General features: G+C 38.3%; 1 protein-coding gene across 1 annotated transcript; it reads right to left on the bottom strand.

Moving 5' to 3' along the window:
- Positions 1-42,214: 42,214 nt before the first annotated feature.
- On the bottom strand, positions 42,215-65,904 carry GNAT3 (G protein subunit alpha transducin 3). The gene is made up of 9 exons (XM_032688246.1): positions 65,896-65,904; positions 63,747-63,864; positions 57,287-57,329; positions 55,836-55,977; positions 52,306-52,463; positions 48,313-48,441; positions 44,127-44,256; positions 43,767-43,920; positions 42,215-42,469 (listed from the first exon to the last, which is right to left on the bottom strand). The coding sequence occupies exons 2-9, from the start codon at positions 63,862-63,864 to the stop codon at positions 42,279-42,281; spliced, it is 1,065 nt and encodes a 354-aa protein (XP_032544137.1). The 5' UTR covers positions 65,896-65,904; the 3' UTR covers positions 42,215-42,278.
- Between the last annotated feature and the right edge of the window lie 6,185 nt (positions 65,905-72,089).

Here is a 72,089-nt window from a genome sequence, read left to right as displayed (position 1 = left end):
ACTGCTCATTGTTTTTGTGATCAGCAAGGTCTCTCACCAACTGGCTTGTCTTACCAGAAAAAAAAAAATTCTGCAAAACGTTCACAGTAGATCTAGCTCAAGCCACAGACTGGGTTTGAGGGTAAAAAAACATTATGAAAAGAGAGAAACTTTTCTCTATCTCTTTTCCCTGGGCTGTGGATGATGCCACCCATCTCCACTGAACAAAAGCATGGCTTCAGAGCTTCTAGTAGCAATGAGCATTTCTATCTTAACAAAGGCTTCCATGAAATTCTTCAAGTACAGAGTCAAATGTATCTGTCCTCTCACAACCTGAGCTGGCTTTGTCAGCAGGCATCCTCTTGCGCAGGCCTGGGGAAGCAAAGTGTTTCTCTGTATCTGAACCGATAATTTTCTGTGACTATTTTTAGAGACCCGAGGGTGGACTTTTTTTTTTTTTCCCCTTTCTTTCCCAAATGAAATTTCAAAGTGCCTCACTGAGTTTCAACTGCTTGTTTTATTCCTTATGTCTCTTCAGTTATCATTACTCCGGGATGATTCACGTTGCTTTCTAAATGCATATGTTTGGATGCCTATTGTGGGGAGCTTAGCAACTGCATCACGCTGAAAGCCCATGCTGGCTGAGGCACGGCTGATGCTTAACCTTTACTCCTCTTTACAGGAAAAAGATCACTGCTGTGAGCTCATGACTGAGCAATGTTCTGCAATGTTTGATTATCCTGATTGGTACCATTACCTTCCTCCTCCCACCATCTTCTCCTTTCCTGGTCACTGTAATTTTTTACTTTTTTTTAAAATTTGTTACTTCTTGTCCTTCAAACAAGTTTTTGCAGCACTGGCAGTCATACATTGAGAGAGCAGAAGTATAGTTGTGTATCCAGAAGTCACGGGTGAAACTTTCCCGTCTCACACTTGAAATTGCTGCAGTATTTCTTACTAAATTTTCATTGGGTAAACTGAAATAGGCAGTGTTCAAATCTCAGGGCTTAAATCCCAAGCTTTGCCTACAAGGCACTTTGGCAGCATCTTGGCCAGATTCAATACATTCTAGTAGAATTTAGTCATATGATTTATTCATAGTATTAATTTCTGGTTTTCTTCCTAAACCTACAGGCTAAAATAATTTCATATAGAATATTTTATTTCTAGTGACTGAATGACAGATTTCTAGCAAATTTAAAAAAAAAACAGGAAAGGAAGAATTTCACTTTTTAAAATTAGGTCTGCTATCAGTATATGCTTGTCAATCTGCTCAAAAGTAAATAGCAATACAGAATGGAAAACTACTTGTTAGATTTTAAGCACGAGCAAAATCATAGACTGACAAATTGCAAAAAGATTCCTGTTCTTAGGAAAAAAAGGTCTTTTAGGAACGAATTTCTACCACAATTTATGCAGATATAGAATAAAACCTGTGTAATGGGCCAAATGGAAAATGTAGGCACTATTAAATGGGTATTAATGGAAAGAGAGGCCCCATATTTCGCTTGTGTGGGAATTATGAATATTAATAAGTGCTTCAAGGAAAGCTTTACACTCTGTGTCCTTATAAACTGAATATACAGCATGTATTCTTCAAGCAATTATATTCAGGCACTTTCTACAGCAAAGCCTGGAGACATTTTGGCCAGCATGTTCTTTGAGTTGTCAAGGTGGTGATCCCGGAGCTGCAGGCACTCACTGCTCCTCAGCCACCCCCAGTGGCTGATGCCAGAGCTCCCAGCCACTCTCATGCACACCACAGGGAAAACTGCTGCATTTTCTTTATCTACCTTTAGCATCTACTTTAGATTATTGTACTAGGTTGCAATATCAGTGCAGTTAAGTTTATCCTCTTTGCCCACTGGTAGCTTAGTATAAAACACACAACAGTAATAGCAAGCTCACCTTGAGTGGAGAGCAAACTGTGCTGCAGGTAAGGCTTTCCCAGTTTGCAAGGGACAGTCTTGGTGCTTCAGCCACTTGTGAGAAGCCACATCCGAAAAATAACAACATTCCTTTCAAACTCTCTCCCTCCTAACCTGTTAGTATATAAATTCAAGGCTCCCCATCTGCAAGCCCAAAGGTCATCACTGAGCCTGGAAGATTCATTTCTCTAAGTCAGTCCCTCAAAGCACCTACCTCATGAATTCCCTACATGAAAGATCTTTCGTCTTGGTGAAATGACAAATGGAAAAACTTGTGGCAAGACAAAGGAGGGTAATGACTTTTGGAAGATGTTAGCTGGGTAAGAACCAATATCATCATCAAACTTACTGATTTACATGCAAAAAAATTATTTCATTTATAAAAGGAGGGAAGTCTTCACAACTTACATTAAACACAAGAGAGTAAACATAGAATTATGTTGGGATAACAATGCATGTTAAAAAAAATTGTTGTGTTCATGAAGAAATACATACAAATTATAATGGATACCAGAAAATATGATTTTATTTATTCTCTGAACAGACCACAGTGAATGTCAGCAATTGAAATTTAAGCAAGAAAACCAGCAATAACACTTGAAGAACATTTTGTAGCTTTCCCTTCTATTTCAAAATGGAATTACTGAATTTGTTTATAACAAAACTAGAAATCACAGACCTGCTGCTCCTGCTCTTAATTGCAGCCTGGAAGTTAGGCAGTGTTCTGAGCTAAATTTGTCTGAGGAAGGTGAATCCTTGCAATTAACAGTGTTAAATTAACTTTTTAGTGAATCTACCCGAATAAATCTGCTATTTTGCATATGGTAACACATGTGATGGTTCAACATGAGTGCTGTCCTCACATACCTTAGTATAGTTAAATCAAATCTTACTGTAGTAAACCCAAATTCCAAAAAAAATACAATTGGCTGGATAAAATCATGAGACTTTTGCAAGTAAAAAACCTTTTTTCCCTCATTTTATGATTCGTGATACTGACGTCACTTTGTGGAAAATAAAGCCCAAACTGAAATGAAATCTGAAGATATCTTTTAATTAGTGCTTGGTGGGAAATGGTTTTTGGAGCTTTTTTTTGATTTTTTTTTTTTTTTTTTAGCTTCTGAATGAGGCAGACAGGCTGCAGGCTCCGCATCTCAGCCCAGGTGTCCTGATGGCTGAGTTTCCCACTGTGCCAGAATAAATTTCTGCCTCTCTGCTCTCCTGTCTCCCTCTTTCTTCCTTTCCACTCTTACTTGTTTTGTTCTATCCCTAATCACATGTTTCTGCAAACTATTTTTTCTATGTGCATTGGGTGTCACAAGATTATTTGGTTTAAGGTCATAAGACTTCAAGTTCTGCTTTTTTCCCCTACTTTTAATGGGCCTCTTAGAATTCCCCCTGTTAAGTTTAGCTCTGATGAGTAAAATAGAAGGGTTCAGAATTGGTCAGACCTCAAATCTCAAGTGAAGTTGGTGATGAAATAAAGAACTAAAAAGATATTGCTCCTGTGAGTCCCTAGGAGCAGAACTCCAATGCTTGCAACCCCACACTGCTCCATTCCAATAGGTTTAGAGACACAACTGCTTTCCTCTTCTTCTCGTGATCTAAGCCACTGATTTGAGTGGAATTTTGGCTTGAATTAGATAAGCGGGATGGAGCTGAAGGCTAATGCTTTCAGCCTCATGTTAACCAACATGATACAACTCCACTGGTGCTTTTTCCCTTGTAGACTGAAGATGCCGAACCGTGACAATTAAGTCTTATGTGTTAAATTTATTTCTATCCTGAAATGGCAAAATGAACCATCATCATGGTTCATTCATCATTCAGACCCCCATGATACTTTTGTTGTTTTGGGTAATATTTGTTGAAGTTATTAACACATGTAATAGTCATGTAAGAAAAGTGAGCTAAACAGTAGGAATTTTAGTGCTCAGGGTCTGTCTGTATCACACAGTGATTTCTGAGAACACCCCCAACATCTCCCCAGTGGAGAACACCTCCATTGGCTCTGAAGGTGCATGTCAGCTTTGTCAGTCCCCTTGGCCCTGCTGCCAACTCCAGAGCACCTTCTCACCAAGGAGACTGAGCTGCTGCTGTGGCCTCTGCAGCACTGGGCTGCAAGGACCCCCCACCTGCTGGGGCTCCCCCAGGCTTCCCAAACAGGACAAATGTGGCCTTGTTTAAAACTCCAGTGGAATTCCAAAGCTTGAACTGGTGGTTTTAGTCAGGATTTTTTAATTAGTAAAAGAACAATACCTCTCCTTTCTCCCCTAAATCCATTTGTGCAGCTCCATTTCTGTAAGTGGGTCTAAGCTACTCCATTTTACTCATAGGCAGGATCTGTTCAAGGGCTTCAAAGGAAATGGGATGTTTGCAGGACAGTGCCTCAACCTGGGTTTGAAATCACTTCTCTTTCAATTTTTTTATTAATCTTCTGATTCTTCCTTTTGATTTTTAGCAGTAATATTGCCAAAGTGCGTAAACAAGCTATCCTGCATTAGGCTATAATAAGTTTCATTATTGAAATATAGTTATGCATTCTACTCTACTGAAAAGGTGGTTCAGGATTTCCATTGGCAAATCTTATTGCATTTAATTTGTCAGTGTAAATCAAGACACATCTTTTGATGCAGCAGGGTAGATAATTGTATTTAAAATATATAAGTTACAGGGGTTATTAAAAACTGCACCAAACACAAAACGAGCCCTTGACAACCATATAGTGCTATGTGAGACCTCGTATAGTGAATGGACCAGCTCATTAACCCACATTGCTCAGAAGGCAACTATTGATTAGATTTGACTGACCTCTGTTACTGAAGAGCTCTGACATAAACTTAAGATTCCTTGCATGGCCTTTGATAAGTGCCTCTGTTTAGAGCTCAAGACCACACATGGTTTGATTGTTTGGGGCTTTTTTAACTTGACATCACTGTTAATAAGCCCCAGTATTGTGTCCTTGATATAGTTTAATACCTTGTCTTTCCTTCACTTTGTTCTCTTATCTTGTACATTTGAGTTCCTCACTTCCAATACTTAAAAGATTAGCCTTCAGTGTGAACAGTTCTGTTTATCTTCATAATAGAATTAGTAACGAGATATATCAGCAAGATAAACCTGTCTAGCAGGAAAAAAATATTTCCCACTTTCTTAACCATGCAGGGAAGTAGTTGCTGGATCCTGCATAGATTCTGGATGAGATCTTATCCCAAGATGTTTGTGTACTACCCTGACGCTCCAAGAGTTCATTCAAAGCAAACATGCCATCCAGGAAACAACGGGAGAGCAGCATATTCTTGCCAAGCCTCAAATATTTGCTCTGAGAGAGCCCTCATGAGCTGCTAGCACAGGCTGCAGAGGGACCAGACACCAAAAAGCTTCTCTTTGGGCTTGGCAACCAGATTATGGGACTCTCGTGCATTTTTCAGATGTGGCCACAAAAATGCATTTTCTTGCTAGGACAGCAAGAAATTTGCTCCAGCTTCTTAAAAGCCTCTTTTCTTCACTTTTGTAGTAAAATTATTTTCAAAGAAATGGGAAAAAAAAAAAGAAAGAAGAAAAAGAAGGGGCTTGAAATGTCCCAGGGCAGAGCAAGCACAATAAATCTGGTGGAGTAAGGATGACCATCCCGAGACATGCAGCTGCTCCACAACCCTGGTGTTGGAAAGGAGCTGCTGAGCACAAATCTCTAAAGGGAAGTGAAGGTCTCTCTTCTACCACAGCATCCATCCTGCAGAGTACCCCAAGAGAGGCCACAAAAGGCTCCTCATCCATAGCACATCTGGCAAATGTTGAGATCAGATCTCAGTAACAACGTTACTGCTCTGAGCTCAGCAATTCCTGAGAGCAGGTCAGAAACATCTTTATGCATACATCCATTTGTGTTTTTGTAAACATCAGCACACTAAGCATAAACACGGGTTTCATTGAAATTTGATGATCCTGATAAAGTTATTCAGCCCAGAAGATAAGCAGCAGCACATTCAGGCTCATTTCACCTAGCATTTTCTTTCCTTTTGACTATAAAAATTATGACTGGAAAGAAAACTTCACAGAAGGTTGTGGCTGATCTGGCAGCCATAACAATACATTTTGATCAAATAATGGAAAGTTTTGACTAGAAAATGCCACATAATACTCTGAGAAGTAGAGGTAGCTCATGACCATGGTTTCTATAAGGGATCAAACCCTTGCCACCATGGTTCCAGCTCCTGGCATCCTGCTCTTTTGCACCAGGAGAGATTTGACCCTTCTGGCACCAGAATGGTGAATGGCCCACACTGCCATCCCTACGAAGCACCACACCAGCATTTCTGAATTGCAAGCATACAGCCTATTATTCTATTCTAAAGTTTATGGAAAGCAGTCACTTTTTGAACAGAAAAAGCTGATTATATTCAAAGAAGAGATTTTTATATTTATTTTTATAGGTAGATTTTTAATGGGAAACAGTTTTACTTATCGAAGGATATTGAACCACCAGTGAAGTTTTGTAGGAGTGAAGATGCTGATGTTGTAATTTAGACCATGTTCCAATGTTGGTAATCACAAAGTACATATCAACACTCCCCTGCTATCTTATCTTTGAAGATTTCTTTGCAGCTGTTTCAATGGGTGTATGCTGGTTAAGAGCAGAGTACCATTTCTCTCAGCAAAAGGAGTTTGTTTTCTAGCAAAGGAGTTATTCACTAAAGCATGTTTTAAATGTAAAACACTTACATAATAATCAGATTTCACTTTATTGTGGAATATTAGATTTTTCTTGGACTGAGACAAAGTTATCAATCTAAAGGTAATTCCATTTAACCTGGTAGCTAAACAAAATCCTGTTTGGACCTACAGCTTTACAAAGCTGTCATGAAGCTGTATTTCAAAGCAGACTTTGGCTGAGAGATGATGGGGTTTTTTGTGGGGAAAGCAAAGTTTCTGGCTATTTTTTTTTGTTAAAAGACTCTCAAGGTGAAATTCTACAGTAATAAGCAAATTAATCAATTCAAATAGCAGTTTTCTCCTGTGCAAAGGATTTACTGATTGATTCAGCTCTCCTCTTACTCCCATGACACATGAAGTAAATTGGAGGAGGCAGTAATTCTATTAACAAATAAAAGATATAGGGGATGGTCTCTTTAAGTAAAGGATGGTTTACTACCTTAATAAGAGCCATGGTGTGATGCTTCTGCCCTTGAGCACTCTTTTCCTTCTTTGATGTCTCCTATCTATTTATAAAGTGCTCTGAGACTGCAAGGATGAAGCACTCCATATAAAGTACAAGGTCTTTGTCTGTCTGTAATTAAAAAAGCCTAGATAACTTATGTTTTAAAAAGATGGGGAAAGAATTCAACAAAGAAATCAGCTTTCTATGTTTTGTTATAAGATATGAGAAAAACTGATAAAGCTGACACATTTTTCCATTACAGCCTAAATTACACACATAGCTTGAGAAAGATTCATCTGGTTTTCTACTCAGAGCAAGAGAACCAGAAAAAATAGAAACTAAAACTTAACAATAAAAAAATCAGTGAAAGTTGAAATGGATGCAGAATTGTGGGTTCTAGGCTGTAATTACAGTCTAATTCAGGCAAACTGCAATTATATATAAATAATAAGTTGAAGTAACACTGCCCTGTGGAGATGAAGTACTGAAACCAATCTCTGTCTTAAGGGGAACTTGCTGTGCCAAGGTGGAATAAAACATGCTGAAACAACCCTAAAAAATGTTTGGTCTGTGCAGTAGGCTTTATTTTATTAAACATGATGGAAGTGATGCATCTGTGAATGTCTAAAATAATGGTTGTCCTGGTAGGTGTCATGGATTTTTAATTTTAAGGAGCAAATCAAAAACACAGAAGATGACTCCAGGATCTGTTCTATACCACATGACTTTTTGATGTTGTTTTCAAGGCTTTTGATTTTTATTTCTAGACTAGACCTACTACTTTCATGGGGCCCAGATCCTCTTTGGCCGAGGAAAGCTGTGGAGTTCGTGATTCCTACTTGAGCTGGCAGGAGGCTTGATTTGGCTGAGTTTATATGATCAGGCTCCTAACCCCTGCTATGTGTAACTGAGGTTGGGAGGCCAGATGCTCTCCACTGGGGGCAGCAAATCCTCAGGTGGGGTCTCACACTGGAGACCATCCCATGCTGGACTGGGCAACACAGGGCATCTGCCTGTCCAAGCACTTCATGCACCTCATCCTTCCCATTCAATGTATTCGCTGGCAACAGGCAGGACAAACAAGGCAGTCCAGCTGCAAAGGGCTTCAAGTACCTGAGCTAAACAGTCCCAATTCAGCAAAGATCCAAAGTGCATCCTTCCTTGCCATGCTGGATTAGAAGTGTGTTTTACTGTCACATTCATTTGTACACCTGGGTCAGTGAGACTGTCACACTGCCTCCCATGTTGGGTTAGAAAAAGAAGATTAAAAACGAGACTCTTTTTTCTTGTCTCATACAGCTGAGAGGTTTTCCAGTTCCTTTATGCTTACCAGTCAGTGAGCTGCTTGAGACTGGCTGCCTCTAACAAGTCTAGTTAGGTGATTGTCTGCTGAAAAACCACCCAAATAAATACTAAAGATTTTGAAATAAAAAACAACAAAGCCCTCGTGTTGTCTTTCTTAGTATTTGAGGTTAGCAATTAGCCATATAGCTGAGATATACATTACGTCAAATAGCAGAACAGAGTGAATTATTGGACATGGTGTTAATTTATTATTGTCTAACTCTGGGCTCTGTGTGAGCACAGCAATTGCTTTCTACATGGTAGATATTTGATATGGTGTGTGTCCTGCTATTGTGACTCTGTAAAGCTTCTGAGGATTAACAAAGGAAGGCTGTAGAAATATACTACCTGAAATGTCAAATACAAAAGTGGAGAAAAAGTAAAATATAGGAAAAATGGACACATTAGTACCTAAACTTCTCAGGGTATCGGATAATGTAGGTTCAATTTCTTATTCCACTACCAGCTTTTTTATATGACCTTGGGCGTATCATTTAACTTTTCTCCCATCATTTTCTCTTCTGTAAAACTGACACCAGGTTTTGTCAATAGGAAAGGGAAAGGGTCAGGACCTTATTTCAGCACAGAGATCATCTCATGTGGACAATGGAAATATGAATCAATTTTTTTTAAGAAAATAATTTATAATATATGTTCCTCCTTATCTAGTCTTACAATATGCAGTGCTTAAATTTCCCCCCTTTTTTTAATGGATATCATTTCTGAATAAAACAGATTACACTGAAAACTAACTACTTACACGTCTCCAAAGCCATGCACACAAATGACAGCAGATATTTGACCTCTTGAACCATAAAAAATAAACATTACTTATTTTTTTCCCCCCATTAAACTGATAGAGTTTTTCTTAGAAGAATTACCTTTGGCAAAAATTCATTTGTTGTAAATCCTCAGAAACTATGGCAGAAGCCTCCATAGTAATTTTTAATTTATTGGATCAGAACTGCATCTTACACATTTCAACAGCAGCCATAAAAACACTGAGAAGATTAAGGTATATCTCTTGATGCCAAGCAGACTTTTGTTTGACCTCCCTTGAGCTGACAGCACTTTTAAACATTTATAAGGCCTAGGATTTATATCCTAACTGCGTGCAAGTAAAAAATTACCCTAATTGGTATCAAAAAGCCTTATTGTATGCATTATTTTGGAAATCAACTATTTAGTTTCATGCTGAACTGAAACCACGTGTTCTGCTGTGAAGAACTGCTTCTGCTCCACAGTTTATATACTGTGGATAAATGTTTAAGTCACTCTTTCCTGTGAGCAAAACTCAAAGGAAAAAGTTTGACCACTCTTTACTAAGATGTGGTCCTGCACAGTGGCTCCTGAGGGTTTCAAATGAGCTGAGCTCCATACTGGCCCCATCACACTGTGGCCAGGGGAAGGCTTTGTGCCTTCCTTTTGGACCACTGCGCAGATGTCGTGGCTACTTCTCGGAAAACCCATGGGATTACATGGCTAGCTGCATGACAGTGGGCATTTCCACTTATAAAACAAGGACAGGAATTCACCAAATTGCTCTGGATTGCTCCGTATGGTGAGAGCAGTAACCTCTTTCCTGTGAATGTATTTCAGAAATACCAAGGATCTGACCTGCAAAATAAAAAGCTGCCTCTAAGCAGAAACTAATTTATGGTAAAGCAAACAAGGGTATTTTTGATCTCTTGTAACATAGATATCTAGAACATCTGTGGAAAAAAAATTCACATAGGGTTATATTATTAAAATTACCTACTATTGTACACACATAAAGACACTGGATAAAGGTCATTTACCTCATTCCTATCACCTCCTAACTTTTCTGTGTTTAACTTGGCATCTTCAGTTGTGTCCTTAGTAGTCTTCATGAGTCATATGTAAAGTATCTGGACAGCATATGCCCTCTGAATGAACAGATTTTTAAACATGATTATTCATATTTTTATGAGAAAAACCCCCTTCTCAAACATCAGTATGTACAAAAAATCACAGTCATCTGAGTACTGTGAATGGAAAGAAGCTGGAATGGTATGAAATGGAGAAGTTACACTTTATCTCACGTTCCATGAACTCATTCATTCTATCTACAGCTTCACAGTTGTGAATCTCAGGTCTGTCTAAATACCTACTCATTCAGAGAAAGCACAGCTCCGCTGTTTTCCCAGCACTGATAAAAGACAAGCAGATATTTTTATGGGTTCATTGCAATAAAAATATACTCCAGTTTTTATTTTTTTAAAATAGGGATTTGATAGCCCCTTTCTTTCTAAGAGTTCTTTCTCTTGGCAGTGGCCTTTCAATGTGACCCCACAGTTTTTAGCATTATGCACTGATGTGGTATGGGGATAAGGCTGAACTGAAGGCCTTTATTTTAGGAAAACACAGCAGGTACAGGCTCTTTTCTGTCCCGATACAGTTTTTTAATTCCTTTCACATTTACAGTAAAACCCTAGGGAATACTTATGCTAATATGCATTATGAATTGCAAATGGTATGCTGACTTATTTATAAATACACTTTTTTTTAGTAGACAAATCCCTTTTTTTTTTTTTTTTCTAGTAAAGTTTGCATCCAGGCAAAGGATACAGCAGCACTCAGTGATTCAGGCTTATAAGTTATTCTACCAGGTTCTGCCTCATTAAATTCACACACACCACATCATCTTCTTGACCTCATTTACCTCTCAAGAAGCCAGTGCCTGAAGCAAAGGATGTTTCCTTTTAAAGCAGTTGTTTTCGCCTCTTATGTTTAAGCTATTGAATAAATAGATCTATCTGCAAAAGGGCTTATGTCCCTGCAGCTATTGTTTGGTACATAGACAATACCAGAAAGTATTATACTGTACTGGAACAACAAGGTGGTAACCTTTGACAAAAACATGAAAAGAAATAAGATATGTTAGCTACAAACATGCCTGTTCTTAACCTTTGGTTTTACTGCTTATAAAAAAAAAAAAAAAAAAAGGAAAAAGAAGCAAATGTGCAAGAATGGCATAGATACAATGCTTTCCTGAAGGCTACAAATCTAAATATAGAGGTGGGTGCAGGCAGAAGTCTCTTGCCCCCTGAAGTGCAGATGATTCACTATGGGACTTGAAGTTCCTGGAAGAAATGCACTGAACCCATTTGATCAGAGTGTTTGGTTACATGGACAGTGTGGCTCTTTGAAAGCGGACCTGTAAAAATAGACAGGCAGGTGTGGAACACTGAAATGCAAGTGCAACTGCAAAAGAAGTGATGTACTTCAAGATAGCTCAGATGATGTGCAGCTTGTTTCCCTGTCTCAAAAATATTACTTGGGTCTCTGCAGCAGCTGGAGGGCTAAAGACTTCTAGCTCCATCAGAAGGATTTAATTGATCCAGGGGGTGGGTATGTGTATAAAGAACACGTGCAGAAATGATGGTGTCCACAGACAGGGCTTATTTATATGAAAACACATGTTGCTGATTCCATGTGATACCAGTACTACTACTCAGCTCAAGGGAGAGAGACTGAGATAGGTTTGATCCTTCTTCTGGAACTGCTTATTAGATGTTTTTATAATCATGAAGACCTTTTGTCTCTTTCTTTCCTTCTTTTTTTCTTTCTTTCTTTCTTTCTTTCTTTTTTTCTCTCTTTCCTTTCTTTCTTTCTCTCTCTTCCTTTTTTTCTCCCTTTTCCCGCTCTCCCTCTGTCCACCGCTTTCTCCCCCCAAACTACGGATTTTGATTTCTAAGTTTCTAGGTCTTTCTCTACATTCATGAAGCCAGGACATTTATAAAAAAAGAAAAATGAAGTCACATAGCCTGCAATGTGAGTCACAGGAACTGGGGCTAAAATACTGGTATAACAGTTTGCCCAATTTAAGGCACAAATCTGGAACTGAAAATGGGTGTGACTCTCCCCACTGAATTCAATTTATACATGTGGTTGACATTAGTTGTGGAATTAGAACAAAATTTTGTGACATTTTGGACAAGGTCTTTGAGGGCACAAGAAAAGTCCAGAATTTGCCAATATTATGTTTTACTTACCTTTTTTACTTGCCTGAAATATTAATATATCTGAATTCTTGCTCGACATTCATTATTTCAGTTTACTGCTGTTGCTATTTCTGGTGCTTGTCTAATGCTTAGACAGATTTTTTGTGGTTTAAATCTCATGGGTATGCACTGCTTGCCTGTAAGCAATAATTGTGAGAACCACTGACTCAAGGCTTTTGTATTTCTACTCATTTTGTGCATCATTTGATTTTACTTTGAGGGAGTTTAACGTAGCAGTGGAGCTGGTGACACACTCCCGTAACAAAATAAACCTTGGCCACCTCCAGACCGATCAGATGCCTATGGGAATAATGTGAAAGCAAGGTTTCTGTGACTAAGCAGAAATTATGGGAAACAGCAGGTTCTGTCACTGAGAGGTGAGTGTATATGTTCAGTGTCCTGCCAAAACCTCAGGGATGGATTTCACCGAAGCACACTTCGTGGGAATTTTGGGATATCTGATCATTCTTAGATGCATGGCATTTATGCAAGCAGCCTGGCTTTAGGCTTGGAGGGGAGAAGGAGTGGCTTTGGCCTCAGCCAGCATTCACAAAGAGTTTGCCATCAGGAACTTGCAGGCCTTCACATTTTTGCCATTACAGCTGTGCCCCTTTGGCAGTGCCTGGCAGCACCTGCCTTGCTGACTGCCACTGCCTACACACAGGACCACAGAGACAGCTCCTCTCTGACTTGAGCTGCTGAATCAGGACTTGTTTCCCTCTCCTGCCCCCAAACCCATCCAAGCTGCTGTGAACTAATACTGGGGCTTGCTTTTTATAACTATTGGTGAACAAGAAACTCTTCTGGGAAAGGTGATGGTAGAAGTCACTCCACCTTAGTCCCTCTGGCTGAGGTGGATGCTTGTCGTACACACCGTATCCCTCAGGAGGGCACACACAAGCCACATTGCTCTCAGCCAGTCCCTGTAAGGTCCTTCCTCACTGGGGTGGCCTTTCTTTGCTCCCTGGATCTCCTTATGCCAGGACACCCTTTTCTCAGAACTTAGTGGGTCCAGGTAAAGTGAATATGTAGGTGTTGTAGAAATCCCACTTGTCAGCTTTGGGTTTCTTTAGGTGTGCTGTGTTCTTTAACCCCATCAGCGTTCTAGCACAGAATGCTGGCTATGTACTCCAGCATTTCTCAACTGTACCCTAATCTAGTGCACACTAAATCACAGATTTGAGGAGAAGAATGAACCATATGCCCTCAAATGCAATTCAGTCTTTCACTATTTTCATAGTGTGTGATTCATGGAATACTGACTACATATTTTAGTTTGCAGCCACTCATTCTGCAGCCACTTATGGAAGTCATTTCCACCTGAGACTTGCTTTGATGGCAGTGAATTTTCTGTTTTCCCTGTCTGACCCTTTATTTGTGGTCTCCCAACACTCACCCATTATGTAAGCCAGTTTTACAAGGTAAAACACATGCTCTCCATGAGCCAGCATCCACTTTTCCAAAATGGAACAATAAAGAAATGGATATATGTTTATTACTGCATTGATGATCTATCTTCAAGATTCTTCTACATTAAACTCTGTAAAAATTATAGTCTTCTATTGAGGCTCTGCTTTATTGCATTTCTTGTATTTCTTATAACTATTATTTCTGTTAAAGGAAAGAAGAAAGTGATGAGATTATCTGTAGAAAAGCATGAAACTCTGGGGATGTCATCATTGCTTTGAGATTAAAAAATAACCACAAGTAGAATAAAAATATTTCATATTCCTACAAATATTTCATCATAGTTCATTCTGTGGGTCTCACAGTTCCCAAAATCTTCCCTTTCAGTGACCACCAATTGTGAACTTGTTGGTGATATAATTAATTTACTGCATTTCTAGACTATTTCCAGAGTTTAAAAGCTTCTTGCCCCTTATGTAATATTTACTTGTTCTATAATAGCTATTTTTCATGGTTTTTTTCCAGATTTTTGACATGAAGTTGACTATTTTAAGAGATGAATGCCTTTATGAAGATCTGAGATTTTTAATTATGTAGTAAATTATATTGAGGCAAAATTATTAATAATAGATAATGGTAATGATAATGAGGAGCTGTTATTTATTTATTCTAAAGGCACAAAAGTCTGAATTAAATCTTATTTGGAAGTATTAATTAATGGTTCTGCTGTTGCTAATATCTAGCCTACAAAGAGATATTATGTCAATGCAGTGCAAAGGAAGTGATTAAATTAAAACTATAAAATATTTATGTCTCCAGGCTGTGAGCTGGTACTGTAGGTTAGAAATTAAACATGAAATTTTGAGGCTGATAATTGCAACCCAGATAATTTTGCAAAGAAATCTTTGTCCTTTTCCACGGCATCCATTTTTCAGCGTGTTTTCTGATGGTTGCCTCAAGAGTGTAAACACAAATGTGAAGGTGGACATGAGTCAGTATGAGAGTGGGCTTCTGTCTTTTACAGAAAGACACTTACCAAACAGCCTTGATTTTGTTACTTTTCTAAGTAAAAGGCAGCTAGTGACCAATTCAGTACCAAGATGATACAGCAGCGGCACTCTGGAGGAGATGATGAAACAACTCTCATGATGCAGAAGATGTGTGGAGTAGGTTATGGCAATTACATTGACCTCTTTTGTACAGCACACCAAGATGAAAACAACTTATCACAATTCAAGGAAACTTGATTTTTTTCACAGTATTGGATGCAGCCACAGCAGAAGAATCAACTCTGTCCCCAGCACTATCCCAAACTGTGGTTGCTTTGGACAGCATCAGCTGAAACGAGGCTGGAAAGAGAAAGAGGAGAGGATTATTTTACTCACAGACATGTTACAGTAGACATTTAAATTACTAGGGCTCTTCAACTCCCTGACAAAACCTGTGGAATGACTCTTTTTTTTGTGAAGGGCTTTTGTGGGTTTTGGGGTGGTCTTTGTGGATGCAAAAGGAGTCAAGATATGATGCAAGGAACCAGGTTGATCAAGACTTACAGCACTTCAGTATTTCAAAGGCACCTGCTGCCATTTTCAAATTGAATAGAGTCCAGATTCTCAAAGATTAAGTTATTCTCAGTATTTTCTGGATTACAGTTTAAAGATTAAGTCTTATCTTGATTTGTAAAAAAAAGTATGGATAACATACACCTAGCCTCTTTCAGAAGAAAATTTATGAGCTTATCTGAAATGTAGTTCTGGTGTGTTTATAAAAAATTGGTGTAGTATGTGTGTGTGCTGAAATCCTCAGTTATGCATATAAAAGTAGCAACGAAGGATGAAAACTTTGTCACCGACATCAAGAGTAGACTCCTGCAATTTAATTGGGATTTAGGCTTTCATCCTTGTGGGTTCTTTCCAACTGAGAATGTTCTATGATTCTATGATTCCATGGTTTACTAATGTCTGTGAGTGATGCTGAGCCTGTTGTACTGTACCTGTACAAACGTGGATGCTTGTACCCATGAGATAGGTAATCCTTCACATGCTTCTTCAATCTCATTTGCAAATTATATCATATTGCAGAGTGGCTTGAAAAGTTAGCCAAAATTCCGTTGTTACTATTTGCACCTCATAGTTTTGTTACTGAGGCAACGGGGGTCCTTTGCTATGGAAATGTTGCTTTCAGACTTTGAGTTATTGGCAGTGCTACACAGATTTATTTTCATTATTAAATAATTTTTAAAGATGAAACCAGAATTAATGGGCATGTTTTGAGAGAGGGTTGAAATACTTTGATGTAAAAATCTAGACTAACTACAGCAGCAGATTTCCTGCAGATCCACAAAATGGCAGTAAAAGTAACTTCCAAACCTTTTGACATAAACAAGATTAACTGCCAGAAGGGAGAAAATATGCTTTAGTAATGTGCTGGACCAAGATTTCAAATGGAATTTGATGTCTTGAAACTGATTGCTCCTGAAAGACAAAGTGGACATTAAAAGAATATGCAGAGTGCCAGCTAGATAAAGACCTGCACAAATCTTTCATAATCCTCTGTTTTACACTTCCTTCCCCATATTTTTTTTGGTCTGATACTGGTTTCTAATACACCAGGATGGGTTAAGAAGCAAATCTCAAACTGCAGCTTCTCTCTGATGTGCTACGACTGTGCTGTGCCAGAACAGGAGCAGCAGCTTTAGGGCATCAGAACTGGAGCCCTAACTTGCTGATACCACTGAAGTCCAGGCAGACCTCCTGCTGCCCTCCTTCAGCTGTTTTTAGAGGTCTGCAAAGGGCCATCTGCCAGTGGTCAGACATAGCAGAACCATATGTGGTCCTGCCAGGTTCTTACTTGCCTCCCAAAATCTTTTCCAGGGAGCTGACTTGGGACCCACAGTGCAGTTCTCTGTTGATATCTGCTGTTATCTCAGTTGCTACCCACACTGGCTTTTTGTTCTCTTCTTGAGGAGTGAAATATTCACAACAGAGGAATGAACAGAGGTGAGGGCTTTCACATTTTTTCCCCATATCCTTTTCTCAAAATGTTCCCACAACAAAGTTGACTTGAGTTTAAATACAGATCCTTTCCTAATCCATTGTTCAAATTGAGCTCAGGTAAGTCATAGGTATTTAATGGCAGAGAAGAAAACAACGAGTCATCTCATCTCAAATTATTATGAAGAGCACTGTGACTAGTATCCCCTTACTCTAGTAATCTTCAGTTGTCTCCATCACAGCTAGTCACCCTTGGAGTTCCTGTAAAACTAATCAGGAAAATAGGCACCTTTATAGCCAGTCACCTGGTCTATTTTATCTTTATCAGGCTGCTCCAAAAATGACTCTTTCTCTCCATGAGCTAAACAGCCTAAATGACTGGCCTATACTAGGGATGCCTGCTTTTAATGAGATTAATTCCACTGCTTCTGTCATTTTCTGGCGTGTAATGAAGTCTCCTGATAGAGCAGAGACACCAGTACCTGTTTGTCACCCACAGTGCCGTGAAGCATCCTGAGTGGGCAGTGGAAGTGATCGCTCTCGATGCTATTTCTGGAATAAAAATGCATGCCTTACTTGGAAAAGAGTAGTGGAATTTTTATTTTATTAAGGATGGGTAGAGAGAGGGGAGAGTCAGCCAGTTACAGATAAACAGAAGATTTGTATCCCTGTCAGCATCAATCTGACATCTCTCACCTTCTCCTGTTTTCACCAGAAAACTGCTCAATGCAGAGAAGTCAAAATTGTGGAAAATTTTACTCACAACATGAAAATAAAATGAATGTTTATGAGAATTTCTCAGAAACATGTTTTCCAGAATTAAGATGCCAGTTGATACATATTCTTCCCTATATCCGATGGTTCTCTCTGAAGTACCAAATTACACTGGCTCTCACCAGGTTTTCTCTTGTGTTTGCTGTTTACTCATCAACAAAATCCAGTTTCTGACTGTAAGAAACAGAGGAAAAAATTGTTTCCTCGAGGTTTTTGTTATGCAGCTCACAATCTGGTTCCAGCTGCCTATGAATCATTACCTCCTGCCTGGGCACAACCCATCCATGGCTTTTTGAGGGAGGCTTAGTAATTTGTTCTGGGAGCCAGGTATGAGAGACCCTGTCACCTAGTTGTAGGCAGGGATTTACCTGGGATTTAGGCAACCTGCTAAAAGGTAAATTCAGATTTTTTTTGCCCAGTATAAAAAGTGCCCTAGAGACTGCAGGGTACTGCTCTGTTTCCTAATTAATGTTAAGTGGAATATTTCTCATGAAAGGTTAGGGAAGAATCACTCCCACTGTTTGCAGGGGCAAGCCCCTAATACTAGTTCTCTTGATTTTTTTTTCAACCAGACCCACAATCTAGTTCCACTGTTGGGCCATTGTGGTTTAAGTGAAATTTTCATTCAGTGGAGAATGCCTCATAGGTTTCAAGTGAGGGTTTCAAAAGCAAGGTGAAATAGCAGCTTGAGAAACATGATGTTTTGAAATGACCTTTCTATTTAGAGTCCTGAAGATTGCAGCCAAAACCTAACTTGACTAAGAAATACATGACCAATTGATTATCAATAGCCTGAAGATACTTTTTCCTAAGTTAATTCATCCAGACATATTCTTCAGAGAATTCTCAAACACTATGAAAATTTCCAGGAGGTAATTTGGATTGATGAATCTTCAAATGTTAGTCACATTAAAATGATCTAATTTAAATTTGTCATCTGTCTTGTATTTGTTATAATTGCCTATAGGCAGTAAATTGGATGCCATATCTGAACAGTGGTACAGTGCATCGCTGTTATGTGGATAATGCAGAAGAGATAACATGGAAAACTCAGTCTGTGGATTGAACACCCACGAGCCAAGACTAGAAGCACAGAGTTTAATTTAATATGGATTGTGACAGTAAATTAGTGACAGCAGGGTTATTGTTCTGTTTTGCATGTAGGAATTCCTGGCCCACCACCATGAGAAGAATAAATATTCAGGGAGAAGCAACTGAAAAAGGAAGTGGTTGTATTTTTTTATTCCTGATTCCCTCAGAGTGTAAATGCAAAAGATGAGAATCCTGCAGAGATGCTGAGTTCTGCTCTGATGGCACCTCTTGCTCTGTGCTGGGGTCACTAATGTGAGAAGGCAGGAGGAGCAATGAGGGAGCTCAGACACTCAGTCCCAGGACATGTTGAGTTGTGGAGACAGGCAGGAGGAACTACCTGAGTCAAAAAGTTTCTCAGATCAGATGGACCAGATCACTAAAAGCAAAATCTAACTGGAACTGTGTGTACTTCTCTTGATCACAGGAAAACATGAGCTAAAGCAGGATAGGTATTTTCAATCCTGTGTATCGACCAGCCATTGGTAGCCAGTCATGACGAAAGGAACTGGAGTTTCTGGACCTCAGATTAGTCCCCCACTTAGAGAAGTTGTTTGGCTCTGGCCCTTCAGCTTCCTTGATGCACCAGAGAGGAATAAACCCCTGCCACATTCAGCTGAAGTGCAATCCTCAAGGAACTGTCAAGATGAGTTTCCCCAAATGAGAAAAACATCATGAGATGATGTGGGACTTGGCAGGGCACTGGTGCTGCAAACAAAACCCCTAAAAGTGATGTTAATGTTGTGATCAACTCCTGTGGTATTTTGATTAGGCTTTTAATGGAAGAGTGTACCATGGCTGTGTGGTGTTTTAGGACATAGGAGTACTAATCCTAGTTCTTTGTTCAGGGAATTCAAGTCACTAACAGAGGATTTTAAATATTGGGTTAGAAGATCTGTAGAGATTATTTTCATAGTGGTACATGTAAGTTTAAAAAAGATGTTATTTCAGGTAAATTCCCACTTGCATTTCTCTTAAGTTCCCTAACCTGTGGAGGAGAACACAGCTGGAAAGCTTTCCCATTATAGATCCCAAGCAAACTGGCATCCTCTTCCTCCCCAGGGGTTCACTCTCAGGAGTGAATAGCCAACTGACTAATTTTTTTTTCAGTGTTCCTTTGCAAACTTTTCCTCAGTGTGTATAGACTTGGCAGGCTGGAAAGGAGAAAAGTTGAGGTATGGGAAGGACACAGTGAGTGTAGCACAGGAGCCAAATTTAAAGCACTAAGTCTTAGATTTGCTTCCTCGCAGCTATGGCCACATCAGAGGGCAGGCAGCAGCGGCCTCAGTCTTGGTATAAGCATTTAATTTCCATGTGGTCTCACAGGATGAATTCTTTTCATCAACAGATGTCCAGAGGGAGACCTGCTATACACCCATACCTGCCACAAGAAGGTCCCTACAATCAAAAGAATAGATACTCATTTGAGGGAACATGGAGGTGCAGTTCAGGTAGCTAACTTGCATCTAGCATTTGTGTGCCCATCTTGGAATCACAATGGAGTTCTCCAGGTAGCACATAGTTCTTAAACCTACCAATTCCGGTGGAATTTTGGATAAGGGAAGCATCTAGCAATCTTAGCTCTCTACAGACTCAGCAGTTTGTCAGTAATTTTTCCAATATCCCCTTTGTAACACATTCAACAAGCTTTTGTTATATTTTTGTCTACTTTTTCCCACCAAAAGAAGCCAAATTTAGTGATGACAATGATAATATTTTTTGAGATTATAATATTTTTGGATCCTGAATCTCAAAATGGATTGGAAAGTAGATATTGTTGGCCTATATGAAATGATGTTAAAGATAAATGAAAACAAGCTGGGATTTATCACAACTTGTATTCCTTTGCAGTTCATGAATACCACAATTCTGACACAACAGACCTATTTCCTCTCTGGTTTTACATAGCAGTAACATTCAAGCTGTGCTCAAGTAACCTTCATTCTTCTTGTTCAGCTATCCATTAATATGTAACATGCTACTCAAGGGATTTGAACTGATTCCCAGAACTACCTGTAGATGTGATATAATACAGTACCCAAATCCAAATGAACAGTTCCTATGGCAGCTACTGTTTACATGTGGAAAACATCTGTCACAAACAATCCATTCAGTGATGCCTGAATCAGATACTGGTAAGAATGATGGCTTTTTATATGACAGTAATTAAAAATCCTAATGCTTTCTCACTGAGGCTAATATGAAATTAGGTGGGCTATTACCATACTGTTGTTGAGGTGCATTTAAAACACTGTATCTCTTTATAGCAAGGATGCTGACGATTCCTTCTGATAGCATTTGGCAATTTATAGTTGCTATGTTCTGTCTGAAGATCTTCTGTCATATTCATGTTATCTCTATCAGAGATTTCCAAACAAAATGATTCATAAAGAGCCGTAATTAATGGGAAGAAAGCCAGCTATCTAAAACAAACACTACCATTACCATCTCTGGCAGGCCCAAAAATAGCCTCTAGAGATGCCACTGTCACAATGACAAAGCTTTCAAAACAGTTTGAAGGTGCATTCTACATGTTAATGGAAAGATTCTGCTCAGTCAAAAACCTTGAGAGCTATATTTATACAACACAGGAAGGACATGAACTGCTGGAATGAGTCCAGAGGAGGCCATAAAGATGATCAGGAGGCTGGAGCACCTCTTCTAAGAGGAAAGACTAAGACAGTTGTGGTTGTTCAGCCTGGAGACGAGAAGACTCTGGGGAGAATTTAAAGCACCTTCCAAAGTGGGCTACAAGAGAGCTGGAGAGGCAGTTTTTACAAGAGCATGTAGTGATAGGACCAGGGGTAATGGCTTTAAACTGATAGAGGGCAGGTTTAGATTAGATATTAGGAAGAAATTCTTACTGTGAGAGTGGTGAAGCACTGGAATCAGTTGTCCAGAGAAGCAGTGGATGCTCCATCCCTGGAAGTGTTCAAGGCCGGGTTGGAAGGGTGTTTGAGCAACCTGGTCCAGGGGGAAGATGCTCCTGCCTGTGGCAGAGGGTGTGGAATGAGATGATCTTTAAGGTCCCTTCCAACCCAAACCATTCTATGATTCTATGATCCCGTGATAATCAGAATACTATTTTTTGAAACTAAGATGACTGCAACACTGCTGTTAGCTGTGTAACAGCTGCCTCTAATCTAAGGACCAGGTCATGGCAGACTTTGCCCAAAATGACACCCTAACCCAGCTGAAAGTTCCAGCTTAGAAGGAAAACAATAAGCCACCATTTGCCATCATCTCTATGTATGTGGAAAGGTGTGAAGAGTGTGCAAATTCAGTACTCAATATAGCAGCTAAGTTGGGTGTGCAAATATTAGGGTGCACTCTAAAGCCTATAATCAACCTTATCATATTTTCCTTGGGCCTATCTGAGTTATGGGAAAGGGTATGTACCTTAGATAAGCACATAAGCAGGTTACTGGTATTGTTTCAGGAAAAAAAAAAAAATCTCTATTAGCAATCAAGAGAATATTTCATAGAAGAAACCCACAGGAAAACAGTATAGATAAATGAGATGGAGGGTGCTATTCAAGACTCCTTCAATTGAATTAAACCTACTTCATCAGTAACTTTTCCAATCAATAATGATACTGAAAATATACATAGTTCATCTTTTATTATAATGGGCCAAATTTCTACTTCATCAGCAAGAGTCATAAGCAGAAAGTTATGGCTTCTTGGTCCTTTGCCCAGCATTGACTTGTGAGCTGGTGTGGGCAGCCTAGACACTGCTCGTAAGTGCATCTGCTGGTCACAGTCTCCAGTGGAATATTTAGAGCTGTGGGTTAGCTAAGTGTACAGTTTTCTAACCACATTTCCTCTCTGCCCCTCCTTGTGCCAACAGTGACCCTGCCATTACAGGAGATAGGGGGGAGGCACAAAACCTAGCTTAACCTATTATATGCATAAGTGGAAGCGTATATTAGTGGCTCACTTGTAAGCTCCTTATGGTAAAAGACTCAGTCTTTTTTATGGGGTATTTTTTTGGTGAAGATACATTAACAAATTTTGTAATATAAACAATTAGGAGCTGTATTATGTGGGTAACAGGGAGAAAAAGCTTAATGTGCCTTCCCCTGTCTTGCAAGGTATGTACAAACCAGACTGTTCAATACCAGAAATACAAGAATTCAGGTTTATTTCCTTAGTTTTGGAGGCCTCAAATGCACCTGAATGAAGGCCTGCATCATCACCTACTGCTGTACTTTCTGTCAAATCAGGTAATCCTTCCACTCTGAACGGCTGAGAGGCTTCCATGAGCATGTGCTCTATTCAACGTCATATTGAAAATTTAATTTTTCATCCAGAATATGCTTCCTATAAATAGGTCTTCAAAGGAGGTGCTTTCATGACATGTTTTTCCTTTCTGAAAACTTTAACAATACTGGCTATGTTGAATATAAGGGGGTGAAAGCAGAAGGAGCTTTATTTGCACATACAACTTGATAGAAATTTGAATTAAATGAACACTTTCTACTCTGTAAGATTGAATCTAAAATTTCTCCCTCACTCTGTATGTGCGTAGAGGAATTGAAGATATATTTAAGATACTGATGGAAAATAGATTACTTCTCTCTCATCTTCTGATATACTAAAACAAAACCCGTTTTGTGGTAGATCTACCTGCAGATATGTGACTTCATATTGCATGGTGCAGAAAAAATTTGAGTATAACTGATTGGCTAGAGAGGAAATATAGATGATTCTGGGAACACTGTGAAGTGAAACATCCTTTCCTGTGAATTAAGAATCTACAAGTCTGTGCTGACCTATAGGTGTGCACATTTCTCCTTGAATGCCAAGAGGAAACCTTAGCAGCAATCCAGTGTGATCCTAGAGGAGATTGATTAGAAAGCCTATTTTTACCATTGTTACTGTTACATTACCAGGAAATGTAATGAAGCACTACCCTTCCCCATTTAAATGAGATGCTAGTCTGAAATGTAAGCATGTCAACCATCAAAGGGTAAGATTTGCTGGGAGGATGAATTTGTGGATGAGTTGTGCTAATTAGCGTGCCTATAAACAAAGGTTCTTTTAAAGGTCTGTTTTGTCTCTGTGCCACTGTCAAGCTCTCATATAGGACTAAGAAATGGAGTAAAAATCAAAGGGGATTTTAAAATGTCTAGGATCCACATTTCATCTATTTCTGCACAGCTTTGAAGATACATTGGTTTGATAACACAGGTAATAAAAGCAACACAGCTTTACTTCAGTGAGCTGCTCCAAGGGAAGAGCTACTTACTGTATGTTCACTTTCTCTGCATGCAGTAATTCATCAGGCTCAGACTCCTTGTTTTCCCAGTCAGCTTTCCCTAACCATTTCCTTGCCTGTTCCCTGTATACAATAACACTAATCCCCTACAGGAAAGCCATTGCTTCCCCTACAGGCACAACTAGAACGTGTAAGAATAAGCTGTACACTGTGACTCAATCCTTTCCAATTCAAAATAAAAACATTTCAGGGTAAGTAGGTGGACAAGATTCCTTCAGCAGCTTCAAGAGTCCTTGACTAGCTAACCTGGATGAATGTGAAGATTTTCGTCAGAGTCCACTAGGGTACACCAGTTCCACCTACCCTGATCTCTGAAATCTTCAGTGCAATCCTATACCACTGCCCTTCTCAAATGACAGCAGGAAAACCCACATGAAGATGACAGATTTGCTCAGATTCATTCCCAGCCATTGATCTGCTTTCCCGTTGCTAGTAAATTAAAAGTGATTAAAGTCACTGGTTGGTTTCTATGTTGTAAAAATTAGAGGGAAGTATATCCCATTCACCTCCTGGATGATAACAGTGTCCTTTTTACCCTGTTCTGATTTGGAAACCACAGAGTTAATGATATTGCCATGTCTAGTTCATTGATATATTGACATTGGATCCATCTTCCAATAAACATAGCTGGGCAATGATTGTGTGGAAGGTCTTTGTGAAATATTAAGTCTCAAGATAAGCCTCTGAACACGCGGGTATCCCAGTATGATTATGAACCTCAATGCCTATAGTTGGTTCAATGCATTTGATGGGCCAGATGGATGTGGTGCTGGCTGTGAATATAGCCATTGTTTTATGGCTTAAGGGCACAACTAGAGCAACATCCTCTATCATTAAGATGATTGCTAAACAGGTTTTGTTTTGAATGATACTCGATAAAAGGTAACAGAAGTAAGGCGAGAAATAGAGGGGTTTTTTAGTTAAATGGATGTCCAGGAAGTTAATCATGAGAACATGCAGAAAGGTGGAAGTTTTTACATCTCTTACTGCTCATTTTGGTCTGATGGACAAGTAGTTCCTCCAGGACAAGGCTTTTCCATGATGATTGTCTGCTGGAGGTGTAGGTAGAATCTGGATGGATGGCTGCTAATATTAGACCACAGCAAAGATCCTGTTAGAAAGTAAGGACCTTCCTCCCAAAAACCATAATCTTTGAATGACAGAAAAAACTACTCACTTACGTTTGCACTGAGTAGGGATCCACTTAAAAAGTTACTGCTAGAAAGTTGTCAGATAAGAACTAAGTGGTCTATACATTTCTTTGTATTAGCAGGGGGAAATGGGCGCAGGAAGACTGAGAACTGATTAGCTTGCTTGTCTCAAATGTAATATGCATCTCTCTCTCTCTCTCTCTCTCTCTCTCTCTCTCTCTTTACTGAGACCAAAGAAGGCATAAAGTGCAACTCATCCAAAGAGATAACTTCTTTAATTTTTAAAAATTTCGAAAGTATCTTTGTATCTTCACACAAAAAGGGATCTCTGAGAGGGAACTGCAGATTAGCATCTGTATCCAAGGAGTACATGATATTGCTGAGAAATGCAGTGGAATGTGGAGGCACCTGTGGACTGAACAATATTTCCCACTAGCACAAAAATGAGACTTCTCTGCTGCATTCCATCTTCATTTACTCGTTTTGCTGAGGGATTCTTCAGGATGACTGCCTTGCAGCTGTGGCTATGCTGGTATCTCCTGCCAAAGTGAAAAACCCTACTGTGTCTGAAAAGATTTTCCTTCTCCCATGAGAAATTGTACTGAAATGGGTTATCTTTCCAACCCAAGAAATGTTACAGAATATCTGCTGATTTAATTTTGCTTTGTTCCAGGTGATTTTGCTTAGTCAATGAAAACATTTAGACTCTGACCTTCCCCTCTCTAGTATGACTTGGTGTTATTTTGATTTTAGTCTTCTGATAAAGATAAAAGGTCCTCATACTTTCATAGGGAGATGGGAAATAAGAGACAGTTTAAAACCTGCTCTTGCCAACAGAAATTGAAGAGAGTGAGAATCTAATTCTCCTTATCTCTAGTGGGCCACTTTGCATCTGGACTAGAGCAAATCTGTGAAATAATCAGCATTTTATGTCATCTTATCCCCTAGCTGAAACTGATAAAGAATGATAAAGCAGCTATACTCCTGTCCCTGAAAGAGGAATTCAGCTCTTCAAATGGCCTTTTACATATTGGTATATCTTGCTCTTAATGGTGCACATACCACAGCTTGAAATTCTGGAAGTGACTGAAAACTATGCATTAATGAGCCTTTGATAAAAATTCTCACACAGATCTGCTACTGATATTCAAAGAGCCAAAATAACATACCAGGAACTATTTAATGGCAGTAACTCTTCAATGATTAGGAGAAAATTTTAAATACGCTGGGTAAAAACTCATCTGGTAGGAAGACATCAGTAAGTCACCCTCATGAAAGTCTTTTTTCAATAGTAGAGTATAATAAAGATGTAGAACCTAAGTTAAATGTTACTAGAACTATGATCTCTGTCTCCTGTGGCATCATTCATATAATTGTAGTTATTCTAGTGAACTGTCAGCTTTGCTTCATTTTTCTTTCTTTTCATCTACAAAGGAAAAAAACCTAACAAACCCTAACTAAAAGCTCTGTAATGAGAAAAGAAATGTGCAAGCCCTTGTACTCTGACATCGAAATGTATCAGACTGCAAAGTGAATTCACCTTTGGAAATCCAATTTAAATTCAAATTAAGGTCATGTGTTATGAATTTAATATGGAATAGTAGTATTGTTTTCAATTGAGGTCTACTAATCACTCTGTGAAGAGTGAAAACAGGACTTTCCAAATGAAACTGGTCATAAAAGAGAGAAACCTGTTCTGCTTTTCTCGCCAACAGAAACAGGTTGAATATTTATATTAGCCCTTCTTAGTTTTTTGTTTCTTTGTTTGTGGGGTTTTTTTTGGTGATTTTGTTTGGTTTTTTGATTGTTTGGGTCCTTTTGCTTTTGTTTTTGGGCGATTTTCCCCAGAACAGAAAACAAACTCCATAAAACTGTTGTTTATCTTATAAAACTATAGAACAAGCAGACACCTGCACATGAAAACATATATTTTCCTATATTTTCAGGTAAAAAGTAATTAGTGTTTGTTGTATACACAGTTATACATATAAAAAGTTTAATGCATATATATACACATGAGTTAATGAAAAACATGACAGGCATAACCAATCAGACAAATACGGCAGGTATCACTTTGCATTAGACTTTGCTCCTAGTGCTTTCTTGACTCACCATTAGATCAATTCCTTGTTTAGAAACATTGTGTCTCTCATATCGGTGAACAGGGGAATGGCTTGATGGACCAGCATCAACATCAAGCAGCAAAGGTTTCACCAGCACAGCAGAAAAGCCTCAGGCATGGAACTTTTTAGAACCTGGAATTAGCAGCTAAAGTCTCATTCGTTGATTTTTGGCCTGTAGCAAGGACAGCAGAGTCACTGATTCCTCTGGGATATCTCTTCTGAGAAGGTCTGAACTTAACAAGATTTGTTCCATTGACTGTACCAGGCTTCACACTGGGAAACAGGGTGGCTATTCTGGGTCAGATCAGCCTCTATCTAAACCAGAAGCTTGACTCCAATACTGATTTGAACCTTGAGAGAAGCTCAAAGAAGAGCTACGAAGGACAACAGCAGGATTAACATAGCCCAGGGCATACCTTCTTCCAGTCTTTCATATCTGGAGGTGGAGTGTACCCCTAATGAAGCAGACCACACAACTGACTGGATACTCTGTCAGACTTTGGTTGTTTGAGGCTATTTTTTAATATCATACCTAAGGATATTGTTTTTCAGAAAAATATAGAAATGTTTTGACTTATCAGGTATATTCTTATATGCAGTTGCAGTTGACAATGCTCCACCATTCATACAATGTGCAAAAGCTAATTTCAAATCTGGAAGCTGTGTGAATACGGTTCATATGGTGAAGAGCATGACCTAATCAGCCATGTTAGAGGGGAATTTTTGTAGCTGAATAGTATTCATTACGACAGTCCAGAATACACATGACCCCCTTCTCCCTTGTGCCCATCCCACCAGAGGCAGGGATGTCCGTGTGACTTTTGATCCCTGAAACACCCTGTTTGTCTTTACCTTTTTTACATATTTTAAATGTTCTACCTTTTATTTTCAATTGAAGTCTTGCCAGTTCTGAGAGTGCTTCTGAGGGCTGAAGCATTATTTTCCCCTTATGAAACAGGCAGAGCAGAAGGTTTTACTTTGTTGCCTGTGACCTGTACTTTTCTGTGTGCAAGTGTTTGCTTGTGCAGTTTGGAGGTCAATGGAAAGTATGAACGAGAAAAAATTCCATTATGATGTGCTATCATAATGGAACTATTCATCGTGTTGCTTTGGTAGCCAATACCACACTCTTCACAAACAATTTATTTTGGAAATAATACTTTCACAGAATTCTGACACAGAATTATGTCACTTCTATGGGTTACGGATAACAATAATCACCTAACAGAGTATTTATTTTTTTAAGGGCACTGAACTAAAGTAAGGCTAGATCACTTCTTCTGTTCCCAATGTTGTTTCTCAGGTTTCAAATAGACTTAAACAAATAAAAAATACAAAAAATCCCTTAAATCACAGAAGAACTTTCAAATTTCTTGAGGAAAGTAAGAAATAAGTTATAGAAAGTCCTCGGTGCCTACAAAAACATACAGACCTTTGGGACTTCAGATGACTGAAATTCTGGCAACTGAAAGGGAAAGACAGAGGTCAGACCTTGAGATCTGCAGAAGATTGGAAGGAATTTGGTAGCTAGGATGTCATATATTTTTTATTTACGATATAAAAATATTTTTTAAAGATTTCAGATAATTTAATATAAAATATTTTCTTAATTTACAAAGTTATTTTTATTATGTACCCTACTTCTACTGATTTGAAATAATAATGTCAGCTACCTTCTATCTTGAAAATATGAAGTCAAGCAGTTTAACCTCTATGCTTCTAAAACATCAGAGATTATGCCCGTAAATGCACGTTCATCCACGTTTGTACATGTGGGTCATCCCATGAAAATCAATGTAAAATACATAAATACTATGCAAAGTTTGTCACCTGTTTGAACTTTCCTCAGAAATCAATTTGCTTTACTCCCTTTTTATACTGGAGAATAAGGAGAACAGCCTATCAGCAAATTCAGTGCAAATCCATAAATCTCCCAAATCCACTGCATCACCTGGGATTTATACCAGAGTGTGCAGGGAATTGCAGCACTTTTTTAATGCCCCTGGCAGGAGGAGCCCACATGCAGTGCTGCAAAGGGGACAAGGAAAAAACAGGAGTGAATGTGGGCAGTCAGCTGGGTGACAGGTTCCTTGGACCAGTCTGTGCCTCCAGCACAACCCTGGAGGCTCATGATGAGAAAAGGGAGCAGGCTGTGCACACGACATCCTCTAAGGAAAACACTGCAACTGCAAAATTCCCTGCTAAACTACATGAAAATAAAACCACAAATAAACTTGAAATACTTTGATGCAAGGTCGGTTTCACATTCTTTCTACAGTCTGGCTATAAAATGACATCAGCAATGAGCTCAGACTTTATAGCTGTTCATTTATCACCATGCCCAGAATACTCCTCTAAGGCAGTGTATTTTATATAGCACAAACCAGATCCCCAAGGTATGATGGGTGACTGTCTGTCCAGAGCACTTTCCCAGTGATTCAGATGACATTATGAGATTGAGGAGAGGAAAAAAAGGACCACATCCTAAAAACTTCTACCCCAAGAAAGAATCCAGCAGACAGTAACAGAGAGAAAAAAATTTCCAGTGATCTAATATTCCTATTATGTTATGATTATCTGCAGAGCTCTAGCTCTGCAGTCTTTCTCTCTTTCTTTTGCTCTAATTTATGTGGGCATTTCTATTATGCCTGTCAGCACAGCATCTGAATGTCTTCTGAGCAACAAGAAATACTACCCCTTTTTTTCTTCCGTCAACAAAATACAGACTTTATCTCAGCCAGCATGAAGTTTTCTAAAAATGTCAATGTGCCGAAAAAGAGAGCATGGAGATTTATCACGGATGCAACACCTCATTCTCCAGTCTGCTCTCTGCTCTGTTTATGCATTGCGTTGGGTCTCTCTGCGATGATGAGAATGAGCTGATGACTGTGGTATTTATAGGGTATTTATATAAGGAACGGTTCTTTAAGTAGAGCGACAAGGTTAAGTGCGATGTAGCAACTCAAGAAGTGCTTTCGATAACTGAGTACCTCCTCCCAGAAAAGCATTGTCTGCTTTATTTTTATTACAAAAGCCATACAAATGTAAGATACTTAGCAATACTACTAGGTCTGTCATACACAGTCTCTGTAGAAAACACAGGCATCTACCATAAGCCACAAAGTAATCACAAGTCACTGGGTAAAAGATGCTTCAGTTGTGGTTTACATGATGTAAAACTCAGTAAAAAGCTCTCACAATAAGTTATGCTGCCTTGACAGTCCTTTGATTAAAGTTTTAACTGAGTCAGCCCCTGCTCTGCTACTGACCGGGGAAGCAGGGTAGAGCCCTCTCACTTCCATTCACATTTCAAAATGAATGAAGCTGCAGACAATGCTTTGTTTCCATCCTCACTAAATAGAGGGAGACAAAGAGAGGTTATGTGTAAAGGTCCTTATAATTCTAAGAAAATTTATTTTACCCTCATACTCCGTATTAGTAATTCAAGCTGTCATGCCATATACTTTAAGAATGAGACAGGAAGGAGCTTGTTCACTTCTTTGTGAGTTTTTTTCTTTTTTTTCTCAGAACACTCCTTTGAAATCTTATTTGCATTGAAAATACTTATTGAAAGGCTGAGTCTCATGTCAGGGTTCCCATTCTACTCAGAGGATGTAATTTTGCTTTGTAAATTGGTCTCTCATCTAGAATGAGCAAATAAGCATCCTGGTGGATGCCAATTAGATGAACTTTTGTATCCCAAGTAGAACTGCTGAGAGCAATTTTGATGGACTGAATTTGCATTTGAATATGCTTTCAACTGGATCTAAAACACATTGTAAAATCAGATTGATCTCTCCAGAGTTCCTCCAATAGAAAAGATTCCAGTAATGTAACTTTATTTGGACAGAGTCAGAGCAAGACATTTTGATTTCTGTTTAGTTCCTAAAACTTTTTTTTTACTTTTAAATAACCAAATATTGTATCTTAAAAAGTCAGTATGAAAGTATTTCAATTTTTCTAAAAGTAAACGTTGAGAATGGTTCCAGTTTTTTGTCTCTGTGATTTTGAGACTCATCTTTAAGGAAAAATCTGGAACATTGATTCCTATCAGAATCAAATCAAGCACTGAAATCCTGAAATGCTTTTGAAAAACAACTTCCATTCTCAGACTTAATCCATTGAAGGAAATGCATTGGTTGCTAAAATGTTTCCAGCTGCAACAGTCTAAATCAGGAATTTAAAAATATTTTTGATGGATCCTGCCTTTGGTAATGGCAGCACTGGGTATAATCACTGACAGGAATAGCACTGATTACTGGTATCAGTCAAAAGCACTTCCAGCTCAGACTGTCTGTCAGTTTTATGTTTTATGTAGTGACCCCAGAACTGCTGAGATTTGTGCCAGGGTTTGTGGGTACTAGAGTGTGTATTAACCTGGACTTTCACTGTCTCCTCACATCTGAGGCTGATGTTAAGGGAATTCTAAGTAGATTCAAGGAAACTATTTTTCAGGAGAAAGTGTTGATCACCATCCTGAGCAGGCAGGATTGGTGTGCACTGTTCATTGCATTCTAAACACCCCAGGCTACAGTAAAAGCGTGTAATCACTTCATCTTGCCTTTTAGACAAATGATATGCCAGTTTTTTGCTGTAAAAATACTTTTCTCTCAGCTCCATGGAGCTACAGATTGGTGCTATTGATGTATTGCTGAAATTTTTGTTCATCTGAACTCAAAAAATAACACCACATTTTTTTTTGGAAGCAACTGTCAGGGAAGATGAAAGGTACTGTAATTCCTATAAAAGCCATTGTGAATTGTGGATTCTGCTTGGATTTAAAAGATCAGCTTCATAAGGACAGGCACTGACCAGTGCCCTGTGATAAGGGATCACACCAACTGGCTGAACAGAGGTTATCCAAGACATTACTCTTATGTTGAGTAGTTCCTGAAGTCTAAAATAAAATCCTGTATTAAACTTATCCCAGTGTTAGACTTGATGGGAGCCCTGATGAAGTTGTTTGGCTGCTACTTTTGTTTCATGTAATCCTGATCAGAATAAACACAACTGAATTAGTCCTTTAAAATTAGCAACCAGGAGCAGACAAGTCATTCTGCAGGAAGCCTTCTCCTGCGTCAGGCTAGAGTTCAGCTGAAGGACTGCTCTGCAACCCAGAGCCTCCTGAGAGTGGCCATCCTTAGATGGTCCCTGTGTCCCCCATAGGCTCAGTTCCCAGGCCCAACATCCCTCTTCTGATGGAGTTTGCAAGAGATGGAGAGTAGATGGGCCTGAGGAGTTGGGCTGCTTTCACTGCTTCTTACAGCACCTGTGTGTACTCGGGAGAATTGGAGAGGAAGGAGAAATGTCTTTCCTAGGTTTTTGCCTTTTCTTTTGAAGGAAGTTGTTTCTTCGGTCACCACCTTTACCATTCCTCCTATTCTCCCGTGCTGTGAGTTGTCTCTTTGTAGCCAAAGGGAGGCTGAATTTATCAGATGAGCTCTGTTCAGCCCATGCAATGATACAGAACCTTTGAAGATCCTGGAAGGAAGGGATGAGGGAGAACTGGGTCATCTTGACATCTCAACAACTGTCAGTTTCCAGGAAAAAAGATTGCCAATAGCCCTTCCACACCCTCACAGACAAAACCCTGCCTGGCCTGTGCTGCTCTCTGAAGGAGAACCCCACATCCCTCACAGTCGTGACACAAAGATCTGATACACACAAAGGCAGGTCTGTGTTTATAGTGGCAGCTAGACAAACTCATAAACAATGCCTCTCCCAGCTGCACAAGTTCATATAAAATCCTAGTCTTCAGGGAGCTGGAGGATAAACATGAACCTGTGTTGTTCTTTTAAATAGAAAGTTCTACAGCAAATTATGGCTTTATCTCTTTAAATGCCTTCCCCACAGTTTTGGGGGATAAAGTTTGAGTCCTTATTATAGGTTACTAGAAGCACAAGAAACACTTTGGTACAGCTAAAGAAAGCTTTCAGATCATTATGAGTTTAGAATTTCATGTTGTACACACTGCTGGGTTAGCAGCCTCCTAACTGTGCTGTAATTTTTTGTAGTTGCAGAAAATGGTATGTTGCAGTTCAGAATTGTTTGTGAGAAAATATCTATTGCATACAGATGGAGGGATTGGGATTTTTTACCCCCAGGAGGGCTCTGTGAAATGGAATGTATCAGAAGCAAACCATAAACTTTTCAGATTCTCATATAAAGATGCTTGCATGTATGCACACATGCACATTTTGGCACATCACTTTGTTCTGTCTTATGTCCAGTGACAGCACTTCATCTTTTGGGCCAAGTTTGATTTAGCCGTTTCTTCTCCAGGCCATCTTTTCCAGATGGCCTAACATCTTCACCTCACTTGTAGTCAGCTAGCCTGCTGAAAGCTAGAAGTTACAAGTATATAGTAGTACAAAGTTATATAGTATTATTTCCAGAGACTGTATAATCAGTGCTAAGGTATAGTTGCCTTCAGCAAAATTATCCAGGTCATCTTTCCCCCATGAAATTTTGAAAATAAAAAATAATAATAATAAAAAAAATCCTTTTCAGAAGGTTCAAAAGCCTTTGGATTGTTTGTCACAAGGTGTGGGGGGAAACGCTATCCTAATGCTTTGCTTGAGATTCTTTTTGTTGGTGGTCAGCTGGTGGTGCTGACCTGGGCCCCTCCAAAGGGTTACTGGAAAATATTAGTACAGTGCTTTGGAAAAATGAAATGGAGATGTGATACAATCTCGTTGAAGGCTGCAGGCTTCTTTGGGAGAAGCTGAAAGCAAGACTTGTCCTTGGTACATGGCATTTTCTTCCTCTCATCAAACAAAATTGCCAAAGTGTAGAATGTTTCACTGCAAATCACTTTCCACAGAGGAAAAAAGAGAAGCTAATGAACCTGGGAAAGGAAAATTCAGTGTTAACAATACAGAATCTCTCCTATTCATGAGGAACCCTCTGTTTCAGCCTGCCAGATTGAACAGTCATTATTAATCTCATTTCACAGCACTGATTACATTAACATTATTCTTTTGTATTGTACAATACTATAGAACGCTGAAACCTTGAGGAGGTAGAAGCTAAACAGGAAGACTAACAGGAAGAATACATTACTGCACCAACTAAAAAAATCTGACCTGTGGCTGCTGCAACCTGAGAAGGAAAGATCCATTTGCTAATAAACCATCCAGAGAGAGTGAGAAGGAGAGAGAGAACAGGCTGAACCTTTTGCAAGATGTGAAGTGGAATATTTTTTCTTGGCTAACACTTTTTCAGTCATGACAACTCTCAGTCAATTCCAGTCGAAAGCAGCTGCTTCCCTAGAATGGGCTGCAGTTTTCCCAGCTTCCCTCCCTTGGCCTCATGTCTGTCAGAATTTGATATACAAATATACTAAATGTATGTAAGCCTTTTTTTTAATTATGAAAATATTCTTGCAATAATCTTTAAAGATATCACATGTTCTGTTGCCTCAGAAATGTGTTCTCTGTAATAGTTTTTTTTCAATATTGTTTTTATAACCACTCGGTGTGCAGCTTTTTTGCTTCTTTTGATTGTATATGTAAATTCCATTATATGTTGTTGTTCTTTGTCGTTAGGTGGATGTTGTTTCATTCTAGCATTCAGTTAATGAAAATGGAAACGTTGAGGTTTATTCAGATGTTTGGCACTTTTGCTTATTTTCACAAATTCCATTCTTGTTGCAGAAGCAAGTAGTATTTCAGAGTCCAGTTATATCTTTCTATCTATTCCAGTTCTATCTATCTGAGTGCTCCCAGCAAGGTGCTCAAGTTCTTTCACAAAGAGACCCGGGTAGCAAGGTCTTTTCTGGTGTCAGGTTCAAAGAGGTGTCTGGATTCCCACTTATGTTTAGAAAAGTCAATCTCTCTGCAGCAAAACCTGCTCTACAGAATTTCGTATTGACCGCCCCGAGCTCCTTCTGCAGCATTCTGGCTGTGCTGACTTGCCAAACTCTTCCTTCTCGCTTTGTAGTGAACTCCACTGCTGTACACAGGGGAGTGAATTTTGCTTCAGGAGCTGCTTTTCTGTGTCTAAATCCCTTTACCCTATGTAAACTGCAGCACTCCCCAGCATCCAGGTATGGATGTCTGTCTGAGCTGTCTGGATACGCTACAGCAAGAGCCACCACGTTGTTTTGGATGTATAAGAACTGAGAAATCTAAAAGCAAAGGCAGTCTCCGAATATACCATACTTTAAAATCAGTGAGTCTGTGTGCATTTTGCTTTCTACTTCCTACTCCTTCCCAATCCATCTGTTGGATCTGTACCAGCAGACAGAACCACATGACTTGGGCTACAGGATGAAATGACTTTAAATGGCAACGTGGAACTACTACAGCAATAACATCTCAGAGGCAGACAGTGTGAGATTAATGTCACAATTAGCAAGTGGATTGTTGGTATCTTAACTTCAAGGATTCCTTGGGTTTGTAAATCTGTAGGGACTCAGCTGGGTGCTCAGTTGTTACAGATCACAGAGGTAATATAAACAACCATTTACTGGGGTCTGGTGGAACCAGAAGGTCTCTGTTTACTTGAACAGTCTTTATAAAAGATAGAAATCTTGTTTTAATATAAACACAAAAGTATACATATTTAAACATCATTTTATGGGAGAAAAATCAGTTAAATATTGAAAGGGGAAAGCAACAGGTCCTTCATATTTGTGAGCTCATAAGATGGTAAGTTTAAGCAAATATTGTCGGCAGAATGGTTTCTGTCAACCTGAAGAAAAATATAAAGAGCAGCAAAACACTGAGTACCATCACATGTGCAGCCCCTGAGCTTGGACAACTGAGGCATTGCAAGAAGACATGATTCTGAGAGAGCTTTCTGGGTGCCACCTGCCAGTTAATGCCCACAGGCCCCACTGTGTCCCTAAATCAAACAAAACCCGGGGTCTAGCCCTTAACGACGGGGGTACTACTGCTCTCTGCTGGTGCAGAGTCAGGCTTGGTAAAACATTGCTGAATGCAAACCAGCTCTGAGAAAATGAATGCTGCTGCCTAGAGCTGTGCACAGAGTGGGTATTCCCCGTCAGGGATTGTTCCGAGATTTTCAGCCTTTGCCTTTCTTTCTGTTTTTGACAGATGCTGATAGTTCTTCACACATGACAAGAGAAATAGTTGGGATCTATCAAAATATTTTGTTTCAACAAAACAAGCTGTTTTGTCTGAACTTTGAAACTTTTCTGTTATAATGTGCAAAGTCTAAAAAATAAAACCTGTTTGGAAAGGGAGAAAATGGATGTTATTTAGTCTGAAAATGTACCTGTCCTTCATTTAATTCCCTTTCCTTTGAATCTGGCTATTTTCACCTTATTTCTGTAGTTCCTGTTCTCTGAAGCCCCAAAATCATTATACAAGTATTTTCTCTACCTCATGTGGCTTTTCAGAGGGAGATTTATTTAGAAATTCAGATTACTTATAGTATGAAAAACACTGGCTGAAAATAAGCACTAAAGTACATAATAGTTTGTTTATTCCAAGGAAGAGCAGTAAAGTATTTTATAAAGGTCTAGATGACATTTTACTTTCATCTAAGTTCTCCTTACTGTCTTTCTTTAACTAATGGCTTCCTTTTTTTTCCAGTGGAAGAATCCCTGTTTTTTCTATCTGTTCGCTATTCTAAGCACTGAATTGAAGCACATTAGAGTAAACAACAAGACACATTATTCAACAGGGTCATTATTGACCCCATGTAAAATAAAAACAAGGAAAGAAACAAGAAAATAAACTTAGATATTTACCCACATATATAAATAAAAATACAGTGGAAATTCTCAAAATACCAACATAAAAACTAACTGCTAATTGCTGTTCTATTACTAATACAACATACAGTGAACATTTATTTTAATTAGAACTCTTAAACAAGAGTATATTGACTTTCCAATAGTAGCACAATACAGGATAAAAAAGTTATCAGCTCAAAGTAATCACAGGGAAAAAATATCCCCTATAGTCCATCATGTTATTGATGTTATTCTGAACAATCCACTAACTTTTAAATTATGGTGGCCTCTGACCAAAACTCAGTGGCATAACATGATCATCCCATACAGTGAGTGTAGCTCACAAACCAACTAAACTCCCCTTTTACAGGGGAAAAATACACTTAAAAGAGATATTAAGGTTTTCTTTTTACAAATCTCTATTTGTAACAGGAATGAACATGATGTCCCCTTAAAGTACAACTCTTTACTACTTTACAATCAACACATACAGCTTGTAAAAATATCCTCAAATCTACTATGTTCTTTCCCCTCATACACTGAACAGTGTCAGTCTATCTCACTCCTCTCTGCACATCTTGCTATCACAAAACCACCCACTGAACAGTGCTACTACGTAGCAAATTGTGGTTTAGTATAATTTTGAGTAAGATCTCATGTGAATGCATCTTCTAGCTGAACAAGTTCATTTTACAGCCTCTTGGTGTTATGTGGACAGGATTTGCATCCATGGGCAAACACAGTTAACAGGTTTGATCAATGCATGTTCAGCATTTAAGTGCACTTGGATCTTGGGCCTCAGAGGACCCTCAGATGTGCTACTTCAGAATTTATGATTTGTTTTTAATGGACTTTACCAAGGTTAAGAAGCTTCCACAATGCTTATCATCAGAGTCTTGCTGTTCTGTGATTTATATACATTTTCTATGCTTTTAAAATGTTACAGAAAAGGGTTGTATTTATGGTAGGTTTTCTACAAAGTTACAGAAAGTGGTTTCAGTATATGTAATGCATCACATAGATGCATGTTATAAGGATTGTATATTACCTTTTCTGAGTGTCTTGTAACCTTTATTGACACTAGTCAGATTTACATGTCCCTTTGGATGAAAGAATGGACTGCAGAGCCTTTAATTCAATTTATTAGAACAAGAAGCTGACTAAGAGTTGAGAAGGAGCATGACCTTTCCACGTCAGTCATTTGCTTTTAGGGCCAACATAGAAAAACTCCTTGTAATTCCCAGAGAGTAATACATTCTTTATGTGTTTCTTGAGTTGCCTGTCATCCTCAGTACAGCAGCTCTATAGTACAGCAAGGGTTATTTTCACTTTTTCAGTGACTGATGTTCTTCTGAAATCAGGGCCTTGGGAAGTGTTTTACCTTCAAAAATTTAGAAGTGCAAAAGGGAGTTTGTGATAGGATGACTTGTTTTCTTCTTTAAGACTTTGCTTATTGGCAGTTCTCAATGGAAGAGCCACGTGCTTGTTAGACAATTGCTGATACAGATAAACAAGCTAAAACAAAGCTCCGAGCTCCAAAGGCTAAACTAGTCCAGGCAAAACATGAGAAGCTCTCAGGCTTGTGTTAACATAAAGACTGTGGCTTTTTACCCACAACAACAATACTGCATTTACTAATGCATGGGGCTATGCTGGATGTTCTTAAGTTCAGAGAAGAGGTTTCAAGGGACCCAGTCTTTTTTTTATTATTTGATCATTCCTTTTATATCTCTGAAATGCACAGTGCTGGGATTGAAAGTAAGGTTGACAGGTGACTACAGGATTAGGGTTTGGACAAGAACAGTTTTGAGAAACCTAAATTCGCAATGTATCATTGAGAATCCTGAGAAAAAAGGAAAAGGGTTCATTTTGGTTTTAAGTGCTACTTTATTTTCTGTCATTCACTTCTCAGGGACTGGGCCTAATTTCTAGCCTGGGTTAGGTTTAAAACTAGGAGTATGGACAGAATTTGAGAAGTGTAGGGTGAGGAGCCCAGGTTCCTGCTGTGTCTTGGAGGTTCCCTGGAGCTAGGAAGAAGACTTATGCCATTGTCCTCAAAATAATTTTTCCTTAAGCCCTTGTTCTCTCCTATCTCATGCCTACTTTTACATTCTGAAATGAAGCAGGACCAAGATCAGGTGTACACCAAGGGTTTTGGAAAGTAGGCTCATAAGCCCAGGTTCCTGATGCAACTCGGAGGTTCCTGTGTGCATAGAGTAGATTTCAAACTGTTAGAGACACCTTTTCTTCATCATTCACAGCTCATGGGACCAAATTCATTTCTAGCTAAGGTAAAAATTGCAGTTAGGGTTAGGAATTGGGATGTTTTCTATTATTTAGCACCTTTTCTATTTTAAGTGTAGGCACGGTGCTGGGAAGATTTTCAGAAACCTCTGGTTATCTTTTCTCTGGAAGTCGTGTTTCATGCTTCCATCTGACCTCAGAGATTTCCCTTCCTTGTGAAAAATCCCTGTTTTCAACAAAAATGGGAAGATAGTTTTTCTGTGTGTACATGGAAATAAAAGGATAAAAGTCAACCATGTACAAAAACCACATGGTAGATATCACAGTCTTCACTCTTCCTCCTGCCCTTCAGTACAGCCAGTTCACTGTAGTCCTTCTCATCCCTCACTTTTTGGCCCTTCTGGAGAATTCAGGTGGAGTTTAGGTTGCTGCAGAGCTATAGAAGGGTCGGGCTTCAGTCCTGGGTGTCAGTTCAGGTCTGGCAACCATGGGTTGGTACCTGAATGCAGAAGCTCAGTGACCCCGCAAGGTAGATTCAGAAATGCTTTATGATCTTAAAGTATTAGCCAGGTTTGAGAAGAGAGTGATCCAGCTTGCTGTCTGGGGTAACCCAGTCCAAGCAGGATGTAGGTGATGTTGGTTACACCCCATGCAGTAAGAGCTGTCACACTTGGGCCCTTTCCCTGCCCCCCTCTGTGTGTCTGAAGGAAGAAATAAGAAAGGATCATGAGGCCGCACTCCTGGGCACAACTTGGCCTGCTGTGCCCACCTGGCCTGGACCCACAAGCAGTAGTACCCTCAGGAATGGGATTATTTGGGATCTAGGCTCTGGTTTTGATTCCCACAGCACCCCTGCACGCAGCACTGTGTACAGACACCCAGACTGCCTGTGCTCCCTGCAGTGTCACTGGGACACAGAGCTGCTGGCTGGGCTGGGGGAGGTCCTGCACACCCTGACCTGTGCTGTCCCCTCGGTTTGTCCCTTCAGCCCCCTGAGATGCCTGGGGACATCACCTGCAGCCCCTTCCCTTGGAGGATCACAAAGCTGAGAGCTCAATCCTGTCACTGGGTGCACTCAGGCCAGCCAAACTTCTTCCCTCATGAGCAGGAAACATGACCTAAGTGGTCTTACCTGTAGTAGCTTTAAGGCTGAGGTGTAAAGTCTGTCTGATTTCTCAGGCACTTGCTTGAAGAATATGTTTGAAATGTGTTTGTTCGTGGATTTGTTTCTTAAACACCTTGTTTTTCGTTATGTTATCGAGGCATCAGAAATTAATGTTGATGTCACCATAGTTCAAATCATTAATTTTAAGTTAGATTTATTGCTGGAAATGAGTCCAGAAACCTTACCACTGGAAATCCATTAATTCCAATACAAATAAGGAATTAGTCAAGTGAAGCACTACAGATCAGGCAGCAACAGAAATCAAGATGGTGCAAAATGTAATTTAGCTCTCCACTCCCCACTTCTGCTGGGAGACCTCCACACTCTGATGACCCAGTTCACATGCACAACCTGCAGGATGCTGTTGTTCAGTGGCCAAGTTGCTTATTCTAATTAGGTTAATCATAACACAGTGACCTTATGGTGAAAATTAGTTTGAAATGTATTAAAAAAAAAAAAAAACGAAACAAAAGGAAACCCTTCATCACTGATCCTATTTCAAAAGTGAGCGTTATTTCAAGGCTGGATTTCAAAATTCAGTTGAATATATTTAGAACTCTGTCATGCTTTAACCTGAGCTGTCAGCTAAGTGCCATGCAGCCGCTCACTCACACGCACCCACCCCCGCAGTGGGATGGGGAAGAGAATCAGGAAAAGGTAAAGTCCATGGGTTTATATTAGAAAAATTTAATAATTGAAAGAAAGTACAATATAATAATAATAACAATAATAGTGACAATAATAGCAGTAAGGAAAACTTTATAGTAAATGCAAGACCCAGCACTGTGACAGCTAATAAGAAGAAAATTAAGTCTATTCCAGCTGAAACCAGGACAAAGTCCATTAAATATAGTAAAATATTTTCTGTAATTAGTCACAATAAATCAAGAGGAGTAAAGGGGGAGCAGCTCTGCATTAGCAAGTTCTTTGTGTAGAGAATGGGTCTCTACATGGTGCCATGAGAACTGGTGGGTTTACATCTGCTCTGCAGTGGTAGAAGTTACTGTTGCAGTCACAGGGCACTAAAGAGGCTATTGAGTGGCACAATTATTAACTATATATAAAAAAGTCTCACCTTTAATTGCAAAAAAAAAAAGTTTCAATTTGAATTTATGGCCAGGAACTGAGGTCTTATAATATTTTTTTTCTCCTTAACCTCCATCTTATTGTGTTTTGTTTTTTTTTCCAAACTGGATAACAGCATTTGCCAATTTTATGTGCATTTTTTATGTATATTTCTCTCAGCTGTTCTAACAAAACAGTATAATTAAATATTCAGATTGGCACTGCTCTTTGTCATATACCGTTTAAGTCTGGGAGTTTGCCTTTGTTGAATTAATGGTATGTCATTTTTAGTTGTATATGTAACATGAAAACAAAATGGGCTGTAAATTATGTATTGATAATGTTTAATGCTATAGTTTTCCTAAGGCTTCAATTATAAATAAAAGTCAGTTATATATTCTATATGTTATACATTATCTTTTTTCTCTCATCACTAGAAAACACAGAATACTGAGGTGTCCTCAGTTTCCTGAGAAGTGCTGATTGCCTGGTCTGGTGGAAAATATCACTGCCCATGGCTAGGGGGTTGGAACTACATGATTTTTAAGGTCCCCTGCAAACCAAACCATCCGATCATTCTATGGTATTGGCTTAAACAGGAATGTGGCTTTTATTCCAGTAGGATTTATCAGCAGCCGGCATCTCTGTGGAACAGGAATAATTTTTTTCAATCTTCCTATGATATGGAAACTCAGTGTTGGTCTGAAATGATCAGGCTGTACCCAAGGCTTCAACTGGCTGCTAACGGGTGTCTTATTGATACTGTTTCTCACCTAGAGGGTTTTTTTTATTTCCGTCAGCACATCAGATGAAGAGAGGAAAATGGACTGAGGCTCTGAGCATGAACAGCTAGAAAAGCCCACAGTCTTTCAGATTTTCTTTGATTATTATATCTGTGACTGCATCAAAAACAAATTTGACATTCTGGGTGTCCGTGGCACAAGTCAAGTGACAATATATCTCTTTATCTTGTTTCCTTATGTTCAAGTCTAGGAATTGTTTCTTGATGTAGTTTGCAGCATCTTCAAATGTGTTTTGTCCTAGTGGAAAAACCAGCAAAAACAAGAGAAGACACAATTTCAACTGATACTTCCTAAGAACTGCAAAGAGACAAGAACTTTTTTTTTCTGCCTCTTTTTTTTTATTTTCTATTGGAATTAACTTCATTAGGTGTGAAAATTTTGTATCTAAACTGCCCCCCTAAATCTAAATTCTAACGCCTAACCAGAAATCCTCATTTCTGAAGCGAAATGCTCCTGAGTAAGCCAGTGTGAAACAGTGAAGGACCTTCAAGAGAGAGAAGAAAGTGAGAGAAAGAGAAGGAAAACTGAAGGCACACAAATTCAAAGGGATTCAGACAGATAAGAGACAAATTTGGTGGGAAATATAACAATTAAGAGATAAAGAATTGAAGAAGGAAAAAGGGGAAAAAAATCAGGCGCTTTTATATTCAGTCTTAATTTCTTCATGCAGCTTTTCTGCCTTTTGGTAGCGCTCCCTCAGAACAGCAGCAGGTGTGGACACTGGTGCCACGTCCTCGCTATAAGTCTGGAGCAGGGAGCGGCTGCTGAGAGCCTTTGCTGGCTCCCATCCTGTCTGAGCCTCGGGCAAGGGTGAAGTGGTGTAGCTCCACTGAGTCTAGCACATCATGTCTGATTATCCCACTGAGCAATTTTGGGTTGCTGTGTTTATTTCCTGAGAAATGGAGTGATGGAGCTGTTTTTCAGGTAGTACACAGAACCCATCTTCTAATAATATACTTCATTCTGGACACTCCCTATCATTAATACATTAGGTTAGTATTAAAATACGAACAGATTTTGGTTTTTCTCTGGCACTTCCTGACATAGCCTTATATACTCTCTTGCATCAGCTGGGAACATCTGGTGTTATTCTTATTTCCAGTAGACACTACTGTGACATACAAAAAGAGGCAGACTTCTTTAATAGAACGAGTTCTCAAAATAGGGACAAAAACTTGGATTCAGTTATGGTGTGTGTGAGTGATAAGTTACTGCACTGAAATATTGGCTGGGTTCATCACACCACACTTCTGAAACTTCTGGGTTATTCAGCTTCCTCTACCACCAATGGAAAGAAATAAGCATCTCCAGAGAGAAAGACGAACCCACCCAAGGGTAAGGAATAGGTGAGATGAGTTGAATTCTGGCAATGTCTGTCTCACACCATTCTTTTGTGAGAAAGGCTAGATGCTTAGATAAGATGCTGAATATTTAAAGGGTTATATATAGGTGACCTAAGTCAAAGTCTCCATCTTTAATGTATGGTCTGTGCTAATCATCTGAATGTATTTTCTTCTGAACACTCCAAACTTACCATTATACTCGGGAAAGCAGATATTCAGGTGAACTTTTGTTATTTTCTCTTGAAAGAGGTCTTTTTTGTTCAGAAAGAGCACAATTGAAGTGGCTTCAAAGCACTTGTGGTTGCAGATGCTGTTGAACAAATGAAGGCTTTCGTGCATTCTATTCTGTTGAGATGCAAAAGGTAAATATGAGAGACTGACAAATCTCATCTCCGTATGTCATTTTTACTGTAATGTTCTTTACTGGAAAGAACCAATACAGTGTAATAGCCTTTAAATGGTTATCAGGGAACAGGAATAGTTCTGATATGCCATCAGAAAGTACATTAAAACTTAGAAGCAAAAAGTGTTGTTTGTCTCTTCTGACTCACCACTTCTTTATCTTCCACCAGAACCATGTCATAGGCACTGAGTGCAGCACAGAATATGATGCAAGTAACTCCCTCAAAGCAGTGAATCCACTTTTTTCTCTCTGATCGCTGTCCACCCACATCAAACATCCTTTGCAGAAAAAAATAACATATGGACAATGTAAAGCACTAACTAGTAAGGATGTAGTCATGCTGTAACACACAGAGTCAACTGGAGATGAATGACAAATATTCAGTTTTTCCAAATATCGATCTGTTTCTAGCCCAACAGGTCACGGAGTCCTATGTGTTTTTCATGGCTTTGTAGTGGGCATAAAACAAAATGTAAAGGCTTAAAAACCTGCATGTAAGAAAAACTTTCACTACTTTCAGGTGGGGCTCTGCATCTCTGTATAGGGGCTCAGTGCAGTACTAAGACTTGCAGGTAAGGATTTATTCAGGAGAGAGTTCTGAAACATCGGTAGAAGACCCTCAAATTTGGTGTCATTTGCTACTTCCTAGTTTTGCTTGCAGTGAACTGACACATTGGTCAATAAGGCTTATGACTGGAAGTGAGTCACGGGTTGACCCACTGGTTATGTGTAACTAGATTTCGCTGTCTGCTCACTGCTCTGGTGTGATCACTGAGTTTGCTATACAACCTGCAGCACATCTCTGGGGGAGGTCTCTGCCCTCTCAACCTCGTTAGTTGCTCTTTAAGTAGCAATTCCTGCGGAGTAGGAATCCCTTCTTTTGTAGGGAGGGAACTGTAGGGGTGCCCTTGTCTGCATTAATTTCCTTCAGACTTTGCCAGGAAGTAGTACTTTTAGGTAGTCATATGAACTTTAGATGGACTCTTTATAAGGGATCCAAAGCCAATTGAGCACATCTAGATGGAATCTAGTTAGGGCCAAACTAGGATGGAGCTGTCATCAAAGCTACCATTGTTCTGCTTAGCCCTAGCTTTCAAAATTCCCACTTATATTTGAAATTCTTTAGTGATAAGGGATAGAACATTCTTTTCACTATTTTTCCAAAATAAAAGATGTCAAACTTGAAGATTTTCCAACTGCATTATTAAGGAGGAAGACCATAAAAATAAAATTTATCCTAATCTTAGGTTTTCTCTTTCCTTGTGCACATGATGACTTTTCCCTGTGCTGCCTGTTGTTGAACTTAAAACTGTAAAACCTAATCTCCTGTTGCATCAGCCCTTTCTTCAAGAAGATGCATTAGATCTCTGGATGTATCTCCTACAGTATCTGAAAATTAAACACAACTCAATTCTTATAACAATGAATATATTGGCATTCAGTATTGAAACAATTATGTCAATAGTAAACAGAGCAAGAAGAATTTGTTACTGAAACACTGCTTTTTGCAGTATATTGATCCTCTGTTTTCTTCACCATCAGCAGTGCAGCTGATGGTAACAAAGGTTATTATTTATCATTTTCCATCCTGCTTAGAAGAAATCAAACTCTTCCCAATGCTCATAATGAACTGTTTCTGCAGCAGAGCAGCAATGAGTTATTTTTTTCTGGTACATTTAATCATTTTTTTTCATCACTGGGTGTCTACAAAAGTGAATTATTTTGGAAATCAGGAAGCTGATTGTGGAGCAAGATTTTGATAAAAGTAATGGCATTCTTCCAAGCATATCTTCACTGAGCTCAGAACACCTACTAAAGAGTGAGTGCAGTATGAATAAAGTGTCTCGACTTTTGGCTGTGATTAGTGCCCAAAAGACAACTGCCTTCCTTGATTTGTGGTACAGCACAAAAAAATAAAAGCTTAAAAATTCAGTCTGCAGTAAAGTTTTGCAAGCATTCATAATCATATGAATCCATATTCCCTTTCCTGCAAGTTTTTAGCATATGGCCCTGTGAATATTCATGAGAAGTCTGCTAATATATGACAAGATCAAAGCCAGAGGCAACGCTTATGGGCAGTTCTTGTTGTACTAATCTTAGGTTGCTTAGCTCTTCTCATGCCAGCCCAGAACTTAACATGTGCATACATAAAACTGAAGTCTCTTCCTGAGTGGTAGAAAATGAGATGATCTTTTTCTTTTACCCAGATAGTTAAAGTTAGTGTAAAAATCTCTATATTTTCCCAGAAATGCTCTTGCAAAACTTAGCTGCAGATATGGAATTAGCTGTAAATTTATTAGGCCTGAAGGTTAAAATAAAACCTGCCTGATTTCAGTGACACTCTCCCTGGCACAGCAATAGAAACAACAGTAGAAGAGGAGCTGTGAAGATCAGAACTTTTAGAAATATTTAAATATATTCTGAACTCTAAGTCAACATTAGTGAAACAAATTGAAGAGCGCATGAAAGCTAAATTACACTAAACCAGCAAAGTAACTACTAAGAAAAGAGCAAATAAAAATCGATGTTTTCTGTGCAACTGTAATTCAGTTACAGCACTGAAATTTAGACTTTTACTGCACAGATACAGAATGTTTTCTGCCTCACTCAGTTCAGAAGAGGGACAAGTGTTTGGTGAATGAGGCATCTGTTCATAGGGATTTTTTTATGCATGTGTGGCTTGTGACCCGAAGCCCAATCAGTACATCAGCCAAAACTCACTCTGAATGTGGAAGTGTTCCTCTCTTTATAGATGTTTCTATGGTACTTATCAAACTTAGTGCAGAGTCATCAGGATCCTCCATCTGGTTTGCACTGCTCTGATAATACAAAGTAGCAGTAACTGGTTGGTTAAAATGGATTTATAACTGCTCTGCATCCCTACAGCAGCTCAAATCCCTCAGACTATTTTGTGGTGATTTTACCTCCTATTACTCAACTGTCTGCAACTAGCAATGAATTTACTCACATAACTAACACTACTATAATGCATAGCAGAAAGGGTAAAAATGCTGGGTTTGTGTCTGTAGTGGCATTAGGAACCTTCCTATTGTTTACAGACACTTGGGTAACTAAATTCTCAGTTGTGCTGCTTTTCAGTTAGACCTAGACACTAATGCTGGTATTCTAATATCAGGACTGATAACATCCATGTCAAAGAGCATTTACACTCTGGTGATTTCTTTCTCCACCCTGAATTTCTTTCTTACATAAACTATGATCGTAACTGAAGGTACTCAAATTTCCAGTATAAAAAGCTGCCTGGAAATACATTAACCAAAGAAAAAGAATATGATATCTATGAGATTGTACTACAGAATTTGTGGGTAAGTGCTGAATTTTCACAAGTGACCAGGGTATTAATAGGTGATAATAATTTATTTGTAGGGCATCTACTTCAGAATCTCATCTTGTATATGTAAACTCTGTTGTGTCAAAGCATCTGTGTGGTAGCATAGAGGGCTTGGGGAATCTTTAATTGGCACATGAGGAGAAAAAAAGATGAATGAAAAATGTAAAAGTTATAATGCTCATGCTTTATAAATCTGTCTGTCTCTACAGGCAGTGTCTTGTCTAGACTGCATTCCTCAGTATGCACCCCAGCCTTTAAATTAAGAATTAAATGGATTTCAGTTCATAGAGAAAAGTATTATAGAACACTGAAACGATCATAATTCATTCAAATCCATTTTCATGTGGAATTGGATGTTTTTAACTGGTTCACCAAGCATAACAAAATCTTGAGTAAATGTATAAAATATTTCAGTCAAATTTCTCAGAGGCATTATTTTCAAAAATTTTTTCTGAGTATTTTGCTTTTCATCTTAAATGAGCATGAAGGCATGCATGATAATGCTGAAATTTCCTATGGGACAGAAATTTTTTTATTTTTTTTCCAAGTGTAGGGCATTGCAGTGCTAAGAGCAGTTATTTCCATTCTCAAAAGAAGAGTGAAAGGTTGAGAGTGCATGCAAATTGATAGTCATCAAATGTTTTTGCATGCCGTTAAGGACATTTAGGCAGGTAAATTTCATAAATGTCACAATTATTCAAATGAGAGGATACAACTAATGCTTTTTAGACATTTACATATGTAAAAATGTCCTCTGAGAACCTGATATTCTGAGACCTCTGTATAATGGTTCATTATATGCTCAAAGTTGGAGTAATAATAGTAAAATATCTTGCTTTTTTCATGGTGTCAAAATGTTAAATAAGATTGGATTCAAGGATATCACAGTGGGATTACCTGCATTATAATAGGTAAATGTCTTTGAAAGAAAATGCTTAAGAAAGATAAACCCCAAGAAAACTGTCAAATATGGCTTTCATACCTGAAGTTCAAATCCTTGAAAGAAAACTGAGTCTCTATAATCCCAGTTGTCTGCACTCGGGAGTGCAGAACGTCTTGCTCACTGGGCACATAGTCTGACATTGCCAACCTGTCCAAATCATTGAGGTAACTAAGAAGAGTAAAAAAGAAATGGTGGTTGGTGAAATCAAAAAGTGAAAAGTACATTACACAATCACTTCATATTGAGCCACTTTTAAATACGTAATGTAAATTATACATTTAAATACAATGCTACTGGGTTTTATACAACTTAGCTCCACAGTCCAGAGCCTTTCTTCTTTTTTCCTTGCATATAGAAGTGTAATTTAGTTGTACATAATAAATATCTTCCTGAGAATTTCTGTTCAGAAAAATCCTTATTTTCCTCAGGGGTGCCAAAAAAACACCTTGTCAGGTAAGGGGGTTTGGCTATTTTGTCTCAACAAGTGGGGATTTCCACCACAGGGGAAGAATCACAAGCATCTTGCAGAAGCAGATGCATTAGGAGTCACCACAGCATCTCAGACTGTTGGCAACAGTATCTTCCTTCCTAAAGGAAAGAGAGGGCATAATATTTTGGAAGAATTAACTTTTAGGGGCTATTTTCCCTGCAGACCTCTCAGTTTACAAGCGGAAGGTATACGGTAATTTAAAAAAAAAAATAATTTTGTAATAAAAACCAAAAGCTTCAATGTAGCTGAGGATCTCCTGTGTTTGTATTTGGATAACCCCATGGAAAGGTATGGATTACTTGCCTTTATTTCTGGCATACAGAGATAAAATCTGCACGAAATGAGAATCCAAACCAGATCTTGAAACCTGCTCTTGTCCTACCACCAACCCTTCTCCTGTGTCTTTTAGGAGCACAAAGCTTTCTACAAATGGCTGGACAGGGCCTGTGAATTCTACTGGCTGGTCTAGGAATCTCTGGAGAGGTTATGAATTGACAAAAGAAAAAGAAGAGGTGATGACTGCGTATCTTCCTACCTTTTAACTGCTAATATTCAAAGAAAAAACAAAGCCAAAAGCAAGAAACCACATATAGCAGTTGAAACATTTTCAAGCTTTTTGGTGTCCCAGTTGGCACCATTTCATTTGCAGCCTCGTGTCTCTGACAAAGTAAACACTGTCTCTCTAAAGTTTATTAGGATTCAGGCCACCTTTTTTCCCTCTCTACACTGTCTGCCCAGCATCAAGTTCTGCTGTTCAGTTTAACCAGAAGCTTCCAAAACAAACCTCACAGCTCCACATCCTTGTCTGCAATATTTAATAAATCTGTAAAATAATAATAATTAAAAAATAGAATAAAATTAAATAAAATAAAAAAATTAAAAAGCTAGAATCTTTCATTTGGATGTTTCCAAGTAATGCTTCCAAATGGGATTTTCTCATTTTAAGTTGAATAGACTGTATCCACTCAGCAAGGAGTGCTGATCTGAGTAATTCAATGTTTGTCCATTATTTGAGGCCAGGAAAAAATGTGTTTGGGTTTTTTTTTTTAAAAAAGGCAATATATCTCTGTTTCTCTGAGTAGGGCCTGAGGCAAACTCATCTCAGCTCACCCTTGTGGAAGGAAGCAACAAAAGGCATTTTGCTATTTACAAAGCATGTAAGCACTAAACCAAACACTTTTACATAAAATTACTTATAAAGTTCTGATAGCTCTTAGTTCACAAATGCCTAAATTCAATTCAAGACAGACAATTGTAATTGCATACAAAAATAGACCAAGTTAATTATCTAGGTAATGGAGCAAGAGAGGGAACTTCACACTCCCCCTAAAGCTGTAATCAGCCTCAAGAGGAGACTCTACAGACCAGCTCTTCACTGGCAAAGGAGGGAATGGAAATTATTAGGTCAATCCAAATGCTGATCTTTCCTTGGCTTGAATTAGGAGACATGAGTCCTACCCTGGGAGGCAAAGGACTGAGTAAGCAAGATGCACCATGTACTACTGGTAGCTATACAATGACATTTAAGGTCACAATGTATAATGTTTCTTTTGCCCTTTCCTTACTCATCACTCCATATTAAAACAGAATTAATTCCAGGTGAGTCTAAGGAAGAAATTCCAGACAAATTTAGTATAGAGGGAGTTTTTCTATTATTCAGATCTCATTTTTTTTCCCAGTTAAAACACACAAAGGAAAGGCAGTGATCAAACTTCATTAGCATGAATTAATGATGAAAAGTCTTAGAGAAGATAACCTCAGAAAGTCAGAGTTTGCACAGTATAAATCAATATTCTTTGTAGGAGCTGATTCACGGGAGCTGAGGAACAGGGTTTTGGTTTTAAAAGAAATTGAACTGCAGCATTAGATGGTTAATTGACCGTAGCTGGCTTTGAACTGATCATTAGAAGCACAGCAGCAAGGGCAAATATTAAGTTGATTTTAAAGGTTCAGAGCCAAAGGCTAGATTTTAGAAGCATCAGGTGCCATAAGATGAAGACAGAGGATTAGCAGGATTTTCAGAAGTGTTCAAGCAGATGAAAAACATATCACTGTAGTGGCTTTTAATGTAACTCTAGCAATAAATAATGATTACAGACACAGTCTATATTAACTTACTTAAATACTGAAACTTATTGCAAGTTAAAAAATGACAGAGAACATAACACTGAGAGGGAATTAGTTTAGACTCTCCTGTCTTCTTTTCAGAAAACAAAACCTAATCTACCAGGCATAGTGTACGCAGTAGAATGTTAGCTGGTAAACAGGTGATATTTTTTTTTTAATGTAAAGAGGTGTTTTTCCTTTTAATTTTGATGGTTTGTTATAGGGTTTTAGTGCTGAGAACTGCAGTGGGGCCTGTCAGAAAGGGTATGTTAAGAAAAAAAGATTGCCCTATTGCTATAGGAATACAAGGCTGCCATAAAATACTATCAAATAAAGCATAAATAAATACAGGCAGTATTTTCTTTGTTTAGGAATCTTGCATTCTTCATTCTTGTTTGGAAGATACAAACAGATAAAGAATTTTTAATATTTTCATGGTATATCCCCTGTACTATCTACAAGTACTGAGCTGTGACTGCCCTCAGGTTGCCTGGCTCCCAGCCCAGCCTCCAGCCATGCCTTTCCCTGCTGAGCAGAAGGGACACCCAACACCTTGGAAGGCTTCACTCTGCAGGTGCCCTCAGCCTGCAGGAGGAGCTGCAGGAGCAGGGAAGCCTCCAAATGCAGATGGAAGATGGACCTCAGCTGGAACAACCCTCTGCCCCAGGTCCAGAGTCAGACTTGCACACCTTGGGAAAACTCTGACCCAGGTGACACCTCCCTTCATGGTCTTGTATGAGCTGAGCGAGAGGACAGCAGAGCAGGACTGTAGCCTGAAAGACCAGTTATAGAAGCAGACAATCCAGGGAGTCATGAAAAGTCTAAACCCACTGAGTACATCTAAGGTAAGAGATGTGCCCCAGCTCAACAGTGACCCTTCATGGGGTCAGAGCTGAGCATCCCTAGTCCCCTGCTTATCTGTCTGCCACCTCCCAGGACAGAAAGGAAATTGAAGCAGTCAGGTTAGAGAGTGGCTGCAGCACCACTGACTCAGCTGGATGCTGACATGGTAACGGCCCAGGGAACATCTATCCATGCAGCTGGATTAGTTTAGAGGAAAGTTTTTAGTTTTCTCCAGGCTTACATTTAGCAGCTTGAAATGTGTACAAAGTACAACTTTAGGTAGAACATAAACCATTTCAATTCACCCTTTCCCCCATTTTGTCAATCTTAGAATTAGCCAGAGAGAGAACAGACCTTTTTTCTTTTTTTACGGTTTAAACAAACACAGAAACAAGTTGTTCCTTAATCTCACTTGTTTCCTTTAGTTAAACATTTCTAACATGTCATGAACATTAGCAAAAAACCCTCATTCTTTTTCTGGTTAATGAACAATAATTTCCATTTGCTGCACATGAGGGGTATAGTTCTTGTCTCAAGCCTTCCTAGCTGTCCATGCAGCAGTAGCCAGCTGCTCAGCAGCTGCTGTCACCTACTAGGCTGCCGAGTCACTGAGCTGGTACTCTGCTGCCCTGGCGAAGCAGGCCTGGGTCCCGCCGTCGCGCCACAGCTGTTTGATGAGCTCAACCAATTCAGAAGACATGTTGCCATCCTCCAGAGTTGTTGCCATGGCACACAGCTTCCTTTCATCTTCCTAAAGAGAAATTTCAGTAAATATTGTGCAAGCGCGCTGTGCCCCTCCACCTCCCTGAAGACGTGCTTGGTTTATAATGAGTTGCAGGGAAAAAATTTCTCATTTTCACTTTTTTTTCTAGGTAGCTGTTCTCCTCTGTGTGTGTGTAAACATGCTTTTACAAGCTCACTTCCCTTTAGCTAGTGCCAAGGTTAGACTTAAATCATGATACACAGAGTTTCCATCTTTTTTTTTCTGTTTGCTTTGTTCATACAAGGTCTCGGTTTCATCTTGGCACAAGTATTCAAAAAAAGTCCAGTTTGTAAGTAAGGCTTTTATTGTAAGAGAGAGTACTAGGGTATCAAAAATTAAATTAGACAGGATATTTAAAGTTAACTATATCTAAGCAGAAATCTATAGACAAATGTATTTTTGAATGTATTTGAAAGAAAAAATTTCTAGCTTTAGGCCACAGTGAGAAATGTGGCAAAATGAATATAACTAGTGAATGGATTTCCTATATGTTCTTTTATGTGGGGAAGAAGAAACCTGCACCAGAACAAAATCCCAAATATTTTAAATATATTATTCTATAATTTCTTCCTTTTGTAGTCAAACCAAAAATACTTCCAGTAGTCTATTACATTAAAAATATTTCTTTTCAGTAGTTAACAGCTTAGGGATGCACTGTGAATAAAGAGCATGATTAAAATAGAGTCATTTGATACACTGCCACAGCAGGGGATAATTATAAAATATAATTCCTTCCTAGTTGTATAAGTAGACAACTGAAGTGACTCTCAGTCAATAGTTGCAACAGTATAAATGGATTCTGATAGACACTGTTTTGGCAGGGAGTATGTTTTATTCAAAAATAGAAAACATCTTCACAATAATTTATTTTAGGAATGTGCTATATCTTTATCTCTCAACAGAAAGTGAAGTTTATGGAAACTTCATAGAAGTCAGAAACAAATATGAAACACTGCACGTTTTCTGAAATTTTGGAGAAATTGAGTTAGCATGGGGGAAAAAAAAAAGGGGGAAATTACCACTAGAAAACTGCCCTTATTGGAACAAGGAAGGTGGACAGCTCTATAACTGCTCTTCTACATTAAATCCCACCCACATCCTCTCGTGCAGCGCTGGAATCAGCAGAACTGGGTCACGCTTTCTCTTGTGTGCCCTGCATTTGTCTCCAGGGTTCAGCTTCAAGATATGAGTTTGAATGTCCTCTCTTGAAGATATGATATATCATCTAATGATTACAGTTATCCATCTACTAGGTTGGATTTGTTGGTTGAGCAGCCTCCATCAAGAAGCCTTGAGCTCAGAGCCTCCGGGTGCGAGGTAAATGTTCATTGATTATTATGCAAAAGGTGGCAAATGTGGATTTTGGTGCTTACATAATGAAGGAAGATTAAGCAGCAGATTGAGCTTATCATAAACCTGATTCATACAATGTTTTGTTTCTCACTGTCATTTGCACAGGCTTCAGATGATTTTCATATTAAAACCAGATTGGAATGAGCCTTTAGAAAGAAAAAATTACCTCCCTCCCCAGAACAGATGTTCTTTAAATTAAGTTTAAATATCCCTTAAATATCCCTTTAAGGACCAGTAAGAGATATTTCAGGCAGACCTGGAACATGGGTAAACCCATTGCTTTCGAGACCAAGATAATCCCAGTCCTTGGACTAGACAATTTAGGCAGTTAAATCTGGTCCAGGACAGAAAAAAAGCAAAGTACAACTGAAATCAAAGCTTATCTCAAAACAACTCAAGCTTACCAATGGCTCATGATTTTATGTGAAAGGGAAGCTAAGTTTTATGGGGTTCTTGGGAGAAAGGGCAAGGTTTAGTGGCGATTCAAATAAATGTGACCAAAATTTCTATTTTCTTTAAAACTCACATCCAGATTGTTCTTACATATTTTGGGGGGAAAAGAAGGCAGGCACTGCAAATATTTTATACAGTTATATTCAACCATGTTCCTGGAGGCCTGTTCTGCAATGACAGTAAGAGTGCGCTGACTGTGCTATAAATGATAAACTTACAAAAGCTGTGTTTTCTGCATTTGGTTATGTATAATGCTAAGAAATGAACTGGGCTATTTAACAAAAATTTTCAATTCCCAGTTCTCCAGGCTGTGAAATCCCTTGAAAAGAATGTCTATGAAACTGGCATAGAGTGAGCATGTATAAATATCTCAGAAAATTTGGCAGGGCTGAGAAAAGAGACTGAAACTAGGACACGGGAAGAATATATTTTAATTACAGGTGGCAAAGAGAGTCTGGACCACGGGCTAAGATATCATGGGCTAAGCCAGGACCTGTGGCTAGATGCTGCAAGGTCCAGCTATCTTAGGCCATGTAGTTTGGTTGACAAGTCCTTATGCAGTACAGCACGTTAACATTGTCCTATTTTCTGTGTGCTGCTTTCGGGCTTTGTTATGCTTGTTTGAATGACTTGCATTCATGGAAAACATTTAATTTCTATTTTTGTGAAATGCCTGTGTGAGCTTTAGTAACCTCTCAAGCTTTTGTTTATCATTTTTTAGGTCAAAGTACCACATGTCACTATAATGAAATGTAGACTTTTGGAACAAGAAAAGCTCTTTCAGATAAGCAGATGTTATTCCCTCCAAGATAAACCTCTAGGGATTAGGCAGAATTTGCCAAAACTGGAATCAACTGCTATTCTGACAGACCTTTGAGAAATTCTCAGCAAGATCTGAATTACAGGCAGTAGACTAAATCATTGCACAGAGAAGAAAAGGTTTTCCTTCATTTCTGTCCCTGAAAATTCAATGTGATTGACAAAAGATAGCAGGTCTCCTTGCTGTGGCTTTCCCTCTATGTGCCTGCACAGAGGATTGACAACTGTGCCAGGAAAGTCAGACTCCACTTCCCCATGGTGCCAGTGGGCCAGTACTGCATCCATACAACGGGGAGGTCTCTGCTCCAGGAGCAATGTCAAACTGAAATTCTCCCAACAAGCCTACATGATCCTTCCTTACATGGCTGAACCCCAAGGTTTGTTCATAAAAGGGAAATATTTTTTTTACGTTTCCCAATAGCAATAAGTGACTAAGCAGTTAAGAAAAGGTTCTGTTGGTTTTTGTGTTTGTTTTTTTTTTTTTTTTTAATAGTGTCTTTGCAAGTTGAACATTTCTTTTGTAACAATCAAAATGGCAATTTAGGTAAAGGTTAGACCTTTGGGCATGAGTCTTGAGAAAACAAAAATACATCTTGTCACATGTAACTCAAGCAGTACTTGGTTTCCACTGCCATAAAGAAACTTCTGGACCCTCTTTGTTCTACTAGTCTACTATTATACTGTGAAAAAAAGGTGTTTCAATGTCTATTTCAAGATAAAGATTATCACACTCACAGTTCTAGCAGGGTTTTCATAACTGATTCCTAACTTAGTCATTGCTTTCACAATAGACAGGATAGACTGCACGGTGTTACTGTAAACGATAGGTCTGAACTCCATGCGTTCCTGGTAGGTGAAACCGTCTTTATGGATGATCCTGGTGTAAAAAAAAAAAAAAAAAAGTAAAAAAAAGCTTTACGGGATGCATTCAAAAGAATAAAAGAAAGGAATGAAAAATTGGATCAGATGCTTTTGTGGTCAGCAGAAAAAAGAACTTAATCGATTTGGTCCTTGGAAAAACATTTATCAGTGGTTGATCTGCCTATTCTGCTAGAACAGGGAAACAGCAATTTCTCCATCTATGTGAGGTTAAATCTGTGAACCCAATCTAACTGAACAGGTACTGTTTTTTCACCTTGTGCATCAAGCAAAATTATCTCTCATAACCATCCCCATCTTTTTAGGGCCTTGTAGTATATCTATATTTTGAGCATCAGTAGATATTGCGCAAAGCCCAGTGGACGGATATAACTTCGATTGAAATCTTCAGACTGAAAAAAATGAGGTTTAATAATGAGAATATTATATTAATAGGAGTAAAATTTCCATGATTTTGCTGAAAATTTTATTTTCAGGAAATTTTTTTTTTTTGTATCAGCCTTCTTTGGAAAATATTAGGCTTCACTGAAAAAAAACCACACCAAAACTGAAATTGGGGGTTTTTTAACTGAAAAAAAATCCTTAAAAAGAAGTCATTGGTTGTAACAGAAAGATGACATTTTATATGAAAAATGATAATTTTTTGAACAGTTTTCCTGTAAAATAATTTATATTTGTGATCAAGTTGACAGCACAGGACTTTAAATATAACTTTCATCTTTGCACTGTTCTGCCCCCTCCTCCATGCTGTTAAAGCTTATCAGCCTTCTTAAAGTGCTCAGTTCAGAGGAACGTTTAATCTGCTCCTATTTGGGGAAGCTTTGAGCACAATACACTTCAGTGGTTTGCTGAATAGGGAGGGTCTCCTGAATGGAACTCAGACCAGAAATAAGTTTATCCACCATTTAACTGGAGAAAAAGGGTTAGCAAAGTATTTGATGGATGGTTCTGAATCTGTCTTATTAAAAAATGAGCTACTTGAATAATATAAAATTGTTCTTATGACACAATATTTTTTATTAAACTCTTTAAAATGCATTGGCGAAGATGTTAAATAGGTAGGGGAACTTAAATTCAGACTAGTATTATTGCTTTTGTAAGACAGTTTCCTTGATTTTTACACAGGAAGAGATTGGTGCTTACAGAGTGACTTTTTATTTATTGTGCAGTTGAATGATAACTTGATTTGAATGATGTTTCTTTACATTTTATTCAAATAAGCACAAACATTGTAATAAGTCATAAGCTAGATAACTTATACTACAAATACCAAATTCGACAACTTATATGCATATTTAGATACTTACTTCATTTGCTTTACAATAGTGCTCTTCCCTGACTCTCCAGCACCTGCAGAAGGGAAATGTTGAGAAGATGTGATTGACAGATGAATAAGAAGCAAGTACTGAAAATAACTTTCTGGAACACAGAATTTTCTATCTATGTAGAAATGTACAGATGTTTTAGATTCCCATTGTACTAACTATAAACCCTCTCTAGCGTCCAATTGGATTTAAAAACAACAAAATCTTGGTACAAATATTAATTGTGGAAAGGAAAGGGACACTTAAAAACAAAAGAAAGTTCAGTCAGTTAAGAGTATAGACTTTTTAATTAGCAAGGAAGTGAAATATGGCTCATATTTTGATTTCATCTCTGGCTGATGGGCAGGAAGACATGAACAAGCTACAGCTTGTGATAGTGTCCTATTCATTGCATGATTTGTAGCTGCTGATTTAATGTGTATTATGACCTTTTATAAGGCAAACCAGTGAGCCTCATGCCCTTTAGCCAGCCTCTCTGAGAAAGTGGAAAAGCAGAATGTGGAGACTTGCATGTGGTCAAGCTCATGATGCAAAGGCAGCACATAAGCACAAGACTTGACCCCAGTGTCCTGTCAGTTCCTCTGCCCTGTGGTGTTCTGCCATGAAGAAGTGTGGCTGGGAGTGGGAAACCAGCAGAGCAGCACAACAGTTCCAGATTGGGAATGATTCTGCAGGAAAATCCCACAGCTGTCAGGGAGGTACAGGCATCTGCTTGCACAGCCAGTTGCAGAACTAGGGCATAGGTTTGACCAGATTATGTACAATTAATTTGCCTTCTTATCTCATGGAAAGTGAGTAAGCACAATGTAAACTGTCTCCATTAGAAATCAACATGAGTGACTATCATCTTTGATCAATGAGAGTGATGAGGGTTGGCAAGAGCTGCCCAACAAAAGACGGATTTTGAAAGCACCTAAAGAGAGGATTCAACTTTGAATGTGAATCCATGGGACAGGATTCATCATTGCTTTTCTCTTTGTAGATTATTACTTGCCTCATGGGATGGTGTCAAATACTTCTGACAAAAGAGAAAATCTGGGGCATAGGTTTTTTAACCAAGGGCTTCTCAGTGAACGGAACAAACCAATTACAGACTTTCCAAATGCATTTTGTAAAGCTAATAACATTCAAATGGTAGGGATTAATTTACTCAAATGAATCACAACAGATAGCAAAACACATGCAAAGCATTTTCTGAAACCCGTGGTGGGAAGGGTAGAAATGCAGGAGAAAAACAAACCCATGCAAAACAGGCTGATGCTGCCATCTGCCACAGTTTGGAAAAAATGCAAATTCACTGTAGATCATTTATTATTCTTTCCGTACTCTTCTGAAGAACTAGGTAAAGCCCCGTCAGCAAGGTGGTATTTGCTGCACTTTTTGTAGGGAAGAGAGGAGGCTGTGTTGAGAATTCATACATTCACCTCACAGAAAGATGCCAGACATCATAACATAGAAATGAACTTCTCTTCCAGGTCTGAAAGAAAATGTTAAAATAGAGTGGGAGGAGTAATTTATATTTTTTGGATGCATTTTTCTGCCTCTGCTCATCTTTAATTTATGATCCATTAATGCCTTTATCTTAACAACAGATGACTTTCAGACTTTGGCTTCACTCTGGAGTATCCTGTTAGCTGTAGCAGCATTAGGTCCAACAGGAGTTGGGTCAGGAATAAGTTACTTTGCACCTGCTTCCTTTACTCCTTCCCCTTTCCGTGCAGCCTCCTCCTATGGCCAGTCCCCAGAGTGGGAGAGCAGGGACAGACTCGCATTTCAATCCACTGTAGTAGCCTTGTTCTTGCAGAAACAATGAGAATAGTGCATAACAAAAGACTTTATGTGACTATGCAGGGAACTGAAGGCATCTTCTTTAAGCCCAGATTTTCTAAATAAAAGATGAGAACTCAGGCCAAACCTAGTCTTGTCCTGGAGCTCAGAAAGTTTAAATGTCATAGCCCATATTTTACATTTCACATATTTAAACTCTAGCTTTTTCAAATTTCCCTCTCATTTCTGTCACTATTTCCTTGACATGGATCAGTGCCCAGAAAATAGAAGCATAAAAGTCTCAGTCAATGCCTGAAACTCTGAGACCGCTCCTGGGAGCTGAAATGCGTCCCCACTGCCAGTAAGGTTGACTCTTTTTCCCAGAGGTCACATTCACTGTGTCACAGGCCATGCCATATCCACCTTCAGTGAGGTGCTGTACACGCAGAACTCTGGCTGGCTGTAACCTGCATCTCTTCTTGCTTTGGGTATTCCAGAGCTGCATCCCACCAAGTCCCAAGTCCATTACGGTTCTGGGCACCCTGGACCTGAAGTGGAGACTCAAGAAGAAGTGCTGTGTAGCATGGCTGCAAAGGAGCTGTCCCCCAGCAGCTTGACACAAATTTCCCTACTGCTCTGGGATTGCTCAGCCTCTTCTCTGCAGATCACCAGGGCATTAAGCCAGAGCAGAAACAGAGAAAAAACTGGAAGTGCCTTGAAAATGAGTGAGAATCTCTCAAATTCAAAACAGAACAGAACCCAGGTCCTCAGCTGTAACTTGACATTACTGTTTTTCTAAGCAGAATTTGTTAAAATGGCTGTGGAGAGTAGAAGCTCCTTTCTGGACTGGCATCTGCTGAGACATTGAAGAAAGTTCTTTGTATATATTAAGGTGCTTTTGTATCTCTGATCAAGAGCTATTATCTCTTTACAATTATTAACTATCTGGAAGGAAAGGTTTAGTTTAGGAAAGTTTCCATATTTAAAGGTAAGGAAATAAAAAAAACCTTATTGAATTCTCTGTTTGAAACCTGTCAGAAAAAACATTGACAATGACATAAACTAGCAAAAAGCAGGAAAAGAAAATATTCAAAAATAAAATCAGAAAATGTTTCACACATCTGCCTGAAGCCTTGTCTGTGCCATTCAGAGCTCTGGACATTGTGAACCAGAGTGGAAATCCTATCTTCCTGGTCCTCCTGCCAGACTCAACAAACTTACTCCACAAGAAAAAGAAACTAGAGGAAAAATCTAAGCTCTAACCGTCTTAAGAGAATGAAGTCCTTAAACGCTGATCCACCCCCTAAATAAGAAAATCAGTGCATTCCCATCAATAGGATTATTGGACTGTCTTTGTGCTGTTTCCAGTTCAGGTGTTAACAGGAACTTAAGCTTTATTACCACAGTAACTGATTCATCCAACTGGTTTTGAATACCTAAACTATAAATCTCTACACTACTACTTACTAGAGATCTTTTATAGTCAGTGGAGAAAAATATTTGCTACTAAAACAAACAGCTTCAGTTTTTGTTCCCCTGAAGCAACTGTTTAAACTAAATTGTATGAGGTTAGTCCTAAAGAGAGTAAAGTGAGCTGAGGATGACCAGGTCTATTTAGGGTGAGTTTTGTCCTGACACTGAAAACTGTAGATAATGAGGACATGGAGTAATACTTAGAAAATAAATAACTTCAAAGTTTTAATGGTTATTTAAACTGAATCTAAGTTCTTATTCCTGTGAAACATCACTGTGAGCATCAGCTATTTTGGCCATATTTGAAATGTACTGTACTTTGCACACCAATAAATTGCAAACTAGCATCCCGCAAAGCATATAAACTGCATGTGACGGGGCAGGCCAGATAGGGCCCTGATACAAAAGAAATAAAACTTTCACCTTGGAGTTTGTTCCAGACTCATAAAACAACCTGATTTTTTGGAAGTATAGATATAGAGACCAGATTTGTTGGGAGATGGGACAGCTTTGACAGCATGGGAACACCTCACATAAAGGTCTTAACCCTCTTGACTCCTTGGCAACTTGTGAGGAATGTCAGAATTGACATAATTCCCCTCCTCCCCCAGTTTATTTGGGCACGTCATATAAACTACAGATCACCTCAGCCAGATAATGTGCTTGCCCAGGTCATAGAACTTAACATAAACAAATGTGGTGTCTTTGTTTTCTGAATATAATTTCTTTTTTACTAAGGGACCCATTGGAGGACACAGGGGCACCATACTAGATATTAATAATCATCTCAGGAATTGGTCAGTATACATTGGGGTTTTTTACATTTTATATGTAAGCACAAAATGATCTCACTGAAAAACTTATGATATACATATCAATTTTTTTCTGAGTGTTTTCTACCAATCTACCTATTGCAAAAAGAAACAATGGTGACATCTGCTCTGCAGTACAGAGGCAACCTAAGGTCTGACTGAACAGAAACCTAGGATCAGGGTAGAACTAGGCTGGCTTGAATAGACCTGCCCTTGATTTATGAAGTCCAAAATTTGTATCGTTTCTGAGATCACCTCAGAGGTATGGGAAGATAACAGGTACAAATCTGAACACAGTAGATTTAGTCCTCTCCTATCTGGCCATTTCACACAGTCCCTCTGGAAGGGGATACATGCTGCCCCTTATACACACAGTTTCAGCATCTGTGGTTCCAGGTGTTCAAGAGACACTTTCACTCTGGCAGTGCAATAGGCTCCAAACAGACTCACAGTTAATTCACCTCTTGCTTTTTTAAGAACAAGAAAATCTAATCTGTTAAGCCCATAATATTTTTTTTTCTCTCTTCAACATGTTTTTTACCAAGACCTTATGACCTGTTGTAAGAGGAGGAAAACGCCTTACAAAATGTTACCCACTGACAAATTTGAATTCCTATCGTGTATGACACAAGTAAAGGAAGATACTGTAGAAATCTATGAAGAAAATATTTCAGATCCTAATCATCATCTTGTCTTATGAAAAGAGTGCTCGTGTAGTTAAGGAAACTGAAATATGTTCAGATTTGAAATGAATTAAATAGAAGTCTTTTTCACATAGCTTGCAATGAATCTCAAAGTATTTTTCTAAAGGTATCTCGAGATTGATATTAATAGTGTCAGAAAAAGACTGACTATATACATTAGGAAATGTTTAAATCTACAGTCCTTAATAATAAATACATATGTAAGTTCAGCAGGGGCAGGGGGGGTCGGTAATTTAGTTTGTGTCCTGGTGTAAAACAGCCTTCACTAATACAGTGAAGGCATAAAAGCTTGAAGATCAAACTGCTTAACTTATAAATTCCTCTTTATCTGGAAAATTCCTCTTTATCCTATACATTCCTCTTAAAGGATTTCTTACATCTTCCTCATAGATAAGGTTGGATAAGGTCAGAGACAGGATGTTGAAGTAGATGGACCCTGGTTCTAACTTGATGTCCCAATTCCTTTTTTAACAATACATAAAAATTATTTAGACTTTATGAAAATTTAAATGAAAATATTGTTCTGGGGCTTTTTTTGACCAACTTAAGCTTGCCTCAGTAGGGACAATATTTTGTATAAATGTGGCACAGAAAATCTTTGCATTCTCTGCTGGATTGAAAAGCTTTGTAAGCTGCAATCTGAATCCTGATGGTACATAAAGTGTGTCAAATCGCTACTTTAACATTATTATTTGAAAAATCTGCACAATTTTCTCTTATTTGTTCTTGAATAATAATAGATTCTCGACAAATATAAATAGACTTTTTGCATAAGATACAAATCAACAGAGTTAAGTCGATTTACTTTATCTAAGGGATCTAGTTACATCTGAATAAATGTCAGTTTAAAAGCATTTGTAAGCACTGAGGTTACAATGAAGCACAAATGAGAAACAGTTTAATGATCAAATACTGTTTTTCTATTCATTGGGAGAAACCAATGTAAACTCTTATAATAGGCATCATACTGTTAGAAGAAAAATATTAAGACAGTGGAAGTGTTATTATGCTCTTGGATATTCATGCATAGTACTAAGGTAAAAAAGATACAAGAATAAAGATGTATAAAGAAAAATATTTTTTTCCTTTTGCCATTAGAACCTCTGTCTGCTAATAAATTGATCATAGTGTGAATTAGAAGTAGTAGGTTATGAGAATATTCATCTGTATTCATCTCAACACTTTTAATTCCACTCTCCACAATATCATTTTTATACATCAAAAAAGCCATTCTAAATCACTTTTAAACAGAAAGTGAAGTGCAACACTTTGGAAAATAAACAATATCAACCTTGTGACACCTATGGATTGTAACCTATGGATTGTAACCTATGGATTGTAACTCCTGCAAATGAATGTGTATGGATCCATGGAAAAAAAAAAAATCTGTGCTATGTTATTTGTAAGCAAGAATAATAACATTTACTCTAACAGTAGGTTTTCACTTAAAAATTTTCAAAGTCAAACGTTTAAAATTGAATACACACAGTGACATGGCCATTTCCAGCCTATTCCTTGTGACTTCATGAGTGGCCACAACCAGAAAACATTTCATACACATGTTATAGAATTGTCTTCTTCAATTAAAATAGTGAGGAGTGGGAAATTCACTGTACTGAAATATAATTCCAGAGCTAAACAACCCCTCAGTGGAAAAGAATCATGAGCAATTTTTATTCTATTTACCCAACAGTAGTAGTTTGACCGTCCTGGCTTCCCTCTCTGCATCGGCTTGGAGTTTCTTTTCCAGCTCTCTGGATCTCCTAGCTGACTCCTTGCTCTCCGAACTGGCTCCGCTGCCCATCTTGAGGTGTTAAAAATCCTGTTTGTCCAGATGATATACTTCTTATCAGAGAGGTTGCTTTAATTCAGAAGGACAACAGCCTGAGCTTAAAGAGAATTTAAAAATCCCATTCAACCTCTGTGGTCAGCCTTCAAATCAAATGGTCCTTTTTCACCTGTCACATGACTTGGAGATGCCATAGTCAAGGATTTACATAGGGACACAAAAATGTAGTGTAATGATGTCATAGAATTATGGTTATCCATTCAAGATCAAACCACGGTCTCTTTTTGTTCACAGAGGTTCCAGTTTCACAGGTTTCAAGGAAATGTGCAGAATGTCTTGAAACAATAAAACTGGGAATGACTATGATCACGGTAAAATTTTCAGCTCCTGAATCAGTGTGTATGCCCTGAAGCAAAAAAAAAAAGAAGCTTTAGATATCTTTGAAGCATTTACATATTTTTTTTCATCTTTCTCAGTAGTCATAGCTCTAAATATATGTATTCTTTATTTACAAATGACAGAACTTGAATTTACATGGTCAAGACATTTTTATTTTGATCTATTGACTAGCATGCAGAATATTTCATGCATTTTCATACTATGTAATGGTAAAGGACACTTTAATTTGTAACATCTTTGGAGTATTTTTGTGCAGCCATTCCTTAATTAATGTCATATCTTTTCCATTTTTCTTAATTATTTTATTAGCAGTTATCAATTTTGGCTGAAAGCACCACACCTCTTCTTATATAAGAGAGGACATAGGTCAGATTCTCCCCTCTGGCATGATAATTTCATCTTAATTTCTTCATAATGCAACAGTATTATAGAAGCATTTTATAAAATATGATGGAAATATTACTTGACATGAGATGTTAGCAGTATATTGAGAAAATATATCTACTGTAATAGTGTGGCAGTGGAAAAAATGGAATTACTGTTAGGACTAAAAGATACAAAATGCAATAATACACCAAGGTGCAAGAATAATATTCTTTCTAGTATCACACTTATTCACTTTACAAAGTATTTCAGTTGTACAAAAATAGAAACATGAAATTATATTACACTTCTGCAATTATTCACTAGTACTAATCAATAACACACCGACTTTACAGTATGTAAGTATATGAGGTACAGCATGAAAATTATGTTAAAGGGTAAAATAAGCATGAAGGTAATTTTCAGTTATGTTAGAAGTTTTTTTAAGTCTCCTTGCACTGATTTGCCAGAAATGAACAATCGTCACTTGTTAACAGCTGAATTTTTGCATATATTTACAATGCAAGAAAATTCTCTGTTTTGTTAAGCTTATATCTCTACTTTGTTTATTCTTTAAAATAAGCCATCATATCAGCCATAGTAACAACTAATTTGTTTAAAAAATTAAAATAAGTAGCTTTGGAAGTATGTTATCAGTGTCAGGTGTTTGTTTATCAGAACTGTAGTCAAGTACAATGTTCCTATGGATTTCAGGAGGGGTAAAAAAGTAAACCTGTTTGAGCACTTCTGAAAACTAACAAAATTAAAAATTAACTGTTATAGTCACAAATCATGGAGATGAACATTATCTCCAGATTAAAGGCCCAAATCACTACTGAATTGTTCCAGGCATTTACTAGAACAACTGTTCATTTTATATTTAATTTTTACAGTATCAAAGTGGAACAGAGTCATGGTAAATTATTCAGTTCTATGGATAGAAAATGGGTGTAAATAAATCATCATTTACATCATTTTTCCTAGAAGGAAAGCAATGTGAAATTATTGTGTGTCCCATAATATAGGTTTCCTAAAATTCTCTGTCATTATTATGACTACATACAGGAACTGGCTTTAAATAATTAGATCTCTGAATCAAGTAGGCTATAAAGACAATGCTTATAAATAAAGACAAAGCTAAGTATTTCACAAACATGCAGCATCTAAAACATTTTATTCATTTGATTTCATCAGTTCTCTCTTCGAACTCTTTATAGGTTGCTGAAAAAAACCCACAGCAATCTGTTCTCCGAAGAGTAAACAGGATTTCCTTTTGTGTTGGACATCCTCCTCCTCCTCCTCCTCCTCCTTTTCCTCCTCCTCCTCCTCCTTTTCCTCCTCCTCCTCCTCCTCATCACTAACTATGTTTTGGTTGAGAAAATTTTTGCTGATGATTAAGCCAGACGTAATAGACGGCTTACAGGGTTCAGTTGATTCTAAAATGTTTAGTGATATCTTTTCTCCGCCTCTTCTGGGTGCAATAATAAAATCATGGTCTCTCCTACCTTCTTTTCTATTGTATCAACCACGTTTATTTGATATGGAATTCTTTGAAAATAAGTCTGGAAAACGCTCCTTTGAAATCATGCTTCATAAAGAGTATTAGTTTTGTGGTTGGAGTTGTTTCTAGTGATGCACTCTAGGTGGTGCTGATAATACAGAGTGTACGCTAAAGCATTCTGTAGCTGTAAGCTCCAAGAGACTGCCTGAAAGGCTGTTTCAAATGATCTGTTCAGAAGTAATGGATTGGGAATTCTGAATTCCAGTTCCAAATTTTTATTTTGGAACTTATATTAAAGATGTACTGGTTTTGGATTTTCTTTTTTTTTTTTCCAAATAATTTAGATTGCCCTGTTAATATAGCTCTTGATTAACTTATGTTTTCATTTTCAGTCTCTTCTGAAAGTACTAAACTCCTCCCAATCAAAGAAAGAGGAACAGCTTAGGAAATTCACACCTTCTAAGTTTTCTCTCTTACTTTCTTTCTAGGTCTTTGCAATTACATACTGCTCAGACTGGAATCTGTTAATCTTTTCCATGTTTCACTATAATGAATGTTTTCCTTTTTTTCTGGTAAAATTTAGGGGAATTACATTGATGAAAAAGAAGGAAGTTTTGGAAATAATAGATTTCTCTAAATTTAGAAACTTTCAATACAAATACTTCAGTATGCTCCTAAATAAAGGAAGCTTGAAAAATCTTCAGTACAATGCCTTTTACAATCAAAGGAAACCCTTCAGCTCTTTTGGTTGGCTACTGAATTTCTTACAGTGCAGCTCCCAATTGCACTGTTATACACTGACAATATTTTAGTGGGGAAAACCCTTGTACCCTTAAATATTGAAAAACCCATCTAGACTTTTGTAATTACTAATGTGCAGAGACAGATATTCTAGCTTTCAGGACCTGGTAAGAGTCTTATCTCTGGCACTCAGCCACAGTCATTGGGTGGAAACGTTTGTGGACCTGAGGTACTACCTCCACAGAGGGCTGTGTTGCACTGTGTGATGTTTACAGTTTGGGTTGTCATCTGCCTTGCACAGTGCAGGCACACCCATGCTGCTTGACTGCTCTAAGTGATACACCAAGTGGATGTTAATTCTTCTGTGAGTTTTACATCTCTCAGACTCACAAGAAGGTGAGATGGGTCTGGAAGAAGTCTCATAATTCAGCAATGAGGAACTTTAGCTTTGAACTTATTTCTGCTTTGAGCTGAGGGTTGGACTAGAGACCTCAGGAGGCCCCTTTCAGCCAAAATAGTTCTATTATTTTGTTAGAGAAATTTCAACTAGTTTTACCTTAATTTAATAATCTGGTCTATGAATTACTAAAGCTTCAAGGAGTTTGACACGACACGCTGCAATACCTCTTTCTTATGGAGTCTGTACCTTTTAATATAAAATCATTTCAGTGAAAGACCACTTGCCTATGTGTCTGAAGAAGGGGAGATTAGGAAAAGATGAGCCATCCTTGCTGGTGAATGGTATATCTCAGGTTTCACCTGACTTTGATGTCACTGTACTCTATTTTTGACTCCTCTAGCAGAGGTATCCGAAGTATGAAAGGACATCCACCCCTTAACTAAGACACCTCATCTTACACGTAATACAAATGAACATGGTAAGATTTAAACACTCATCTCTCCACTAGATATTGTGGCCAAATTCTTACAGTTAGCGTGCCCAAGAAAGTTTCCTTTATATCAGGAAGTAGTATTCCTCAGTAGGAAACTGAGGAATTCCAAGCTCTGACTACCCTTGAGTCAACAAGGTTGAACATGTCACATATGTGCCCTGGCAGAAAGGATGGCAGCAGTACTACAGGGAAAACTAGAGAACCAGCAGAACCTGATGCCAGCAACAACATTGGAAGGTCTGCTTCCATCATGGGAAGAGAATGATGAATAAGAGAAGTAATTCAGTCTCCTACTGCCATTTCTATAACCATTTATCATAGTACGGAGCTGGCTCGTAACACCAGTCTGATGATTGTCACATTTCTTGGTCTGTGGTATCTCAGTGCCATAGTACAGTTGGTGTTGACATTGATACATTTTCCCTTTGGCTTAAAATATATGGATATGATTCTTAAGAGGAGCTAGATACTTACCTGGACATATTTTTGTGGTTTCAGGTCACACTCAAGCTTCAACAATTCATACTCAGCTTACTGCCTGCCATTCAGGTCCTTTTCTGAAAGGCACTTTCTCCTTAGTTGGCTCCCAACCAAGGAGTTATTCCATGGAGTTATTCTGTTCCAGATGCAGGAGTTCACATTCATCCTTGAGCTTCATGAGGTCCATCTTGGCCTGTTCCTCTAACTTACTGAGGTCTATCTGAAAGGTCTATCTTGTAGCATGCTAACCACTAATCACCACTGTCCACAGTTAATATTGAGTAAATTAACCCAGAGCAGTTCACAAGCACACTTGAAATTCACTTTGGACAATAGCACTATTTGCTATTGGAAAAAAATAACAAGTTACTTCAGTCTTTTTGAGCACAGTTCAAAGCTTATCATAAAAATAAATGAGCATTTAACTCAGAGCAACTCAAGTATATGATGTAGCAATTCCTTAACATTATTATTATGTACCCATTGAGAAGCCTTTTCTGTATGCTTTCTGTGTGCTTCCACAGTGATTTAAATGTTATATGAAAGATAAACTTCTTGTAGCCCTGGTGTCTGTAGTCATCCTTGTTTACTTCAGATTCCATTTATTGATGAATCCATGAATCCTGCTATTGTTCCTCTTGCTTCAACTAAAAAAAAATAAAATCATCAGATCTACATGACTCTCTGCATGACTTTTCAGGAATTAAAATAACCCTAACATAGCTGTTTCAGAAGGGTCATATGACTGAACTCGGTGTTCTAGATACTGTCCTGGAAGTTTGCGTGGTGACCTATCACTTGTAGTTTTCACACTATGGAAAAAAGCCCTAATAAAGTAAGAATAACTAAAAAAGTGATAATTGGTAATTAAAAAAAAGTTATTAGTATTAGCTAAGACATATCTATTTATCAATACTTTGTATTTTTCTGCATTTTTTCTTGCTATCTCCACATTTTGGAAAAAGAAGGATATTTTACACATTTCATATCCATGTTAATGGTATTCCTGTGGAAAAAGGAGATGATTGTGGGAACTTAAGTTCTGAGGCTTTGTTTACAAGTAATATTATTCTTGAATTTCAGGTTCTTGTGATTTTCCAACTGAAAACAAAAAAAAAATATTATCAAGTTTTTCACAGGGAAGAAAAGATTGTTTCTATGAAAAGCATTCAAAAACAAGGAATACACTGCTAGCTAACTTCAGATAAAAAATTTGCCTTTTTTTTCCCTTGAAATATTAACAAAAATATAAAATTTAGATTTTTTATTTTTATTTGGTCTACCTCTTCCTAAACTTTGTTTCCCTTTTTGAACACTGCTTATAAATGAGTGAAATCTAAGATTTTTGTGTCATATCATTTCCCCATCCTTCACTCTCCAATTTGTCATCTCCTTCCCACAAAACATTACCAAATAGCAGAAGAAACAAGGAAAACTTGAACCTTAGCTCTATATTAGTACAGTGATGATACTGTAACATTTGCAAAGCCATATATGTCTATAAGAAAGGTAAAATAAATTATGTGGTCATTCATTTTTACTGGTTACAGAGGTGAAAAGAAAAGGAAATAGAAGGATAGAAACAACACTACAAATGTTAAAAGAAAATATTTTTTAAATGCTAAAGAGTTTCTGCATTTTCAGTCCTACCAAAGATTTTTTCGTCAAATATTGACATATGCAACATTTCTCTTTCCTTTTTGGGAAAATCTCATGACATAGGTGAGCTGTACTAGCTTCAGTGCTCCCAGTATCCTTGGTCCTGTATTTGCAGCACATGCTGATGCAATGGAATATGTGACATTGTGTGAGCAGAGATTATTGAGCACTGGGTGGGGGCTCGGTGGCTGAGTATCAGTCCAGATAAGACCCACATATTTCTGGCTAGAAATATGCCAGTACTTAAGCTAAACATTGCCTGTGTTATCAGTGAACCTGTGCCAATTTTTGACAGTAGAAGTGTGGCTGAGCTACTGTGTTCAGACTGAGAACTGGTCATTTCAAAATTTGAAACTTGATGTATAGATTTGACTGACCAGTGGAAAAGCAACGTCCAGTGCACAGCTATAAAAGAAGCCCAAACCCTTCAGTCTCTCCTGAACCAATACTGTGATTCCAGACTGTGCTTATGGGATGCCTGTGCTGTATTTGACAGAGCTATGAATTGCACTGAGCACTGCAATTTTCCCTGACACCCCACATAGGAACAGCAAATATTTCAAGGTATGACCTTTCTACAAAGATTAACAAGTGATCTCTCTGCTGCTGTGAGTTTAATTTTTCTTGTGCTTTATTGCTGATTAACATAGAAAAATGAAAAAGAACAGTCAGAAGTTAGTGCATTATAATGAATAAAAGACTTGAGGTCTTTGAGTTGATGGACATGTATTTCCCACTGGATTATCTGACACTATTTCCTGCTGACTTCTGCAAGAGGTGCACCTTGTATTTTTGGGGGGAGGGAGTAAAAATAAAAGGAAAAGGAAATCTTAGTGAGAAAATGGGTAATGCCTGCTATCTCTGCTGAAAGGATTTAGTTTCTAGTACAAGATGAACAGTAAACATAGTACATTGAAAAAAAAAAAAGCTTAAAACAATGGGGAAATATTTTGTCAACATCCTACTTTGAACATTTCCAATTCCCAGGAGACCCACATACTAAGACTCATCAAGTCCCATGGTGCCTTGCACAACCAGAAATGAATGAAGAGTAAAAGCAAACACAATTCTGATTTGGCTTATAGAACCCTTTGGATAACAAGCATTTTAACCTTTGCTTGTAGTGTCAAACTAACATGCAAAAGAAAAAAACAGAAAGACGTTAAGACATTTTTCCCAGCACAGTATCATTCCTTCCTTTTTTTTTTCTGCAGACTTGTGCCAGCTAAGACAAGCTGTAACTGCAGTCCCTTCATCAGAATGCAAGCAGCTCTGTACTGTGACACAGCTGTGTAGTGGCTGGATAAAATCTGATTTCTGAATGTTGAAGAGGATGTTAAGTATGCCATTTCAGAGCTTGGAGTGATTTCCAGGATGTCAACTTAATGAACTATGCAGTGTGGAGTGGGAGTGTGTCCACAAAATTTGTTTTCCATAAGAGCTGATCCTTGTTTTGATAGATTTTTAAAGAGGATGGTGGTGTTAAATTTTTTAAAGATACATTTCACTATAAATCTGTGTTAGACCTGATTAATTCAAAGGACAGACCATGGCGGCAAAATGTGATAAGGCAGAAGAGAGATTTGCTATGAATCTATAATATTGAAATCATTCTGGAAAATCCCTTCTCTCTTGCTCAGTATAACTTCTGGAAGAAAAGTTATTTCTACAGAGAAGCGAAGTTGCCATATTATCTGTGTGATTTGTAATAATTTTAACATTTGATTTAGCCCTATACAGTGTCTTCCTCCACGGTCACATCTACTTAACTTTCAAATGTCTTCAACTTTAAGTGCTTTCTTTCTTGATGGTATCCTGAAATACTGTAAGACAGTGACATGACATATCTCATCCTGACCCATGCAGCATAGAAGGTAATATGGGGGATTTTAATTCTTTGGGAATTGTAAGAATTAATGATGTGTTTAGTATTCTTTCATTCTACTTATAAAGTAGTTTTCTAATTAATACAACTCTAGCTGACACTTCCTCTCCAAAAATATGCATTGTCCCGGGAAGAATTCAAGGGAAAAGGGAAATTATCTCATTCTTCTCAGCTCCCCCTCCCCTTAAAGAGGAATTTAAGAGCTGAGCATTTCTTCCTGAGCTAGGCCAGCCTCCACCCCAAAATGTTCTGTTCTTAGAGAGGGAAGGAAAAACAAAAACAAAATGTTTTTACAACTCTCCTGAATGGATTCAGCACA

Source organism: Chiroxiphia lanceolata, chromosome 5, assembly GCF_009829145.1.
Source record: "Chiroxiphia lanceolata isolate bChiLan1 chromosome 5, bChiLan1.pri, whole genome shotgun sequence".
In the NCBI taxonomy this organism is placed as follows: domain Eukaryota; kingdom Metazoa; phylum Chordata; class Aves; order Passeriformes; family Pipridae; genus Chiroxiphia; species Chiroxiphia lanceolata.
Note: the sequence above shows the minus strand (reverse complement) of the source record. Positions and strands in the feature narration are given on the sequence as shown.

Excerpts from the sequence above, each read along its gene's own strand:
- GNAT3 (XM_032688246.1), bottom strand. The coding sequence starts at position 63,864 with ATGGGCAGCGGAGCCAGTTCGGAGAGCAAGGAGTCAGCTAGGAGATCC. Across the intron at positions 57,330-63,746 it reads GGTCAAACTACTACTGTTGG|GTGCTGGAGAGTCAGGGAAG; the intron begins GTAAATAGAATA and ends TCCCTTCTGCAG. Across the intron at positions 42,470-43,766 it reads CTGCTTTCCCGAGTATAATG|GACAAAACACATTTGAAGAT; the intron begins GTAAGTTTGGAG and ends TTTTTCCACTAG.